At 36.6% G+C, this 63,586-nt stretch overlaps 5 protein-coding genes and 1 long non-coding RNA gene across 9 annotated transcripts; 4 read left to right on the forward strand and 2 right to left on the reverse strand.

Annotated features, from left to right (window-relative positions):
- Positions 1–3,352: 3,352 nt before the first annotated feature.
- On the forward strand, positions 3,353–11,840 carry jph3a (junctophilin 3a). Its single transcript, XM_052560053.1, has 5 exons — positions 3,353–4,602; positions 6,415–7,177; positions 7,365–7,489; positions 7,754–9,066; positions 10,273–11,840. The coding sequence occupies exons 1-5, from the start codon at positions 4,221–4,223 to the stop codon at positions 10,351–10,353; spliced, it is 2,664 nt and encodes an 887-aa protein (XP_052416013.1). The 5' UTR covers positions 3,353–4,220; the 3' UTR covers positions 10,354–11,840.
- A 1,140-nt stretch (positions 11,841–12,980) lies between these two features.
- Positions 12,981–19,243, forward strand: LOC127961112 (zinc finger protein 319). 2 transcript variants are annotated; one of them, XM_052560055.1, is made up of 2 exons: positions 12,981–13,184; positions 15,006–19,243. In XM_052560055.1, the coding sequence occupies exon 2, from the start codon at positions 15,221–15,223 to the stop codon at positions 16,991–16,993; it is 1,773 nt and encodes a 590-aa protein (XP_052416015.1). In that variant the 5' UTR covers positions 12,981–13,184; positions 15,006–15,220; the 3' UTR covers positions 16,994–19,243. The 2 variants fall into 2 exon arrangements, with proteins under 2 accessions (XP_052416015.1, XP_052416014.1); XM_052560054.1 differs by having other exon boundaries at positions 12,982–13,158.
- On the forward strand, positions 18,898–24,593 carry LOC127961914 (casein kinase II subunit alpha'). Its single transcript, XM_052561225.1, has 12 exons — positions 18,898–18,930; positions 19,310–19,477; positions 20,051–20,152; positions 20,580–20,630; positions 21,018–21,077; positions 21,172–21,255; positions 21,375–21,485; positions 22,413–22,514; positions 22,604–22,704; positions 22,832–22,980; positions 23,933–24,019; positions 24,106–24,593. The coding sequence occupies exons 1-11, from the start codon at positions 18,898–18,900 to the stop codon at positions 24,004–24,006; spliced, it is 1,035 nt and encodes a 344-aa protein (XP_052417185.1). The 3' UTR covers positions 24,007–24,019; positions 24,106–24,593.
- Positions 24,594–25,458: 865 nt separating this feature from the next.
- kiaa0895l lies at positions 25,459–38,694 on the reverse strand. Its single transcript, XM_052560056.1, has 7 exons — positions 38,504–38,694; positions 36,658–37,435; positions 35,427–35,570; positions 35,209–35,341; positions 33,823–34,128; positions 27,312–27,409; positions 25,459–27,205 (listed from the first exon to the last, which is right to left on the reverse strand). The coding sequence occupies exons 2-7, from the start codon at positions 37,396–37,398 to the stop codon at positions 27,044–27,046; spliced, it is 1,584 nt and encodes a 527-aa protein (XP_052416016.1). The 5' UTR covers positions 37,399–37,435; positions 38,504–38,694; the 3' UTR covers positions 25,459–27,043.
- Positions 38,695–39,820: 1,126 nt separating this feature from the next.
- On the reverse strand, positions 39,821–47,179 carry nqo1 (NAD(P)H dehydrogenase, quinone 1). 2 transcript variants are annotated; one of them, XM_052560062.1, is made up of 7 exons: positions 47,038–47,179; positions 43,224–43,368; positions 42,190–42,357; positions 41,882–42,012; positions 41,678–41,791; positions 41,450–41,551; positions 39,821–40,339 (listed from the first exon to the last, which is right to left on the reverse strand). In XM_052560062.1, exons 2-7 carry the CDS (start codon positions 43,225–43,227, stop codon positions 40,031–40,033), a joined length of 828 nt encoding a protein of 275 aa, XP_052416022.1. In that variant the 5' UTR covers positions 43,228–43,368; positions 47,038–47,179; the 3' UTR covers positions 39,821–40,030. The 2 variants fall into 2 exon arrangements, with proteins under 2 accessions (XP_052416022.1, XP_052416021.1); XM_052560061.1 differs by lacking the exon at positions 43,224–43,368 and having other exon boundaries at positions 47,038–47,062.
- A 1,825-nt stretch (positions 47,180–49,004) lies between these two features.
- LOC127961119 (uncharacterized) lies at positions 49,005–54,982 on the forward strand. Of its 2 annotated transcripts, XR_008154382.1 has the most exons (6): positions 49,005–49,221; positions 49,836–49,868; positions 49,962–50,028; positions 50,137–51,143; positions 52,734–52,819; positions 53,731–54,982. It is a non-coding gene; the product is annotated as an uncharacterized LOC127961119 (long non-coding RNA). The 2 variants fall into 2 exon arrangements; XR_008154381.1 differs by having other exon boundaries at positions 49,005–49,868.
- Positions 54,983–63,586: the final 8,604 nt, after the last annotated feature.

The raw sequence follows: 63,586 nt of genomic DNA on the forward strand, positions 1-63,586 counted from the left end.
CAATCACATAGCCAATTAGCTCATGTAGAAAAGCACTGTCTACGAGTGAACACAGTGTCCAACCTTAAGGCTTCAGTTCCAAACACATTGTGTGAAATTCAAATGAACCCGATGATTGAATTTGTCCAAAAAGAGAAGAAATAAGGCCTGTTCACAAAGACAACATTTCAATTTGAATGCACTTAATGTATCTGTTTGTATCAAAATTAACACAAGCATGCAGTACATGCAATATTTTTGTAATCTGTTTTCCGTTGCACTGCGAACAAAACTGGCCAACCATTAAGAACTGCACTTTTGGTCACATGCCCAGAGCTACTGCGGTTACATAAAACTACTATTGGTAGCAAATAGCATAGAAATAATCCAGAACTAGCTCTCTTGTCTCTGTAAACTTGCTTTGGTAATGTTTGATAAAACTACTGTATAGTGAATCAAAAGACTAAAATACTCAAAACCTCTTTCTTTTTAAAAAAGTTTCTGCTCCTCTAGAAGATCACCTAATGTCAGTAAAATAGCATTTTCATTTAGCATGTATGCCAATTAACACATTAATCTGCAAAGACAAATCACATGTGGGAAAAAAAATCATTTTTAAAAATGAAAAGTTGACGTGCCATGCGAAATATAAATTTCTTGTGGTTAGCATATGTGGGATTGGAGAATTATAACTTCAAGCGGTAACACTTTAGAATAAGGTTCCATTAGTTAATGTTAGTTAATGTATTAATTAACATGAACTAAGCAAGAACAATCCTTCTACAGCATTTATAAGTCTTAGTTAATGTTAATTTCAACATTTACTAATGCATTATTTAAATCAGAAATTGTGCTTGTTAACATTAGTTAATGCACTGTGAATTACCATGAACTAACAATGAATAACTGTATTTTCATTAACTAACATTAACGAAGATGAATAAATACAGTAATAAATGTATTATTCATTGTTTGTTCATGTTAATTAATACATTAACTAACATTAACTAATGGAACCTTATTCTAAAGTGTTACCCTTCAAGCTAATGACATGTTAGTGCATTGTTAGTGCAGTAAAAGATGTTATATTGTTTCACAACAAGATTATTTTATTCTTTCTGAGCAATTCATTTTTGTAAAAAAAAATTGTTTTTATGCATTTGTTTTAGTGCAATGTATATAACTGTCTAAGTTAAAGAAAATCCTTACAATTTATTATGGGCTATGCCTTTATGTTCGACCTTTTATAAAAAAAAAAATCAGTATTTTCTGTCTGTGGTATCGTTATTGAGAGAACTGATAAATATTTGATTATTTTTCCCAACCCCCATTAGTGGCCTCAAAACCACAAAATGTACTGAGAGCAAATCGTTTCAATTAAGATTTTCAATATTGTATTAACATTGTGTACAGCATGGCTGAGGTACTCTTGATAGCAGACACAAAAGTGTGACTAAATAGTCAGATAAGAAACATGCACTGGTGTATTGCTTCTCAACTGGAGCCTGTAAGTCCCATTTACAACACCAGATGGAGCAACTGCAGATTTTCTTTGCTTAAAGGGATATTTCACCTAAAAAAAATAAAATAAATTATTCTTTAATCATTTATTCACCCTCATATCCTTCAAATTATGTCATTGTGTTATTTGTCTATACAATGTAAGTCAATGGCCAGGTGAAAATAAGTGAAGAGTTCAGATGCAAAAGCCTCTAAGTGCCATCTGAACTTTTCATTTAAAATTAGGATGTTTATCAAGCTCCTTATGCTTAGGTTGAGTCATTTTACTTAAATTGCAATGTGCAGGTCCTTTTCCAGGCTATTCAAATGAAATAACTGAATATAGGAGCCAGTAACATAAATATAGGAGCCTGATAAAAATCCTAATTTTATATGAAAAGTTCAGATGGCACTTAGAGGCTTTTGCATCTGAACTCTTCAAGTGTTTTTACTTGTTTTAAGAATGAGGTATCATATTTTTTTTTCCAGAAAACAATATTAGCACACACAGAACATTTTAATAGCATTTCCTTTTCATTTCATTTATTACACTTAAATAAACCTGAATTAAGAAATCCTATGTGCACCTTTCAGTGCCGATTTTTATTTTATACATCAGGCCCCTGTAACTTGACGCCATTGGAATACAATGAAGCAGTGAGGCTGTTTTCATTTTTCTAAGGTGAGGAAGCACAGATGTTACTTGCCAATGGCGAAACTGTGTACTTGGATCTAATTCATTATTGTATTGTTAGCACTAATGTTGCTCCTCTTAAGAAGTAGGCTAAGAAGTAGGCTTAACAAATAACTACCAAATGGTAAATGTAGCCTACCTAACAAAATAAATGACCAAGCTACATAATGATATTTTTCAATTTCTAATGACAAAAATACGATTTTATTACCAACCACTCTGCATCCACCTGCATGTCAAATATTTTCAAACACTGTATATCACGATTTCAATTACTGGCTGTTTCTAGGACTTATCCACCTGAAAGCTCTCCTTATCATAGAAGCCAAGTGGGGCAAAAATAAATAAAGTAAAAGGCCAGTGTCAAATAATCAGATTTTATTTGTATTTATTTTTTTAAAACTGTGCTCATCATGCTAACATAAACTGCCAGTGAAGAACAGCATTCAGACAGGACCCAAAATTGAATTTTATAGGCTGTTTAATGAATATTGATCTTATCTCAGTATTTGTTTTAGTGCTGTTTAGGCATATGCATATTGTATAACCTTCAAAGAAGGAGGGCCATTAAACATGAGCATAAATTTAAAAACTGATGCAAGAAAACATCTATTTTTTTCTCTCTCTCTGATGAATGTGGATGTATCAAAAATAAAACAGAGAAGAAGTCATGTATAAAATAAAATATCTCTCATGCATTCCTACAGAATGCATAAATGTCAGTAAATAAGGTCTAAGTCATAACATGCACTTAAAAAAATTTTATGTTTGTTATTAGCGGTTGATCCCGCTTTCAGTTCTTTAATATTAAATATAAGATATATATATATATATATATATATATGAATAAAAATTTAAATAGCACTCTTGCTTTAGATTCACTTTAACTTGATTGTGTGTGTTGAGCATGTTTAAAAATAATTTATTTATCTAATTAGCATTTCACTGGTTATTGCATTATAATGTGATGAGAATCTATACTATATTTGCATTTCTTATCTAATGTTTCTTGAAGCCCTGAGAAACAAATAACATAATGCTGTTATGCAGATACAATTAGAGGGTATCGTGAGGGAAATGGGTAATTAGGGAAGCCACTGTATGCATATGACTTTCTTAGCCTCTATCCCTTTAAGAACAACAAGGAGAGCATGAGTGGGGGAGGGGAATGGGTTGGGGTGGAACAGTCCTGTAATGAGCATATTCTAGAGACACTCAGCATCATATGGCTTCAGACCATCATGGATACCCACCTTTAAATATGCACGTAAAAATGAAGGAGGAGGGGACCAAAGAGCAGGACTAAACCGATTTTTGACGCTTTTAACCAGTCTTCCAGGAAAGAAGCTTCACCTCTACAACACAGCAGGAGCGCAGAAGGGAAAAGAGAGAGCGAGAGGGAGCAGCATTAGGAAAAATGCTGTGCCAGATTGATCTCATTTAACACATAAGTGAGGAAATACTGTCATTTGATTTGGAAAACATGATCTAGAGGGAGGCCTAAACACCATCCATGCTTTGAGGCTATGGATGCTCTCCCACATTTCTGCATTTTTGTGAGCCGGAGCGGTATGTTTGGGGGCCGTGTAATGTCTGATTGAGTGTATCAATGCTGCTGCTGAGTGGATCTCTTTGGCTGTGGAAAAAAACTAGGCCTTGTTTGCCTGCTGATCTCCACGCAGGGAACGCGGGACGCGGCTGTGTGCCTCAGCCTGTTGGGACTGTGCAGAGAGGAAGGGAGAAGCTCACCATCTGCATGGCCGTTGGAAGTAGCATGCACAATAAAAACATCCAATACCAAAGGCCACGCACACTCAGGCAGGAGCTATAACACCAGGATGGTAGTCTGGTAGATTCTTTTTCACCCCTTTAAATCGTCTGGACTTAAAAGCACTGCTTTTTTTCTATACTTTCAAAATCTACTTGAAGGACGGGAGGAATATTGCTGTAACACTTCCTGTATAATTGATCGCTGTCTTCCTTTTTTGCTTGCCAATTGCAGTTCATCACTTGACTTTCTAAAGATTTGCCAAAACCTGTTTCATGCATGTCCACTGGAGGCAGGTTTGACTTTGATGATGGGGGGTCGTACTGTGGAGGGTGGGAACAGGGCAAGGCGCATGGCCGAGGGGTCTGCACAGGGCCTCAGGGCCAGGGGGAGTATGCGGGGGCCTGGAGCCATGGATTCGAAATTCTTGGAGTTTACACTTGGCCCAGCGGAAACAGTTACAAGGGAACCTGGGCACAGGGCAAGAGGCATGGCATTGGCGTGGAGAGCAAAGGGAGGTGGGAGTACAAGGGGGAATGGACACAAGGGTTCAAAGGCAGGTATGGGAAGTTGGAAAGCACTAGCAGCGGTTCCCGTTATGAAGGCACCTGGAGCAATGGCTTACAGGATGGATACGGCTCAGAGACCTATTCGGATGGAGGTCAGATTCTAAAAGTATTCGCTGTGTTCTGGTAGCAGCAAAGAACTAATGTTAAATCATTAAGCATGTTAAATGAATACACTGTCAACTTTTAAAATGCTTCCCGTATCTTTGAAAAGTTGTTCTGTTAATGTCAAAGCCTGTGCTTCCAATCAAGCCTACAGTATTTTGGCACACATTCATCTGTCATTTGATAGAAACTAGATTAATTTGGCAGATGCCTGAAGCAAAACCAGTGGAAAACTACTCATCTTTGTTAGTAGCAACTTATATTATATGTAAATTGACAAGAGACAGCACTTGCATAGCTGGAGGAGAAACAGCCAGGAATTAATCTATTAAATAACAGAAATGGAAAATAGAAAGTGTTTTAAAAGACAGCTCTGCTTCCATTTATATAACATTGTAGTAAAATAGTGAGACTGCTTTGCTTTAGAAAAGTTATGAAACATTTTAGACTATACAGAAAATAATTAGCATGTGCTTTAAAGCATAACATTTCGCCATATGAACTAATTCACCATGCGAATCTGAAGCACATACGCCTCTGTACAGTAAATTACCATGGAAACCGACCGACAGCAGGTCATTATGTCACTATAGACTCTTGGCTGTGCTCGCTGATTGGCTGTTTCACATTCTTGTGTAATCTGCTTCCTGACGTGTTTCGGAGATTAATGCGGAAAATATTGTGATTTGGTTATAATTCATGTCTTTGTACACTAGAACGGATTATTTGGGAAACAGAAATTAAAGTTTGTGTTTGCATCACACGACAGACGTCCCCTTTTAGATCGGGTTAGAATTAAATCCAAAGCAGAATGCGATGGACATGTATTCAGTAGTTCTTCTTTTCGCTCGTTGATTAAACAGGACTTTAATATTTTGCCGAAATCCCCAACAATAGCGAAATAACGCGTGTCTATTGTTTCAGCACCCTGGACAGTTACTATCGCTAAGCAGCATCTGTTACATTTCAAACTGTCACTGTAACAACATAAAGCCTCGCATTTATTCGACAACATGATCTCGCCTTTTCTCGAACGTTCCAAATTACTTTAGAAAATCATGTAATGTCTAAACAAATAACACAAGTCACTTGAAGTAGAAATGTGAATACTCATGGACATGCATTTATTTACTAGCCCCCCCCCCCCCCCCCCCCCCCCCCGTTTTTCTTTTATGTGTTTAAAAAGCGGCGACTTTTGAATTCTTAACTATTGTGTTAAGCAGAGTAAAAGCTTAAAAATTAATAATAATAATAATAATACGGAAAAGCTACAAATACACAACCAGTGTTATATGACATTTAACACTGACATTTAATAATAAAATATTCTTGTTATTTTTTTCTGATTTTAATAAATGCACCGTGTATAACTTATATAGCTATAATAATAAGCAAATACAGACAAAAAATTACTTTCCATTATACATTCCTTTTGTGCCCCATTTGACTATGGTGGGTCTTTTTACAGCAGCACTTTTTAACAGTTATTGAAGAAACTATAGATTTATAGATCTGTTGTTTGTCTCGTATACAGTAAATGTAATAAGTCATAATAAGATACATAAAATTTCAACGTTTAAAAATCACTTCAAATTTTTAAATGACCTCAAATTAGCATTTTTGTCATTGTGCACAATGACCTCATAAATCTGGAAGATTCTGAGATGCAAATCGGTGTCTATGAAAAAATATTGTCATTTAGTGTTTTGGAAAGAAATGAAATCATAAAGGCATTTTACCCCTATTGTACAAGTCATCTGAATAATGATATGAACTTTGCTCTATTCCTGTTCCTCTCACAGGCACATACCAAGGCCAGTGGTTGAGCGGTATGCGTCATGGCTATGGAGTGCGACAGAGTGTGCCTTATGGCATGGCAGCCATCATCTTCTCTCCTATGTGCACCTCCATAAACTCCCTACGATCTGATCACAGTGAAGGGGCCCCCACTCCAGAAGATGGCTCTGGTGTCAGTGGGGTATCTGGCAGCCCAGTGGGGCGCAGTGGCTTTGTACTTTGTGCTCACAGTGAAGCAGACAAGCACAGGAAGAGGAAAGGTCGCTTCCGACAGTCCATACTGAGTGGTTTGAAGCTGCGGAGGTCTGAGTCCAAGAGCTCTCTGGCCAGCCAGTTAAGCAAGCAGAGTTCCTTCTGCAGCGAGGGAGGTATGAGCACAGTCAGCTCAGCTGCCTCAGACATCAACTCCAATGTCAGCTTAGGTGAAGCGGAAGCAGGGAGCAACGTGGATGCCACTGTCACCGAAACATATGCTGGTGAATGGAGGAATGATATGCGATCAGGGTGGGGTGTAAGTCATCGCTCCGATGGACTTCACTATGAAGGTGAGTGGTTTGGAAACAAGCGGCATGGCTATGGCTGCACCACTTTTCCAGATGGAACCAAGGAAGAGGGAAAATACAAGCAGAATGTTCTGGTGAGTGGAAAGCGGAAAAACCTAATACCACTACGTACCAGCAAAATCCGTGAAAAAGTGGATCGTGCTGTGGAAGCTGCCGAGAAAGCTGCAGACATTGCCAAGCAGAAGGCTGAGATTGCATTGTCCAGGTAAGGTGTAATAATGTCACACATAAGAGTGCAATCACAATTAGGGAGGATCTATAAAGTGTTACAGATATGACCATTTGAGCAAGACAACTAAATAAAACCAAATACAAGCTTAATTATAGGTCAAATTTGGAGTAAAAATTATGATCAATATCAAAGGAAAACAAAACTTTCTTACTTTCTTCAGAATGAGCCATGCTAGAGGAAAGGCAGAGGCTGCAGAAGGAGTCGCACAGAGAGCCCAGGAGGAGTGCCGTCTGGCCAGGGCTATAGCCAAAGAACTTTCCCCCTCTATCCATCGCTATGGGAATGGTCAGTAAAAAATAAATAAATAAATAAAACAAAACGTAAACTGACAAACCTATTCAGATGAAATTACGTTACATACTTCCCCATAAATCATTATTCAGTATCTGTAATGCATATAAGAATGGAACTGTTGTGTACTAAACTTATTCCATGTAATGTTTTGCCAACATCAGCAATGACCAAGTCTAATTCTATTTTTTTTGATTATGAGGGTATTTTATAATTCATCACTTAATGTGACCATGTCTTTATATTTACTTTTACTAGGACTGGAGTGCCAGAGACCAAAGCATCAGGACAGGAAAGAGACAGACCTGGAGGTTGTCTCGACTGGTACAGACAGCCCTGAGCTCTGCACACCAGACACAACACCCCCACCCCAGACACCTGACCTGAGCCCAGTTCTAAGCAGCCCCTCCTCACCTCCCTGCAGCCCACCCACTCATCGCAGTAGGAATGCTTGTTTTATGCGGCAGAGCGCTGTGGATGAACAAGGAGGGGCCGAGATTCAGGTTCTAATAGAAGGTAGAGGCATGGACAGCATGAGAAGTGGGGCCAACAGTTGGACTGCTGAGATGTGTCCTCACAGAAGAGGAAGCAAAGGGGAGAGCAGTCGCTCTACAACTCCATCCTTGCTGGAAGAGGAGATCGGTCATGTAAATGGACATGAGAATTCCTTAACTCATCACCCATGGGAGAACGGCTCCTCTAATCACAAGCCCATTGAGCATATGGCCCCTGAGAAGGTGTGGGATGAAATGTCCTCCAATCAAAAGCCCTTGAAGCATGTTTCCTTAAATCAAAAATCCAGGGAACATACAATTTCCAGGGAAAGAGAACGGGAGCATAAACCATCCAATCACAAATCTGTTGATCGCGACTCTTCCAAGTTCAAACCACAGGTGCACATATATTCCAATCACAAGTCAGCTGGTCATAATTTGTCCAATCACAAGACCAATGAGCATGCTTCCTCCAATCACAAACCAAAGGAGTTTATTTCTGCAAATGAAAAACCACACGTTTCTTACCACTATAAACCCCAAGAGCATGTTTCCTCCTATCACAAACAACATGAGCATGTCCACTTCAACCACAAGCCAAGAAAGTCTTTTACCAATCATTCGATTGTTGAGTCTAGCTTGAATGCATACCAGCTATCAGACTGTGGAGCCAACAACTCCAATCTGGAATGGACTGTTGAAAACAATTCCCAGTGGATCTCTTCTCATTCACATCTGCAGGAGAAAGAAGGGGAAAATGATTATCGGGTTGAAATGAGGTTCCAGCCCCTAGACTCCGTTTCCCATCAGAACTTTGGCTCTGGCATGAAATGCTCGGGTCTCCAAGGGCACAATTTGCAGAGACTACGTCAGCGAAACCATGAAGGCAAAGAATGGGGTCTTTCAGCCAGGGAGGGGTCCATGGACTCTGTGCAGATGCTTGACAGCTTGAATGTTGGGGTTGATGTGGAGGAATGGCCTTTGCACAGGGACATTACTCTTTCACCCCCTTTAACATCTACTCCAGAATCACTGGAACAAGAAGGAGAGCATCTGAACCTGATGAAGACAAACTCAGTAAGTAAATAGCGTGATGGCCTTTGGGTATGAAAGGTGACAATCTTCGACCTAATGCTATCGTTTAATCGAGCATCATATGTGACCCTGGATAACAAAATTATTCATAGTCCATAAAATTCCATAAAAAAATCAAAATATTGAAAAAAATCACCTTTAAAGTTGTTCAAATAAAGTTAATCAAAATCAAAATGTAAGATTTGATATATATTCACGGTAGGAAATTTACAAAATATCTTCATGGAACATGATATTTCCTTAATATCCCAACGATTTTTGGAAATAAAAAATAGATAATTTTGACCCATACAATGTATTGTTGGCTATTGCTACACCTGTGTGACCTAAAACTGGTTTTGCGGTCCAGGGTCATATATTTTGATTCTGGTAGTAAAATCACATTCCATATAGAGAAACTGATTCCTAACGACAGAGTTTATACCTTTCGAGACAAACCTACCATGAGCTCGGAGGTGCTTAAATGATGATATATGCTTAGAAGCCACAAGGCAATGTGATTAAAATTGTGTTTAATACAGTAGCTCAGTTCTGGGTGTAGAGCTACACTACCCATAATTCAGAAGATAGCTCCACCAATCAGAGACGCTACAATTACAATGGAAATATAAGTGCACCAAATACACTCAGAAGTGACTACTCATTCCCATTAAACATTACAAATGACTCAATTATTCAGTCTGACTATTGAGCTACTAATGGAGTTTTTAACAATAATATAGTATTTTGGAATTTATACGGTATCTGCACTGTTTCTGATTAGATTCCATCAATTGTATTGCTTCATAGAATGTGTAGTTCATGTAGTTCTTAATGAAATGATTGAAGACCTTTTTCCTTAATTTACTATTGTGGTGAACCAGATCTCAGAGCTGGTTTGTTTCTTTCAAGGCTTAGACCTCTGTAGAGAAGATTTTTCAATCCCTAAGGAGAAAATGAATAGAAAAATACTTCTGGAACCCAGGCAACAGAAAAAAGTGGAAACTCTTAGGGTCACCTTTGGGCTCTGTTTGCTGTGTAAAGTACTACATTATGTATATTGCATTTGCAAATATTAGGAAGGAGCAAATAGTATCTAATAAGGATCTTTAAACTGATCTTATTGATATCATATTTTTTTAATGGTTTAAATATGTTTAAATCTGCAATGCATTGTTTTTAATAAGATATTTTACTCTCTTTCTGCAGGGCTCCAGCTCTGTCCTGGTGGTCATGGTGATATTACTCAACATTGGTGTAGCCATTTTGTTCATTCATTTCTTTATTTAATCATATGGCCTATAGAATGTCAATAACAGCATTAAACATCATCAAGAGTAAGATATGCACACTTAGCACCACGTCTTAATATAAGGAACCCAAAATCACAGTAGTAAATGTCCGTGTAAGTGTGGCAAGCCCATGTAAACTGTAAACTTCTTTTATGGTCAGATTTATTATATAATTCCATTATAATCCATTAATTAACTTTGCTTACTTTTTTCTTCCATTCATAATAAAGGTCCATTTACAATATTCTGTAGAAATGAAGTATTACACACGTTTAGGTTTTTTAATATACAGCTTGTCTGATACGTTTTACCACATATTTAACAGTTACAAAATATTATTTCACACTTATTTGTTTTCTTTTCAAATGCACACAAGGCCATTATTGAGTAACAAGACTGAAGATTGTGCAAAGACAGTCTTGTGGTTTTATGTAGTATGATATAGTTGATGTAAGATGCGATTCACACTTATATATAACCAAGACTACACATACCCCCCCCACCCCCGACTGTATGCCAGGGTACAGCCCTACATGATCGCTGCAGACGCTCATTACATTATCCATAGAAATCAACCCTCTCATCTACATACCCAGATCTGACACACCTATACGTCTGCGGTAACAGCTATCTTAAAGGGCTTCATCATATAGTGCATTCCCATTAAACTCATGCCATTTGAATCAGATAAACCTGAAGATTTCTCTCCACACTTACGAATCCCCCCTCACAGAATTTCAGCACAATCCAGTCATGTAGTTCATTTTGAAACACATTTTGAAAACACATTCACCATTGAAACACTGCTATGCCAAACTCACTACTAAAGAACCTTCTGTGATGTCACATCTGCCATGGGACATAAAAGTACAACAGAGGTACAGCAGTGGCTGAGTATTCCGGCTCATACTGGATAAAGTCTGAGACTGTTACCTAACGACCACTGCTTTCAATATATATTATTCTATATTACTGAACATTTAACATATTTTAACAAGTTTGCAAGATATCATTGATATGCTGAGTGCCTTTTTTAATTGAGAAACCATCCCAGCGAGCAGGTTATGTACTGTTGACCGCTCATACAGAGGTCACGAGAAATGGTTTGTCTCTCTCCCACCCCACCTTTGAACAAATCAAGTTGGCTTAAGATCTGAGCCTAAGCCTGTGGAGATTTTTACAGCATGTTTGTTAGCCTGTTCTCTTCTGCTGTTACTCTTGTGTGATTTTCTGCCTGTCTCTCTGTCCAGCAACTTAGAAAACAATTGGGACTGAAAGCAGTTTAAAAATACCAGCTTATGTTTCTCAGTGGGACCTGACTGACATTATCTAAATTAATGAATGATAAACTGCTATTGTATATTTTATACTATTCATCCAGTGATGTTGTGAGATCATTGCATGCCTAAGCATGCCCTTTCTTACGCAATGATTTATGAGATTGTTTCCAAGTTATGTGGAAAATTAATAAAATGTTTGAGGTTATGTTGTGACTTATGGTTGTCAACTAAAACATTTACACACACACACACACACAAACAGTCTTCCATTTTTATATCAGATGTGGATTTGGTAACCAACAAATAAAGGAGCCATGGCATAAGCCATTACAAAGAAATGATCCACTCTTACATACATGATGAGAGAATACATTTTAATGCTTAATATGGAGTTTGTAGCCTAGTTCCACCTTACCAAAATTATTTTTTAAAGTGGCATCACGACGCCCTCTATGGTGGCTGTAGGACTGGACATCCCACCTTACAGTAAAAAGGGCCAGTCTTATATTTGTTTATTCTAGCGTGCACATTAGCTGAACTGGCCTAAAAAAAAAAGATCTGTCACTTTTTGATGTGATATTTATGATACCACTGTTGACAGATATTATTTCTGAAATAATTTTTTACCGAAACTTGTTTAGATTTCAAGCTCTCTTTGTTAAAGTAGATGTAGCTGTGCATGCATTCCAGGACCAGTGGACTCACATGTGAATTTAAAAGGACTCATTGTATTCAGGGCATAACCAACTTTATTATAATACGTCATTTTAATATTAATCTTTATATATATATATATATATATATATATAAAACCTTGAATATTTGGTTACATTTTTCATACTATTACAATGTGCTGTCTTTCTGTAAATGGACTGATTTGTATTTTAATACCACAAACTGTAGTGGATTCACTGATCAATGTCCTAATAATACACCAAGATTAAGTAAATAAAAATATTAAATGACATATTTTAAAATACACACATACATGATGGATTTTTTTCATTATTTTGAATAATTCCTGAGAATCCACTAATTCCTTTAGGATTTGCACAAAGGCTGTATTCGGCCAATGGAGTCGAATAAAACTGTAGGCTATACGAAAATTAGCCATGGTTTTATTGTAGTAAAAGTGTAGTAACCATGTTTTTTTTTTTTTTTTTTTTTTTTTTGGCGTATGCTATTGATTACTATTTGTTTAAGTACAGTTTTACTTAAATAACACAGTTAAACTATGGTTAGTGTATCAAAACCATGGTTAATTTGTGGTTACCATGACTAAACTATAATAATCGTGCTTTGGGGTTTAATATGTAGTAAAATCTGTGATTTTCCATCGCCTTGTTTCCGCCCATATCATCGGGGTGTCCGCCTTGTTCGAGGGGCTGGTCGTAGAGGTCCGATGCGTCACGATTATTTGGGCCTTTTGCACCCAGTGGCAGGGAAGCGCCCGATTTTTTTTCTCCCTGCCTTAAAACGTCCTGTGTATATTTATTGCAAGCGTGGATCTTCGGGAAAACAAGGTATCAAAGGAAAAACGCGACCCAAAGTAGGTTAAAGCCAGTGAGGTGGCGGCGGCTGCTGCCTCTTAGCGCAATGGCTACAGTTTAGCGTACTGGTAAACAAATTTGCATGGGCTTTGCGTATCATTTGCACGTAGTTCTGCAGACGCGTTATTAATTTGGAGATTTTGCATGTGTGTTTTGTGAGTCATATAAAATGTAGCGATTGCAGACGGGAAGATTGAAATAACGTTAGAGAAGAGCATTAGCAGCAATGGCTAGCTCTGACTGCAAGTGTGCATCGGTCAAAAGCTAGCTTAAGTTTTTTTACACACAATCTGCGAATAAAAAGCAATGGAACCGTTTTATTCTAGGCCTAACGTTCTGGCTATGCATATGGATTTCTAATACACGAAGCATGGCTTATTTTCTGCATCAGTCAAAGAATTAAGATCATCAAAGGAAATTCCAAATGTCTTCCTTTTTTCCCGGCTAACGTTAGCAGGCAGTCGGCTTTACTATTCGTTTTTAGATTCTTAGTGTGTGCATTGCATGGCATGATTATTTGTGCTTTATTAATATTGTATTTCATACATATACTGTTCTTGTCACGTGTGTGTGAGCATGTTGGAATGGGAATTTTGATTTGGATTCAGTTACATTGGACTATAACAGTGATACACGTGATTGTTTTTGTCTTTCCTTCTGAGTTTATTCCATAATCATTATTAACAAAACTCAGGGCTCCCACAAGATAGCAGACAAATTATTAAGTTGGCAAAAAGCCATGGAAAATATGTATTTTTCTTCTTCTAGTTGATCTTGGCTTATAATTTTATCAGCTAGAATGGGCTTTTTTTTCTCAGTGAGATCTAAATAATGCAGTGGTTCTTTCTGACCTCCTATCTGTAAAATTAATTTCTGTCCTTTCAGTAACTATTCTTCAATTAAAACAAAATAAATATGAGGTAGGTTTACTTGTATGTCGTCTTCAGTGACATGAAAGGGTTAGTTCATCGAAAAACCAAAATTATGTCATTAATAACTCACCCTCATGTCGTTCCAAACCAGTGAGACCTTCGTTTATCTTTGGAACACAGTTTAAGATATTTTAGATTTAGTCCGAGAGCTCTCAGTCCCTTCATTGAAGCTGTGTGTACGGTATACTGTCCATGTCCAGAAAGGTAAGAAAAACATCTTCAAAGTAGTCCATGTGACATCAGAGGGTCAGTTAGAATTTTTTGAAGCATCAAAAATACATTTTGGTGATTCGTTCGAATGATTCGTTCGTGATCTGGATATCACAAAGTGCCTTGTTTTGAACTCGCTCACAACAAGACACGGAAGAGAAGACAATGATGAACAAAGACATCGTTTTTGCTATTTTTGGACCAAAATGTATTTTTGATGCTTAACAAATTCTAACTGACCCTCTGCTGTCACATGGACTACTTTGAAGATGTTTTTCTTACCTTTCTGGACATGGACAGTATACCGTACACACAACTTCAATGAAGGGACTGAGAGCTCTCGGACTATATCTAAAATATTTTAAACTGTGTTCCGAAGATAAACAGAGGTCTTACGGGTTTGGAATGACATGAGGGTGAGTTATTAATAACATAATTTTTTTCGATGAACTAACCCTTTAATTTAAATTACAGTTTTTGTAAAATAATGTATTTTGGATAGTTTTTTGTCCCTCTTGGCTGAGATTAGAACCATTGATGCAATGTTATATTAGTACTTGTATTATGATTTACAAAATCAGTAACTAGTGATCTTTTTCCAAAAGATGTGGGAGTCCCTAGTAATTCTTACGTAAATGATTTGCTTTGTGTAATAACACACTGTTTTTCTTATTGCAGGTATGCATTTGGAGACAATTTTTTGTAGTTTACTGGAGAACATTTCAGATGCACCCCGCTCACATCATGAGCAAGCTTACCCAAAAATCTTGAACCTCCCCACAAGACTATTTTAGTATAATTTCTTACCTTTCTAATGAACTGACTATTGCTTGTTGGAACATTTCCGTGCATTCAGGCCCCAAAGTGCTGATCTCTAAAAGCTGAATTCATACATGTACAGTGGAACAATGACAGAAGCATGGCAACAGCAACATGCAGTGGCCCCTCCTCCTGTTGGGCACCCCCTTTTACAAGGGGCAGAGAATGCTTTGGGCAGTGCTGCATATGGCATTGTCCTACAGGCAGACCCTGCTTTACAGCAGCCTCAGCATAGCCAGCATGCACAGCAGCACCCACTGCCAGCTCAGCAGCCTCAGCTGCAGGTGGGAAGTGAAGGTGGCCACAAATGTGGTGCGTGTGGCCATGATATTTCGCACTTGGCCAATCCCCATGAGCACCAATGCATGGTTAACCAGGACCGTTCGTTCCAGTGCACCCAGTGCATGAAGATCTTCAACCAAGCAACGGATCTTCTAGAGCATCAGTGTGTTCAGGTTGAGCAGAAGCCGTTTGTGTGTGGTGTGTGCAAAATGGGATTCTCCCTTCTCACGTCTTTGGCACAACATCATAATGAGCACAACACTGGAAACAATCCAATGAAGTGCTCTATTTGTGAAAAAACATACCGCCCAGACTCTGCCTCTTCTAACCCTCAGCAACCCTCTACTGCTGAGACGTCCAGTGATGGGGCAGCCATGGGTTCTTCTTCCACTACAGCTTTCCAGGACTCCGACCGTCCATATAAGTGCTCGGTGTGCAATAAAGCATTTCGCCACCTTTCTGAACTCTCCCGTCATGAAAGAGTGCACACGGGTGAGAAACCCTACAAGTGCGACACTTGTGATAAGACCTTTAGTCAAGCTTCTCATCTGGCGCACCACCAGCGCACTCACAGTGCTGATCGCCCGTATAAATGTGCCGTTTGCGAGAAAACCTTCAAGCACAGGCAGCACCTGGTACGGCACATGTACGCTCACTCTGGTGAGCACCTTTTCAAGTGCAACCTGTGCGAGCTTCATTTCAAGGAGTCGTCTGAACTGCTGCACCACCAGTGCCAGCCAGCTGGAGAGCGTCCCTTCCGCTGCACAGCATGTGGGAAAAGCTTCAAACGGCCCTCGGACCTAAGGCAGCACGAGCGCACTCACTCCGAAGAGAGGCCTTTCCAGTGTGAGGAGTGTCAGATGAGCTTTAAGCAGCAGTACGCACTTGTTCGCCACCGTCGTACGCACAAAAACCCAGCAGATCGCCCTTTCAAGTGCAATCAGTGTGACAAAGGTTTCCTGCAGCCTTCCCACCTGCTGTACCACCAGCATGTCCACGGTATCGAGAGTCTGTTCAAATGTGCCGCTTGCCAAAAGGGCTTCAGACAATCCGGGGAACTTCTAAGGCACAAGTGTACAGAATCAAACTCTGGATCTAATGCTGTGGAGAAGCCGTACAAATGTGACGTGTGTGGGAAGGGCTACAAAAAGTCGTCAACGTTACAGAGGCACCAGAACTCCCACTGCACCGAAAAGCCGCTGAAGTGCTCGCTCTGCGGCCGCCGCTTTCAGTCCTCGTCTGATTTTGTGCAGCACCGATGCGACCCTGCTCGGGAGAAGCCGATGAAATGCGCGGACTGCGAGAGGCGCTTTAAATATTCATCCGAGCTGCAGAGACATCGAAGAGTCCATACAGGAGAGAAACCCTTCAAGTGTCCCACCTGTGACAAGGGATTCAAACAGCGGGAACACTTAGCCAAACACGGCATTGTCCACTCCCGTGAAGCCCAGTTCAAGTGTGTCTGGTGTGGAGAGTGTTTTGGAGAGCTTGGAGCCCTTCAAGAACATACAGTTCAACACACTGCAGAAGGAGGGGGTTATCCTGCGTCCTCGTGCATAGAGTAGTTACTGTCTGCTTTTGCTCCTTACCAAGCAAAAATACACTTTGCATGCAATAGCAACATTGCGATTTACTTGCGTATATTTAGCAAAATCGTCCCATTTCAAGCATTGCAGTACTTGTTGGACTGGTAAGGAACTACGTAATGTGTCAGCTTGTAAAAGTCTTGATGTACCGTTAGGTAGATTTTGGCAACATTGCGTATACACCACATTCAGAAACTTTCCACATTTCTGTACCAACCACATTGACGAACAGAACCGCACACAAAAGTGGTTGCTACTCAAAAATAAGCTTGTAAAAATGAACTATTTTGTCTCATGTGCAACCCATTATTCATACACCATGTGCTTGGTGTTTCAGACAACTGGAACTGAAGATATAGGTTGATTTCTGCATTGTATCTAACATTCATTTTGTCTAAAACGAGGAGAATGCAGTAATGTACCTATCAGTGACAGCTTTTCCAGAATGACACAAATTGGTACGCAAGATGTTAACAACCAGGATCTGCTTTTTGGTCTTCGTGCAATTGACCACAACTAGATGTTTCATTACATTGGTTTTGTTTATGTTTTGTTCTGAATAACTTTTAAATGAACTGCCTTTCTTCCAGTGTCTCCATCTCATGCTTCCATGTTAGCTATGGAACACTGTATGGCCATCTGGACTATATACAGTAGTGATTGTATGTATTCGTAATGTATAACTCCCATCACCTAACCCATGGTGTAACAGGGTATATGTATGCATGAATAGCCTAAATAATTTATACAGTTTGTTGTAATCTGTCATTAGTGCAAACTGCTATGTTAAGTTGTAGACAAAGGACTACACACACACACACAAAATATATATATTAGCCATTCTTTTTCTCTAGTGCATTTTGACTCCGCTCTGATAATGACGCAATAGTTTGCAAGCAGTTCTGAGAGTAAATTTACAGTAGTTCAAAGATTAACAGTTACTTTTTAACTGCCAGGCAACAGAGAACAACAATGAAGTATTTTTGTTTGCAGATTGCAAACAGATGTTGTTGTGTTAGCTAAACGATGCTGTAGAATTTGTAAAGTTATCTGTACATGGATGTTTTGTATCGCTTTGACATTAGTACAAGTGCTAGGATTTAGTATCTGTTTGTGTATCATCATACTGTAGACTGTGCATGTGATTGTTTCCTCTTGTGAGGATATGTTGGTTCTGTTTCGGTGGATTATTCTTTTGACACAGACAACTTGTTCAGTTTCTCTGCCACAAATTATTTCTTTGTTTGAAGAAATCTTCAGTTGGTATTACATTTTGTGCTTTCCGAACTGGATCGTTTGACGGTAAAACCTTTGATTTGAATTAAAATATTAAACCACAGATAAGATTGGACGCAGCTTTTGTAATTATAAAAATAAAGAAATAATTTTAAACAAATTTAAGAGTAAAAATACATGTAATGTGTTTAAATGAATCTAAAAATGCAGTATTAAGTAGTAGTATAGGGTTTTATTTTAAACTTCAGAAACCTCTTACGATGCAGTGTCTAAATGTCTAAGCACATGAATTGAATCCATATTAATGATACGTTGTATTATCCTAACAGCTTGAATGTAAACATTGCAAACATTTCTTTTTCCCTTTCGATGCCTCTGCAGGCCTTATTAACATTAATGGCTTATGTATCAGTATTGTTTGTTCTGTTACATATTTGTGTACTCTCATGTGCATTAAATGCAGAGACTGAACGGTGTCGTTGCTTGTGAAGCAATATTTTTTGACGTCAAGACTGTTAGCGGGTTTTTTTTTTGGCAAAAACAGGTTATCCCACCATCCAGCACCTACTACTGTATGTCACTCTGGCCATCCCTTTAAATGTCTGTTTCTAAGACAGTGAAGAGACTAAATTTGTAAAAATGCCATTATGTGTTGTTGTTTTTCTCCCATTATCACAAAGGTGTGGCATGTCATAACTACAAGGCATTTACAAATTACATGTTTGTAAACATAGCTAACCGTTGTATTATTTTGGGACCAAATGGTAAAATTACTACACACCACGTGGAACTTTCAGATTGATTTGACTGTAAAAAGTGTACTCTTCAGTGTAGTGAAATAGTTGAAGAGAATAATATAATTTGGACATTAATACAGCTATCCTACATTTGTTTGTTTTTTACAATTTAAACTTTTACACCTGTTATTGTTACACTATTGTGGTATAGATGTTTTGTTTTATCCCACCAATTAAACTATATTTGTAAAAGGTATCAGACTGACTATTATAAATACTGCCGCTGAACATTGGTACAGTGTTTTAACCGAAGTAGTACTAGTATGCTGACAAAAATGAAAAATTGCATTTATCTATTACTTCCTGTGTCTTATTCAGCAACCAGGATGACTACCAGCTTGTGCGAAAGCTTGGAAGAGGCAAATACAGTGAAGTGTTTGAGGCCATCAACATCAACAGCAACGACAGAGTAGTTGTTAAAATCCTAAAGGTAAAAATACCCGGTCTCTCATTGAGCATCAGGTAGAAGCTTTTTATTTCTTTTGTAAAAAGATCAGGTTCACCCAAAAATGATTTTGTCTCATTTAATTCCAAACCCCATCTAGACTTTTTTTGGAACATCTAAAAGTCTGTCATGAATGTACATGTACATACAGTATATAGAGCACATTAAATATACTAATCACAGGCTGAAGCATGTTTGCATAAAGTGCAGGAGCCAGGGATGTTTGTTTTTGTGTGGCAAGGATGCACGGTTGAGTTTACCCTATTTGATGTGCTTTATGAATGTGCGTTGGTCAATGTTTATATGTGAATAAACAATAAAGACTTAAAATAAATCTATTTGTCTTATGAAGTGGAAGACTTTGATGAAACCACTCGGTTCATGTGGATTTCTTTTACTTTTACATCACATAGACTTCCAGTGGTCGGACAAAATTGAATTGTGTTTCAAAGATGATTGGGATGAAAAGATAAAACAAATGTATTTTATTTATTTTGTGTATGTGTCATTTTTAGTCTTGAATGAGCTTACTTTTTAATGTTTGCTTTACTTTTGCAGCCTGTTAAAAAGAAGAAGATTAAGCGTGAGATCAAAATTCTGGAGAACTTAAGAGGAGGAACCAACATCATTCGTCTTGTAGACACAGTGAAGGATCCTGTGGTAAATTTAGCTCTTGTGATATGCAACTGTTTCCCACAGTCGCAACATATAAATTATTATTATTATTTTTTAATAATTTGTTGTCAGTAGGCCCACAACTGTCTGCAGATTTGTATAAAATTGCATTTAGTGACATTAGCAATAAAAAAAATATATTTTCCCAAAATTTTATAATGCTTTTATCTACCACTAACAGTGTAGTACGTTTGTTTCAGTTCCATTTACCACATTGTATCATATTGAAATCAGTCCCAGAACTGGCAGATTTATAATCCAGTTATAGTGTTATCCATAACTGCTTCTAAATTGGGGTTAATCATTTGTGTCAAAAAAGGTAAACCAACACAATGTCTGCTGTATGTATACATTCCATCTTTGTTTTGTTATATTTTTATGCTTTTTTGTTTTCTCTTTTGGTATTCCACAGTCTAGAACGCCAGCCCTTGTGTTTGAGTACATCAATAACACAGACTTCAAGGTACCACTTATGAAATATATATATATATATATATATATATATATATATATATATATATATATATATATATATATATATATATAAATTTGTCTACTGTATACATGTACTGCATTAGGTTAACCAAGACTCATCTTAGTACTTGCTTATTATTGCTCTTTTGTTGACTTTGATTGCTTTTGTTGTCCTCACTTGGAAGACATCTGCTGAATGACTAAACGTGTGTGCGTGTTTAAGAAGTGTGTGTGTGTGTATATATATATATATATATATATATATATATATAAAATGAACTACTTTTGTCTGATCACATTTGGATATCATCAATAAAAGGAGTTAAACTGAAAAGTGCAGCTTCTAGTATCTCTCATGATGTTTTCCGATTTGTAGGATCTCTATCAGAGACTAACAGACTTCGATATCCGGTTCTACTTGTATGAACTTCTAAAGGTAAGAATGCTCTGATGTAGCTGAAATAAGATTACACTGTCATTTATTTTGAACAGGAGAGTGCGTCATGTGCATCTGCTTTGTCTCTATGCAGGCACTGGACTACTCTCATAGCATGGGCATCATGCATCGGGATGTCAAACCTCATAATGTCATGATAGACCACCAAATGAGAAAGGTGAAGTCAGATAACAGCTTTGGAGATTCGTTCTTGAATCTGTTCCTTGCTAGTGACTGGGGATCAATGTTGGTGACCTGCTTTATTTGTTTATTTCTTTTTATTTGTACCTGGTGTAGTTGCGGCTAATAGATTGGGGTCTTGCTGAGTTTTACCATCCCACGCAGGAATACAATGTAAGGGTCGCCTCAAGATCATATAAGGGACCAGAACTACTGGTTGACTATCAGGTATGATGTTTTGTAATCATTACGTATTTTACAGTGTCATGTGTTTTTGACTTATTCAGACTGTAATTGTTTCTCATGGGGATGTAAGGCAATTTTACAATTTTACAATCCTAGGGGTTTAAATTGCCATTTAAAAGCAGAATTTTGTTGTTTTTCTCCCACCACCCACGTAAAAATTCCCAGCCAAGTTTTTGAAAACACCATGGTTGTTTTAATATTTAGTTCAGTCATTTAAAAAAAAAATCCTTTTTCACAACTGCCAAGCACCTTATGTAAAACTGATGCACTTTACAGTAATGTACACGTTTTTTAAATCTGAACATTTATTACTAAAATGCTGGAAACTCTTAAACTTTAAAATTAACCATTAGAGTATGCAGTACATATTTAAAATATTTATGTACATAGATTAGATGTGTTTGTGTGTGTGTGTATATGGTTTGTACTACTAATTATTTTGTTTGTTCAAATGGGTCAAATTTTTACCTTATGTACATTTTTTGATCTTTTAAAATTACATTTATAATTTTGAAAGAAAATGCAAGACAGAAAAGCATTTAAACTATAGAGTCTCAAGCTTTCTGTTATATTTAAATAATCAAATAATGAATACGATATTATGGATTCAATTTTAAAATCTTTATTGTAAAAAATATTCAATAAAATATGCCTTTTTTTAATTGTCCCAGCAAAAACAGACAGCTGTTTAAAGCCGACAATCATATGATTACCATTTGAGCAGCGTGTTCCCAGGTTTGCAGGTTCCGCTGGAGGTGCCAGGCAGATTTATTTTTACAGATGTTCCCTCCCAATAGGGCTTTTATTGAACAGACAAGACCAGATTTTAGGAGCCAGTCTTATATGGAGTCTTACTTGTTTCAACATTACCATCAGACATCGCAGTTAAGTCTCCCAAATGATTTGCAGATGTATGACTACAGTTTGGACATGTGGAGCTTAGGCTGTATGTTAGCCAGTATGATCTTCCAGAAAGAGCCATTTTTCCATGGTCAAGACAACTATGACCAGGTATGACTTTTCCTTCTTCTGGAAAAAAAAAAATTGCAATATGTAGTTTTTAAATATTCAGTATGCTAACAGCAGAATCTTTCCTGCAGTTGGTCAGAATTGCCAAGGTTCTTGGAACAGAAGAGCTCTTCAGCTACCTGAACAAGTATCACATTGAGCTGGACACACGTTTCAAAGATCTGCTTGGCCAGTGAGTCTGTGAATTATTGACAGTGATTGTCACATTAGTCCATTGTTAAGGAACTTTGTACAATATTTTAGTGAATTCTACATATTGATTTTAAATGATTTCTTATTGAAACTAAAAAAATCTTTAGGCAGACCCGTAAGCGCTGGGAGAACTTTGTTCAGCCAGAGAATCAGCATTTGGTGAGCCCAGAGGCTTTGGATTTGCTGGATAAACTCCTGCGTTACGATCATCAACAGAGACTGACTGCCCAAGAGGCCATGGAACACCCTTACTTTTGTGAGCCAGCTTTCCTTATGTGCTTTGATTTATTGATTTCTCAAGTTTTTTTTTATTATTATATTCACTTCCAGTTTGGGGTGTGGAATTTTTTTTTTTTTTTATGGTTTTGAAATAAGTCTCACCAAGGCTGCATCTATTTGATCAAAAACTCAGTAAAATGTAGTAATGTGAAATATAATAAATGAAGAACCATTACTTAAGGATATTTATAAAAAAAAAAAAAAAAAAAACGTGTTCGATATTCAGCCTTCGGCCCAGTGTTTCATTTTGAGAATTTTCATTTCGGTGCATCCATACTTTATGTATAATGTTCTATAAAGGGTTATTAAAGTGTATAATGCATTATAATTTTTAATGATGTGTGATGTAATACATTATAAGTTGTCATAAATAATTATAACTTAATTTAAAATGCATAGTGTAACAATGAATTGATGTGTGTTGTAATGTATTAACTGTGGTTACAATTATTCATAAGATTGTAAAATGGGCATAATTAATGCATTAAAATTACCTTTATAGTACCATCATACTTAAAGGTAGTTTATCCAAAAATGAAAATTATGTCATTAATGACTCACCCTCATGTCGTTCCAAACCCGTAAGACCTCCGTTCATCTTCGGAACACAGTTTAAGATATTTTAGATTTAGTCAGAGAGCTTTCTGTCCCTCCATTGAAAATGTATGTACGGTCTACTGTCCATGTCCAGAATTTTCAATGGAGGGACAGAAAGCTCTCGGACTAAATCTAAAATATCTTAAACTGTGTTCCGAAGATGAACGGAGGTCTTACGGGTTTGTAACGACATAAGGGTGAGTCATTAGTGACATACCGTAATTTTAATATTTGGGTGAACTAACCATTTAAAGGCTTTAAGTAAAGTGTTACAAACAATCTTAATTCCAAGTTTTTGCATCCTGACATATGCATCTGACACTGCTCTATAGATCCTGTGCTGAAGGGACAGCCTCTGTCAAACTCAGAAGGCGCACTGGCAATAAGCAGCTCAACCACAACATGATGGGCAAAAGCAGGTACAGGATGTCCCAAAGTCAGTACGCTGCTGTTTTTTGATCGTTGTCTTTAATAATTTTATTCATTCTTTTAAATCTTTTTCTAGGAAAACCTTTTTACCTCAACGTGTCGTGCAGAGACATGCTGCCTTTCAGGTGTGAAGCTTCAGTTTACTGGAGCAAGAAGTTAAGCAACACAAGACTTGTACAGAATGAACACAACAGGCTGTTGTCCCTCTCCTACATTCACTTTGTATTAGTGCTGCTTGCCATTGTTATCTAGGTACCCAACTGGTATTATTCCCCCATCTCCCCCCTTTTGAGTTGGACGTCTCCATTTCATTTTTTGAACAACACTGAATTAAGCTATGATATTATGACTGGGAAAGAATGCCTGCTCTTTCCCCATGATTCTCAGGCTGTTGATGACCCATGGGGGCTCCTGATCCTGGTTGCGTTATATACTGGAAGATTGTGTTGTTCAATGACTTGCCCTGCTGATATGAGCTCAGATTATAAACTATAGTATTGTCAGGTATGGAGGCTTTACTGCAATTTATTGAAAATAAGATATATTAAATGAAACCGTTTTTAACCCGTCTCATGTTTTTTCAACACCATTTTCAGTGTGAGTTATTAGTGATAATCAGCTGTGACTGATTATCATAATGTTATTGCAATATCATAATATAGTCATATTATGAATTACTTTTAGTTACAAATTTGTCAATATAATGAATAGAAATATTACTGTGTAATATATTGTTAATAATTCATACATAAAATGTATTGAGATATAGTGACAATTTAAAGGAACACAAAATTTGTAGAGAATTGTTTTCTTTGTCTGGGCATATTTCGAGAAACTTAGCTTTACATCATTTGCTCACAAATAAATCCTCTAAAGTAAATGGGTGCCATCAGAATGAGAGTCCAAACAGTTGATAAAAATACCACATTTAAACAAAAATACATACAATTATGTATACAAAAAGTAAAAAACCACTCCAGACCATCAAAGTCTTGTGAAGAGAGGAGCTGTATGTAATAAATCCATCTTTGTCCTGTTTAAACTTGTTTTAAACTTTTCTCTTGTAAACAGTGCTTGATCCATGCATATTTCTCTCCTGATTCAGATGCAATGGGTTGCAAGGTTTATATATATATATATATATAAGCATTATTATGGATAGACGTCTTGTATTTTAGCTGGAGACAGTGGTTTGTAGTTAAAAATGTTTTGAAGGATTTCTAAGAAACAAAAAGCTTTTAAGTTCATAGGATGTTGATGAACTGGACTCGTGTGGATTACTTGTGGATTATTGTGATGTTAGCAGTTGTTTGATTCTGACGGCACCCATTCACTGCAGAAGGATACACTGGTGAGCAAGTGATGGAATGTTACATTTTCCATATCTGTTCTGATGAAAAAACAAAGACAACATCATCTTCAGCAAATATTAATTTTTAGGTGAACTGTTTCTTTAATTATGACGTGCTTCACAACATATATAGTCTTTGAGATTCAGTGCTCAGACAATGATTTTAAGGACTTCAGTGTATAATTTTAATAAGATAACAGCAACTTATCGTGAAGTGTGCAATTTTCATGCAGTACTGACAAAAATAATAAATACAAATAGATATGTAATTTCAAGCATATACCATGTAGCTATGACATGACACGAGTTTGGAACCCATATAAGGCACATCCAAATGACCTCCCATTTTTTTCTTCCTGAGTCCATCACAATCTTAATATGCACAGTGAGGAAGTCGGCCAGCTGGACTGCATTAAACAGGTAAGAAAAGCAGAGGTTGCAGTGGCAACTCCTTTCAAAGGTGTCACATCACATTAGCACAGGTTATAAAGGCCACCAAGGATGCTCTCAGAAGAATACTGTCTCTAGATAGAGGACTAGCATTTCATGAGCGCCAATGAGGAAAATATAGTGCCAAAGGGGGCAATTTTTTCATTTGTCTAATTTTCTTTTTCATCAGATTCTCGATGAATACTTCATTAAACTGAGTTGGCCTTGGTGTCTTTTTGCATTGCTTGCTATACTAAATTAAAGAAAAAATGCATTTGCTACTTGTGTATAAAGCTAATACCACAGACATTCAGTGTTTAACATGAATACAAGAGGTAAATAATACAAAAAATAAATAATAGAGAAACTGAAAGACTAGTAGAACACTATGACGTGTTCATAGGTTCACGTGCGAAACCTCATATAAATACTGTTAGGGTAATTTAGTTAATTTAGTACTCAAATAGCTCTGCCTTGTGTGTGATATCATTATTTGGCATGATGGGATGTGCCCATTACATTGTGTGTGCAGTTAAAATGCTACATGACAATCTTTCAGCTTCTCATGAATATGGTGCTGTTCGGAATGGTATACTACTGTATCACATACAATTTAGTTTATTAAAAACAATATACAATGCATGTTAAAATCCACACGACATCCAACTGTCAACTCTGAAATACAATTATTCTGAATTTCTTATTTTATGCTCACTCTGATCAGCTAATCAATTTAGAGAGAAATAACGGTTGATACCGCTTTTGGTTCGTAACATGAAACACAAGGTCAAGTCGAGCCCACTGCATTACAGTACTGCAAACTTTGGCATAATGTACTATATCATTCATGTATTCAGAAAATGTGCATACTGTGCACAGTACAGTATATATTTAAAAAATGGTATGAGCATTATAGTCTGCCATTCCGAACATACCTTGGGTTTGCAAGAATCCAAACATGTCTTTCATGCCCGAGTCATATGGTTTTAAAACACAATTATTATTTTTGTAAACAGACTTACTGAGCATGGCACTTAATGCAGCAAATTACCACATCCATCACTGGACACAAACATGCTGTTTGTAATACTTTTTATGGATGATCATCATGGATCACGTTTTCATGAGAAACCATCCAAAATTATCTCAACCAGTTGAATATAAAATCACAATTTTGCAGACACTTTTTTTTGGCCTGGGAAAATTGAATGGTTTTGATACATTTTAAATCTCTTCATGGAATGAGCTCTTGAAGCTCTGCATCGCTCAGTTCATTCACTGTGACAATGTGGTCAAGGTGTTGAAGATAACGTTCCTCATCCTGCATGAAGTGAGGAATCCTAGTTCTATTTAGGACAGCCAAATGACGAAGTCTGTCCACATCTTCATAGGAAACCTAAAAACAGGAATTACAAAAATTGGTATGAATATTTATTATTAACTGAATAGATTTTCACTGACAAAAATAATATTTTTAAAACATGAGTGTGAATAGGACCTGCCTTGCCAAGAGCGGTTAATATCTTAAAATCAATGTTCCTCCTGTGGCGTAAAATCCTTAAAATTCCATCAAGGTAGACCTGATCTTTACTGAAGCAACCTGTATAAACACACATATGCAAAAAACATAAATACTACAAATACAGAGAGGCAGTAAAAAACTCGATCAGAGATGAGCAACTTTCATAGTGCAAGGGCCCGCATGTTTTCTCCTTTATACCAAGAGGCCAGATTACTATTCCACATCCACACACCTTCTACACACTGTCTTAAAGGAAAACGCCACCATTTTTCCATATTCCACTATGTTCTTCCCTCAATTTAGACGAGCTGATACATACCTCTTCCGTCTCGATGTGTGCACTCAATCACTGTAGCGCGCGGCGCCACTATGCTAGCGTTTAGCTTAGCACCATTAATTCCTTAGTATCCAAACAGTTCCATGTTTTCCCTATTTAAAGTCGGTTACATCAGTAGTAACACGAGTAAGAATGGTGACAAAAAAAAATAAACAGTGGCGATAACCTAAGCGAATACAAATTATGACTATAATGTATGTATGGCGGAAGCACTTCGCAACATTTCAACCACAGCACAGAAATATCATCACTCCTGAAAACTCCATTCTTCATCTAACTTCCATCAATACAACAAAAGTGAAGAGTTTTCAGGAGTGATGATATTACTGTGCCGAGGTCTTAATGATATTGTTATCATTTTTTATCCACTTAGAAAATCATCACGTTATATTTTGTGTCACCATACTTACTTGTGTAACTGTCTTTGAAAAGGGAAAATATGGAAGTGTTTGATGGCTTCTAACTTCATCCCTGTTTGGATACTAATGAATGGTGCTAAGCTAAAGTAGCATAATCGCGCTACAGTGATTGAGTGCATACACTGAACTGTGAGAGGTACTTATCAACTCGTTTAATTTGGGGGAAGATCATAGTTAGTTGAATATGGAAAAACGGTGGCGTTCAACTTGTTCTCTCATGTTGTGTATAGGGAACACATCCAATCACACCATGCTACATGCAGATTTAGAACTACCTGCTCTGTGAGCCCAGTCGTAGAAGCACTTAATTAAGGACTCCAAAGAACATGAGCCAAACTGAGTCCAAAGCACTGCTGGGGACTACAGATATAACTATCTCTACTATATATTTCTACTATAATCTACTATATAGCAGGAAAGTCTGTGCTTCGTAGCTGCCAGCCCTTTACAGGGGCCTCTGAAGCAGACAAATAGCTGCTCTAATTGTCTGAAAAGACCAGAGCACTAAATTAACACTGTAAGGGCCCTCACTGGGAAGAGTAAACTGGGACCCTGCTCGCCGTCTGCAGCGGCAAGCAATAGAAGGGTAATAACCTGGGCTCTGAATGGAGTTTAGAGAACCTTAGGTTCATAACAGTGTCTTGGATTGAGGACGACCTTACAGTCTTTAGGCCCAAACTCCAGACAGGAAGCACTGACTGAGGACGACCTTGCAGTCATTAGGCCCAAACTCCAGACAGGAAGCACTGACTGAGGACGACCTTACAGTCTTTAAGTCCAAACTCCAGACAGGAAGCACTGATTGACAGTGCCTGCAAGTCACCCACACGCTTGACCGACAAAAGGAGGTGGTTTTAAGTGACATGGGCCACATGTTGGCCGAATGGAACAGCTAAACAGGTGGGCCCTTTAGAACTATGGAACTATAAGAACTATAAGTCCCAGGTCGACTGGCTGACTGTGATAACTGCCACATAAACTTTCTAGTATCCAGTACTGTATCCATTATCCAATAGCTCTTGTAAAAAAGACATGATTGGACATGTCCTTTGACCCAATGTTGGAGAGGCCTAATATGAAGAAGGCCTAAAAGAATAACAGAGGAGGCAGCTGCCATTAGGCCGAGCATTCTCTGGAAAGTCCTGAGGGGACACAAAGTGCCTGGCTTGAAAGACGCAGCAAGTTGCTGAATTGTCAGGGACTGTTCTGGCATAAGCCACGCCGCTCCAAGGCACTCCAGATGGCTGATCTGCAGCGATCTGTGCATGTTTAATTCCCAATCTGTTCTGGCTAAAACCAGCCAATTGTCAAGGTAATTGAGAATGCGCATTCCCATCTGTCTCAGGGGGGAAAGAGCCACAATGATACACTTCGTAAAAGTGCGAGGGGCCAGAGACAGTCCGAATGGTAGGACTGTGTACTGCTAGACCACGCTATCGAATGCAAATCTCAAGAACAATGGCGGGGGTTATGTGGGTGTCAAAGTACAGATCTTTCAGATCCAATATCAGAAAGAAGTCCTTGGGACAAACCTGCGCAAGGATCTGTTTCAAAGTTAACATTCTGAATGGCCATCTCATAAGATAGCGGTTCAGAAGTCTGAGATCTTGAATTAGTCTCATCCCATCATCTTTTCTCGGCACAAAAAAGTAACTGCTGAAAAAGCCTGACTTGCTGTTCCATACTTCGGACTGGAGAACATGAGCCTTGTTGTCTGGGATTGTGTGAAAAATGCCTCTGAATGGAGGCGGCCTGCGAGCAAACTGAAGTGAGTAACTTCATCTTACTGTTTAGAACCCAACTTGACAACACCACAGGAATGGCTGCCCAGGCCATGAACTGAGTGGCAAGAGGCTCAAATTTTTTGAGTCGAAATTTGCCGCGTGTGGGTAGGGAATTTGCTTTCGTTGTATAATGAGGAGAAATGCTCTTTTGAGTATATACGTCTGCTATCACAGTGGTGGGATGTTTGGGCATTCACCGTATTTTGCAGTACAGTGGCTGCTGAGTGGAAGGGGTCTTCTGGAGGCTTGGGGCCGCAGTGATGGAGCACTTAGGCAGGAAATGATGCAGCACTTGTGATGTCTTCTGTGCCTCCATAAAATGCTCAGCTAACCTGTCCATAGCTGGCCCAAATAGCCACTTCGGTGAGACCGGCAATTCAAGGCTCATTTTTTTCAGCATCCCTGATCTCTGTGAGATTCAGCCATAGGTGGGGCTCTAGCACTACAAGGCTGGCCATGGTCTTGCCAATACCATGAGCTGTTACTTTCGTGGCATGCAGAGCCAGATCTGTCGCTGTGCACAGCTCCTTAAAAGCCTTGTGATCCTGGTCAGACTTGTCCATAGATCGGATAATTTTGGCCTGAAACACCTGGAGAACCACCATTGAATGCAGCGCCGAGCTGGCCTGGCCGACTGCTGCATATGATTTATTGGCCAGGGCTGAGGTAGTGCTGCAGGGCTTCGATGGATGCGATGGATGACTGGCGAGGCTCATGTTTTCGCAATGAGAGCATGTACCCCCAGCTAGCATAACATAGCATTGGAGCCTTTAGTATTATAATACTTCTGCACAATAAAAGATTATTAATAGTCTTTCTTTTTCTGTCCTATCTATCATAAGTTGCTATAAATTTAAAAAAAATGTCTTTTAATTTTATAGAATATATTTATATATAAATGTATTTACTTGATTTTTTTATGGATGTATTTTACAACTATACAAAGAGCAATGTGTAACATTTTACCAGATTTAGACATTCACTTTTATTTGTTAATAAAAAAGTTTCAGTAGATTTTATAAAAATTATTGTGCACCTAGTATATTTTGCTGCTGAAATGTCAACTAACCTACTGTATAATAGGATTTTCTTTCATAGATTATGATTTTATATTTTTTCTTTTTAATTTTCATGAAAATTAAATTGTCAATATGTTGTAGATTGTGTTTAACACATAGAAATTCTACTAAAAAAAAAAAATAAAAAAAAAAAAATAAAACTGCCCTGGTATTGGATTGGATCAGTATCAGCAGATACTCAGAATTTACGGTATCGGATTGGTTCTGAAAAAATTATATTGTTGCATTGCATTCCTAATTTGAAGCAATGGAAATGTGCTCAAATTTGCTCTTTTAGTCACCCGGATAGCTGTAGGGGAAGGAGTCAATCCCACTTTTTCCACTGCTATGGATTCTTAGATGGCGACAAGCAGAGAGAGCTTCTTTCCTTCTTTGGTTTCTTATATCCAGCATCAGCGAAGAGATTATTCTCATCACTGAAGCAGAATATTCTGATGAAATGGTGCTCTGAGCCGACTTATATAGGGGTTAGCTCCGCCATTTTGGCGGGCTAAAGCAACACTGGTTTGTGCACGTGAACAAATCAGGCTTCAGTTCAGTGTAAACAGGAGTTTCCCCCATACACAGTGTGAGAGAATGTTCGAAAGGGAACTGAGACTACCAATCAAATCAAAGTAGGCGGGTTTACCGTTCACAGAAGCAGAGCACGAAGTGTCAGTTTAAAGCTGCGATAGGTAACTTTTGATGCTCTAACGGTTAATAAACATAACTGCTTGCGTCTTACGGAAGAACATCGTAGCCGGAACTACTTCTCTCTGTTTAGGTCTATGAAGAATCACAAAGGTACTGGGTTACTCCGCCGCGGTATCCCCGAAGCAATCTAAAATAGCAATCTTAAATAGTCTGAATATAAACACTTATTATAGGTGCACCCTAGATTCAGGACAAGCTAAAAACACGGTTTGGAAAATGGATTCATGTTGTACTCGCTTATTATATAAATTTTTTCTACATTTTGAACACAAACAAAGTTACGGACCGCAGCTCTTATTGGTTGTTTCTTACCGGGAGTGGTCCGTAACTGCAAATGGCAATAGGACCACTGAGAGGAGCCAGAGAAGATAGATTTTTTCACAGATTATCTGTCTCATACTCTACTGTCAGGACATAATGACAGGTTTAAAAAATATGTAAAAAATATATTTTTACAAAAGTTACCTACTGCAGCTTTAACGTTGAAACTACACAGTGAGGTAAGATGGAAGTTGCAAATCATTAAATATTAGTCAGCTGTTTTTTTTTTTTTTTACTTTAGAAATATGGCCATTTTGAGAGAGAGGGATGGAAGTTGATTGAAGTTTTGCGTTTAGTTACTTAGCCTGTTAACTGTCACTCACTTTTTTGAAGACAGACTTGAATGTGCATGATACAAACCTACATTTTTATAATTCATGACTGAAAACATTTTGTAACATGATTTTGATGTGCCATTTACATGGTAATGCAATGTCATGTCTGAACAAAAAATATTGGTAAAATATATATTTGGGAGTCTTAGACCTTTCCAACGATATATAGTTTGTCAAGATTAGATTATATTTGATTGTAATATAGTATAGTCAACGTAGGTGTCCCGTATATAGGATGGGGTGACAGTTAACAGGTTAAAAACAGCGATTTTATATCCTCGTTGTAGAGTAATATAACGGTAGCGATTTAGTATCAAAGCTATTTTATTAACAAGAGTTGTGGGGCAGCATGCCGTAGGTTTCCTAATTTAATAAAGTTTCAAATAATATATATTTCTGTGACGCAGCGCTGAGGTTTCCGCATCATTACTCCTTTTTTCAGTGTCTCATGATCCTTTAGAAATCATTCTAATATGCTGATTTATTAAGTGTTGAAACTGTTGTACTGCTTAATATTTTTAATGTCTTTTTGGAACCTGTGATACTTCTTTTTTTATTATTTGATGAATAAAAGGATAAAAATGAAGCATTTCTTCAAAATACTAATCTTTTCTAACAATATATGTCTTCACTGTCACTCTTTAACCATTTAACACATCCATACTGAATACAAGTATTAATTTCTTTAAGGAATTTAAAGAAGGAAAACAATTTACTGATCCAAAACTTTTGAATATTAGTCTGTATTGTAAAAAAATATATATATTGTTTAAACACTGTTCTTTTTAACTTTTTATTTATCAATGAATCCTGAAAAAAGTATCACAGGTCAGCACAACTGTTTTCAATATTGATTATAAATCAGCATATTAAAATGATTTCTGAAGGAAGACTTCATGAAAATTCACCTTTGTTTCACAGGGATAAATTATATTTTAAAGTTCATTAAAATATAAAACTTATTTAAAATTGGAATAATATTCACAAAATATATTCTATATATTTTTCCTGTATTTTTGATCAAATAAAATGCAGCCTTGATGAAAGAAACTTAAAAAAACATAAACATACTGCTCCCAAACTTTTGAACGGCAGTGTGTAAGTTGGTGCCCCCCCAATGTTCAAGACATGGTTACGGCCTTGCATAAACTTGTATTCTCTGGCCATTGCAGCAAATCACCACTCCAGATTAATGAATATACATCACTTTTCATGACGTAGGCTTAATTTAACAAAAGGATTATATTGCTTCAAAAAATTCAAAAACAACCACTTTTACCTTAATAGACATAAGGAGTCCTAAAGTCGGTTTTAATATTGTGCAACCTGTTCATATTAACATCTCAAAAAATGTGTTGTAGGGTTTCATGATAATTTAACATTCTGACATGTCTTAGCATGTTATTATGGTTGGTAGCTTTGACATGTTGCTAACATGTTTCAGATATCTCAAGTCAACATAATAAAATGACACATCACATATTAGAAATGTTTCTCAGTTCTATTCTGAGTGATTAGTTCACCTGGTTTCGAGGTATCTGTCTGTCCTCGTTTGGCGCGGAGGCAGTATTCCCAGCGTACAGCAGGATCTTGGACAAAGCGAGCAATATGGCTGAACAGTTGGCTGAAGCTCATGTTTGTGGCATGGTATACAGTATAGTATAGCAGAGCGGCTCGCCACAGGAAGGGCTGTTTCCGTAGCAACACACTGTGAAGACTAGCAAGCCCCTCTTCAGTAGGATTAGCTGGTTTCAGTCCAAACTGCTTTCTCCCAACAGAAGTGGCCCATGGCTGCATGCTGTTATTCACACCCCGTAAGTAATGTGTGCCTGGGAGTGAAAGTCATAAAATTGCTGGAAAGGCAGGATTTGTAGACAAAAAACTATAAAATTAACATCAAGAATGGTCAGTTATCTACTTGATGCAACCAGAAGAATGTCAATAGAATACAGTATTTCTTGTATAGCAAGATCAATGTCCTAACCAGCTGTGACCCTGCAAAAACAAGTGCTTGTCCCGCTGAGACCAAATGCAAAAATGCTACACAATGTGACACATTGATAGCCAAACAGAACATAACTGATATGTAATATACAATACAGAATACTGCAGAAAGGTCTTTTTTTTTGCAAGCCAGAACACAGAAATTAGTTAGCATTTTTGCAGTTCTATCTTCTTGCAATCAATGTTTTTTCTATGCATTTTTGTTTAAATGAAAGGTTTGTGGTGGTTATCACAAGCTTAAGATATTTTCACGTTTTACTCTATGACATAAAATACATCAGTAATACACCTTTTTTAAGTTTAGTTGTCTTGAAAACAGTAGTTGCTAAATAGTAGTAAAGACAGAAACACTGTAATAGTAGCTTAATGGGACTACAGAAGTCATTGGAGACATTAAACGTCATTTTGCTAAACAGGAAACTACTTCCTAGTCTGCTTTCACAACCTCTTATAATCAAATTCTTGCTTAACTCATATTTTTTTAGATAAAAACTTTAAAGGGTTGTCAAAGACTTAATGGTAGTGACACTGAAGTCTTGCAAGTGTATTTAAGTTTGTTTATAGCCTACACTTCATAAGGGTACATTTTTTGAAATTGAGATTTATACATATAAATCTATATATATACATTATTATTAATTTATACATGAATAAATAAGCGTTCCATTGTTGTATGGTTTGTTAGGACAATATTTGACTGAAATGCAACTATTTGAAATTCTACAATCTAAGGGTGCAAAAAAAAAACTAAATATTGAGAAAATCCCACCTTGAAAATCCCAACAGCAATATGAATGAAGCGATTTAAAAAAATGTCCCTTGTCACAGTCGGACTGGTTAGGACAAAACAAATCGGTTTAGTATTAGTGTTTGATACTTAATTTGAAGTATGTTAAAGCTCATACCAATCTCGTGTCTAAGCATGCCCTCAAGCCAGTGTTGCCTCGCTCCTGACAAGTTAATAGTAAGTGTTGGTCGACATCTCTCCACCATCATTACTGCCTGGGACAGAAGCTCATCAGAGAGACTTATGACCACCTGGTGACAAAATCTGAGATTACTATTTCTTTGTTATTTTTCCAAACACTAATGCACAGACACTTGAACTGGGATATCCACACACCTCACCAACACAGCCCTCCTTCTGTAGGTACTTGCGTGTGGCTGCCCACACTTGACTCTTCGGTAGCAAGCTGCCCCCTGTGACTTCTTCAAAGTTTTCATAGGTCTCATACTTCCTCAGCACACACTCCATAATCCCAACTGCCTAGAAAAAAATGCACGAGGTGAGACAAATGGCAACAGTTTCAGGACTTAAACAACATTATGGCTATATTCCAAACAGGTGTATTTTAGTAAATTACAATGAACACAATAAAATAAAATAAAAACATATTTTTGTTACATAAATAGACATTAACTGAAATTAAATTAAATAATTGAAAAGTATATTTATATAAATATTTCATTTACTTTATACTGTTGCTAAGCAAGCACTTAGTTCAACTTGATGTACTAAAATAACTAAAACTGAAATTTAAATAAAATTATAAAAACTATACAGACAAATAAATTATAATAATAAAAGTCACAAAACCATGTCAAAATTAATCGAATATAAAATAAAAATGTAAACAACATTTTATTCCACCATAACTGCGCTCCCAACGTGAAGCAAATAGGCAGCATATTTATGCATACTTCCAAGGCGCCTTGTTTTATTCAAAACCTAAGGCAGCACTGTATGTTTCTTTTGCAGAGAAGGAACTGACAAGCTGATTAAAATGGAGAGAGATATTGAAATTACAGATAAAAATGGTTAAAACTAATGAAAAATTCTGTATTTTACTTGTATAATTTCAGGCTTATTAGAATATTGCATCATTAGCTTTGCAACATGCAAACTCTACAAAAATCAACTGTAATTGGAGTCTCTCATGCACTATGTATATTGCACACAGTTGCTCCCTACATAGAGTCTTCCAAATTGGTCACTTGTGAGGTCTCTATTTCTGTTAAGATGCTACCTTAAGGTGCAGTTACTTTATTGAAACGTCTGTAAAAATCAGTGGGCAAAAAGGATCCATTGTCTATTGTCAGTACTGTAGTAATGTATGAAGCACTGCTCACACAGAAGCCTCTTTCAAACCAAGCTGCTTTCTTTTGGTCAACGTGGCGAAACAACAATATCTTAATAAGGGGAGTGTTCCCACTCATGTTTTCTTATTGAAATATATATTTTTTTTTTTTCATGAAAAATCACAGAACTTAAACTTAAACTTAAACTACAGTTGACACTGACAGTAATGTAGCTCACTGGATCTAAATGTCTGTATTTTTGATATAAAACATACCTGGGACAGAAAGAGACTGGATCCCTCTCTGTACTTCTCCAAAACACTGACAGGCTCTGGGGAGGCATACTCAAACTGGGGCTCATACTGATAGTTAGACTGAAAAAAGGTCTGACGCTCCTGTTCCAGGTTTATGGGACGGAGAGCCACAAGCAGGCACGGCCCACGAGGTGTTGATGGTGAAGAAAGTGGAGTGATACCCCTGGCAATATGTGGCAAGGAGGTTGCAGGTCTCATTTGACCCCTGCCAGCACGTGCAGGCATCTTGGAGATCATTGTGCATGTGCTCTCACTCCGGCGAAGCCAGTTCCCTGACCCCAAACTAAGACTTGTCAGGCTTCTCATGGGTGGAGAAGGGCCACCACTACGCCACGGTGGCTGTATCACCTTCTGCACTGGCTGCGTTGCTCTAATTCGCTGTGGTTTTATTTCCAGACTAAGTGGTCTTCGACAAGGTGGTGGTTTGGAAGGTTCCCTTGGCTGCACAGATTCTCCTTTACTTCTACCGTCTGTCTTCTGGAGCCTTCGTTGAACTTGGGAGCAGCCATCCCAAGTGGTACAAGGCTGCGTGTGAGGCCCATTGTGGGTCGATTTGTCTCTTTGGGTGATACTGCTGGTCCTAGCTCTGACTGGTTTGGGTTTCTCTGTCCTGGGCTCTGGTTCTAACATTTCTGAGACATTCTTTGCGAGCCCTCCTCCATCAGCCTGCTCCATGCAGTTCTCACCCAGATCCAGCACCATTGCTACATCCACGCCCTTGTCCACCAATGCTGCGCACCTGAAGAGAAAAACACAGCTCCACTTCCTGATTCAACAGCACATACAAACAGTATGTTTAAAAAGATTTCACTCATAAGGATTTAAAACTCTTTATGTAAACAAATTATATAGAATTGAAAAAAATAATACTTTTGGGACGCTGACACATCTTGCTATTCTCTAATTAATTAATTTACTCCAAATGCATGAATGAATGAAAATGAATTTAAATAGAATTTGGTTGATTCTTACAATTATTATGCATGTAGTTTCATAACCGCATGCTAATTTAGAGACTATAGATGTGAGTATTTGTACTTTTAGAAATGCATCTATAGATCAAGTACTTTAATATATATATATATATATATATATATATATATATATATATATATATATATATATATATATATATATATATATATATATATATATATATACACACACAGTAAATAGTATGGTACATATAACATGTTCAAGAAATCTTTTTTACAAAAAAAAACTTATGAAGGAATCTGACGGAATATTTTTAATTATTTATTTATGCATTTATTTTTACTTTTACACTATTTATTTTCAATCTGATTGGATACTGTACCATCTTTAGCAGATCTACTACTGCTATTGGGGCATAAAAGTAAACTATACAGCGAACTTTAAGCATTTTACAATTTTGAAAGATTTTTCTAAATTTACATTTTCTTTCTAACGTTACATTTCTTATATTTATTTCGATAACATAAACGGGCATTTATTCCATTAGCAATATATAGATCTTAATTGGTATAGATAAATATTTATAGATCTATTGGGAAATGTGTTTTAAATTGTCTCGTTTTACGCATGCTGGAAAAAAATAAATAAAACAAACCTCGTATGGAAATTGTAAAAGGATTCGTATTTCTGGCTATTTTTAGAATAATAGAGTGAGTTTAGAATAGTGAAGAATAAAGTCAGGCTATTGCTAATAGAAAATGATGTCATGCATAACTGAGGCATGACATCAACAGCTCTTACACTGCCGATTCACCACAAATGAGTCATTAACACATAAAACAATATTTATAAAACATTTTATAACACATACCGCGCAGCGCTACTTTTCAAATAAATTCACTTCAGTTCATTTTGGAATTCCGTCCATAATATCAGCAGCAGCTCTTCAACTTCCGTTCAGTAGGTCAAACGGCTGATATGGAGGAATAACGGAACATGACGCCGGGAATGGGATCGCGATTGGGATGGCTGGGATTGCGTTGCAGCAAATGACGCGCTGGCGCATCTAAATGACCTATTCGCGTCGCGACGCTTTTCTGTCAGTGTGCGTAAGCACGTAAGGGAGACCGGGGCAAGTTGTCACTTTAATTCCAATAAATCTTTCTCCGAGTAGTTTAAAATCGCTAATTCACGAGATCAGTACATCCTTTATTAAGCCGCTTTGTCGATCCCAACAGCGTCATTCACATAGAGGGCAGCGTCACATATTTCAGCCCATAGTACTTCAAGCGTTAATGAGTAGCAAATGATGAAATAGTCGCATTGATTAGTTTTATGTCACTGATAAGCTAACATCACATCTAAACATGCACCCAAATCCAAATGTAATAAAATGTATTTATGTGTGATTAATGTGCAAATTGTGTGCAATGTCTTAACGACTAGGGATTGTTACGTAGGGCTATACAGGCATCTAGTGGCAATACAATGATATTACAGCTAAGTTGTGCAAAATGTCTTAACAGTCAATTTACAAATAATATATAATGCATTCAGATTTGTGGAACTCACAATGTGCTGAACTCCACAAATTAGTGTTGTTACTATGACAACCAATATGAATGTGACAAATATCATATATATATAAACATAAATATATATATATAAATCTGGGGAAATCAATAGGGATTTCATATAGGGCATCAAATTGGCTAGGTATGGCCCTAGATTTCATTATGGATTGCAAATAAAACGCAAAGAATTGCAGATGTTAAAAAGATAATGAATGTATTGTTTAAAATTACAGCATAAACATATGTAACCATTTCTGCCCTAGAAACACAGTTAAATCTATATATTGACACTATCAGAGACTAAATAAAAACGCTTGTAAGCACTTCAAAAGCTTATGAACTTAATATATTTATTTTATTTAATATGCATACGTGCATCTTATGCACACTGTTCAGACTAATGGTTAAAATGTACCTTAATTTTAATAGTTGACTCTAGCATGACTGCATGAATCTAGTGTGTTTTTGTTGTTCACTTACTTACCTTATCAGTTGCTACTTCAATTACTTAAAAATAATGCATTTATTTATACAAAGGATAAATAATTATAATAATAATAATAATGATAAAAAAATACATTGAGATGAACAAGGGAAGACATACAAAAAAGTAGTAGTGTTATATATTTATTTTTTTGCATTTTGATTAGAATTAAAATCGTACATGAACATGAGTAAAACATGAGTATGAGTATGAGTTGAACTCTTATATAAAACTTCCACTTCTGCAAAATAGTATCATTAAAGAATTTGATTCCTAACTTAATTCTGCTAAAAATTCCTAGGATGAAATCCTTGAATGATATATTGTGTGACTGGATCATTTAGCTTTGCTTAGCTGTGGTCTGGTTGTCTGGAGGAAGAGGTTTGCCTAAATGTTGGGCTGTGGTAATGCCATAGGGCTCAGAGGCATACTTCTCTTTCACCTCTGGCCGAAGGCTAAACCCTCCTTGGAAAGTAAGGTCAAAGTATTCAGTCGGAGCAAATGAAAGAGGTTTTTCGGCAAAAATACCATTCAGCCTTTCACTCCATGCCTCTAACATGGCACTTCTGCCTTCTGGAGGTGTGTGTGCTGGACACCAGAAGATCTGAGGTGCGAGGACCTGAAACCCGCAAAAGCGCAGCACTCCATTCTGTAATAAAAAAACAATCTGTTTATAATCTTCATTTCAACTGGTGTAAGATTTTTTATTTAACATGTTAAAAATTGTATGCCATATCATAGCCATTTGCCATGTCGTTAACAGCCTCTTAGTAAAGTACATTAGGTGCATCCCAATTCGTGTATTTACGCACTGTTTTATGTTATATTGTAGTATAAAAAAGTGCAGTTTAAATACATAGATGATGCACTTAATTAACCAAGAAAACAAAGTGTGGAATGTTGGACACAACATGGACTCAAGCTTTCAAACTCCGATGCTGAATGACAAAATAACATTACACAATTCATAGACTATACAGTTAAGTATATGTGTAGTGCTTAAGTACATGTATAAGTGTATAGTGCATCCTTTGGATGCAACTATTGTGACTGACTCACACAATCCATGCAGTGCTACTCGTACTGTTAAAAAGATTTAGAGATGTTTAAACACAATCTTTGGCTACTCCTAAATTGCAAGACAAACTCAGAATCGCAAGATAGTAATGCAGAATTGTGAGATATCAACCCACTACTGAGAGAAAAGTCCCAATTACCTTTTTTATTTTTTTTATTCCATTGCAGAAAAAAAAATGAAATACACTGTGTAAAATCAAATTTCTCAGAAAATGAGAAATCTAAGATGTAAATTCATAACTGCAAAAAAGAAGTTAATATCTTGCAGTTCTGACTTTTTCTCCAGACTTTCCTAAACCATTCCTGTCTTCCATTCCATTTTTGCATTAAGAAATACAGACTCTCCCATCCAAGTCACGTAGCAACAGCCAATGACGCATGTCACTCAAACAACTCTGTTCCACGTCCATATTTCCTATTTATTTTCCTAATATGTAATTTCTTAACATTTACATACAAAGTTGAATCCAAATCAAAAGTAAAAATAAATGTCTCAGGTCTAAAGCCTAAAATAGGTGATAACCCACATTCCCTATGGATTTCATCTGGAATTTAACTCTGATCACTTAATCCAGCATGATTCCAAGTTCACAACGAGCTGTTCTTGCAGCTTAATTTGAATAACTAGCTCCTCTTTATTTAAAAAGATAAAACAAAAATCAGTTTCGTATTTTTATCTCACCTGTAAAGGCCAGAGGAGAACATTGATGTCTCCATTGACACCATCGGGTGTAAACATGGACTTCATTCCCCCAGTGGTGAATGAAAGTATGGCCTTCTTATCCTGGTGTGAATAGTGAATGACATTTTAACTAAATCTGATCACCATTAGAATTATAAAAACAGACTCTTTCCTTGTAATTCGCAATGTAAAGCAAACAAAACAAGCTTTGACTCCAAAGATTCAGACCTTGAAAACTCCATTGTCATACATCTTCTGCAGGGTGAAGGCAAATCCTTGAGTTAAGACTCTGTCTATCCAGCCTTTAATGATGGCAGGTACACTAAACCAGTAGAGAGGGAACTGTAAATGTAACCCAAATCACATTAATTTACTGAGATCAAGTAACATGTAAACTCATTTTTTAACTGTGCAGCATTGGGAAACTATTACCTGAAAAATAACCAGCTCTGCCTGCTCCAACTTCTGCTGTTCTTCAGCAATGTCATCACTTAAACGACCATCTTGCCATGCAACCATCATCTCATTATTGTATATAAAGTGCTCAGGATTCTTCAGATCACCTGCAATATTTACAGTAAAACAGTCGTCCCGTGTTCACTAATAATTGCAACTGTAGAGCATTTTTTAAGAACCTATACCATAGTAGCATTTTAATGTAAGTGCACTTCGTATTTTCCTTATGCAGTACAAGTGTACAGCTGTGAAGTATTTAAGCAGTGAATTCAGCGAATTCCTACCCTTTATATCCTCTTCAGTTGCTGAGGCTTTGAATTTCATAGCATATAGATCCGACACTAGGACTTTATAGCCTTGCTTTGTCAGAGCCTGAACAGCTACATCCCGTGCAGCAGCGTTGAATGAGACGGGACTCTGGTGGGCATAAACAATCAGTGCTGTCTTCTGTGCTGTTTACATATGTACATAAGGGGAAAGAGAAAGAGTTCATTGGTATTTGAGATCATTTACCCACAGGACGGTTTGTGGCACTTTAACCAATAGTTTTCCTGTAACTGTAACAACAATAACAGGTATACTGTAGGCTCTAGGCTGTTGAAAAAATAAGAGCTGACTAATTTCCCTTTTCCCTTATCAATTCCTGGTTTTTATTGACTAGCCAGATTACACAAAATTTGATGACAATGCACAGGTTTTGAAACTAAATCTATACACATATTATTTTCTAGTAGTAGTTTTAAGTAAAAAGTAAAAATACTTATAGTCATACTATTATTATCCTAGTACACAATATAAGCTGTGTATTATATCATTCCAAACAGTCAAAGAATGCTAAGAATTCTGCAAAGCAGTAGCAACTGGAGACTTGCCTTTGATTGTATTAGCATTAATTGGAATTACCTTGTAGTTGAGATTATTACTTGAGGAAAGCAATTTCTTCAAAGGGTGAGCACTGACCTAGTTACTATGTCTGCTGAAAATTCTCTCACTCTAATGCTGTTCCAAACCTGTATGACTTCATTTGTTTTGTGGAACGTAAAGGAAGATATTTTGAGAATTGTCTGTTGTTGTTTAGTTTTAGTTTTGTTTTTTGGTCAATAAAATGGAAGTCAAAAGTCACCAAAATTAAATGGATACCAATATTCTTTAAAATGTCTTCTTTTACTGCAGAATAAAGTCATACAGGTTTCGTTGAATAAATGACAGAAATGTTATTTTTGTGTGAACTATCACTATAAACCATCACTATACAAAATGCTATAATCAATTCTTTACAATAAAACACTAACCGGCTAATTAAGTATAAATTTCTCACCCATTTCTGTTGCCTGCAGTCTCTAAGTGTGCACCAGTACAGAGGAGAGAAGCCTTTAGCTTTACAATGAGCTGCTTTTATAAGGTTGCACCAGCCCTCGCGTGCGAAGCAGTTTCTCAGGTTTCAGTCTCTGTTATCGTATAACCTGTAAGTGGGTGGGACGATTGACTGGTCATTCTAGATACATTCATGAAGAAAGATATTTTGAACAGACATCTTGGTGACAATCTAGTTGCACGGCATGCATTGCGTATTAAAAGAAAGCAATAACACTGGTACTTTACATCAGGGCGTCAACCATTTGCACTCTCTCACCGTATACTAATTTATGAGATATGGCTTGACCAAATTAAATAATACTCTTAGCAGTGCTACATAAACTATGATAACACTTTATAATAACCTTCATTAATATATTATTAACAAACATTATATAATGCATAGCAGATCAAAAATCTACAAATGGTAAGAGAAATTATACAGTGATTAAAAGCTTTTTAGTTATTTTAAGCATTTCACAAACAAAATGTTTGAGTTTCAGTTGATTAAAACAAATTCAAGAATGTTCCATTAGGAGCTTTCAAATCTATTAGCATATTCCTGCAAGGAGTAAAAATAAGACACTTAAATTATTATTATTATTAGAATTGCAACACTAAAAACACCAAAACTGGTTTGTCAAAGAGGTTGGTATGTTTTCCGAGCAAGGGAATTGAAAATCAGGTAGAGCAGGAAAGAAGCCAGAGGCCCAGAGTGATGTAAGTGGCCAGTATGTTTGTGTTGCACTGGCTCGGACAACCTGTAATTGAACCTCGGGTGTAAATGCAACTGAACCCAGTCCCAAAGGGGGACAATAAGTGTCATATGACCCAGAGGATCATCGCTCGGTGTCTCTAAAGTTCCGTTGTCATGACTATCTCTTTAGCTACCTGTATACAATTTTTTTTTTAAATGAGTTCCTCCTAGAATTGTTTTTTATGTTTGTCTCACTTGACTGTTAATGCCACAGCCACACCACTATAAAGTCAATATTTAATGAAACACACCCTAGCATAGCCATTTCTGGTCAGGTGAAAAGGTGCGAGTCTTAACATTTCTCTATGGACACCTTGGCAATTGTATCGGCATTGGCTAGTAAATGTTTTTGTTTACTCACCAGATCGATATATATATATATTAGGGGCGGGACTCGATTAAAAAAATTAATCTAATTAATTAGAGGCTTTGTAATTAATTAATCGAAATTAATCGCATATAAATATTTGACCTGAGAACAGTGAGAAGTTATTTATTTTCACATGGATTTATAGTATACCATTGAATAATGACTGAATACATAAGCTTAAGCAACAAAGTATTGTTTATTTTTGTTCAACCAAGTCTAGCAGACCAGTGCAATTTTTGCCATTAAGTGTAGCAATAGCATATTTTGAAACAATTTAGAAATAGTACATTTCAGAAATTCAGGAAGCTTATAGGTCTTGAAACCTTTTGTAAAGTGTTTTTTTTAAGTAAAACACAATACTGTCAATTACATTCAGAACATTGGAAACACTAACTATTAGAAAACATCTCTCTGTTGCTTCAGAGGCCATAACATACTAAGTCCAACTCTCAATAACCTTGGCCAAAACAATAAAGAGTTCAACATAAATTGTTGCACCAACAAAATAATACATAGTTCAACATAAAATGTAAAGTCCACGCTAGCTGCTATATGTTTTGCGTTGAGGTGATACTTGAGGCTGGATGTGCTGCTGCGGTGATATGCGAAGTGAACGCTAGTTGGTGCTCCAGTATAATCGGTCCCGCCGAAACTCATCCAGTGAGAAACGTTCCGCGGTGCAAAAATAAGTTATTAAAAATGCGGGAATTTTTTTTTCTGTAATTAATTAATCTTAGTTAACGCGTTATTTTTTGTGTAATTAATTAATCTCAATTAACGCGTTAAAGTCCCGGCCCTAATATATATATATATATATATATATATATATATATATATATATATATATATATATATATACACACACACACACACACACACACACACACACACACGTACTGTATAATACTGTATATGTTTTTAAAATGGCAAAGCTTTTTAAATACTTGAAAGTACATACTTAACATCAGTCAGTCAAGCATTACAATATGATATCTGGATAATCAAGTACTATTTAATGATAGAACTTTAGTAATTATAATTCATAACCATGTATGAATGCACAGATATTTTAACTGAATTTAGGACTGGTGAGGTTGTTGTTGTTGTTTTTTTTTTTTTTTGTCATTCATAATTTTTTTTGTCATTTTTTACATGTTTCTGTAAAAAAAAAAAAAAAAAAAAAAATATATATATATATATATATATATATATATATATATATATATATATATATATATATATATATATATATATATATATATATAAAGCGGAAAAAATAAATAATAATACTGATGAGAAAATAATAATAATCCGAATTCTACTCATAACAACAGTAAAACATGCACCACGGATGAACGAGCAGCTGGATTCATGAATATTAATCAGATTGTGTCCATTCGCGGGAACTGATTTGCTGAAATCAAAACAGGGATGATAATACGTGAGCACCAGCCAATAAGATTGTCGTTTACGCATTAGTTCCGACCACTACCGGTAAAACCCAGCTATGATTAAAAACTGAAAGAAAGAAAAAATCCAAAGGACTACCGTTATTTTGACAGGAAAATACAACAAAGAACATCGTTTACATGTAACGCGTAAACTTCGCATGATATGTAAGGCTCTCTTTCTCACTTCGTGCATGTGAGAGAAAGCGGCACGAGCGTGCGCCTTCACACTAAAGTTTAAGGTACACCAAATACACAAACACATACCGTGCATGCATTGAGATGAACTGAAAAATATCACAGATAGCATGATGGAGAGTGAAACTCTGAAGCGCTTATTCGGCGAATGAATATATATCTGTGCTAAACTTATACTCAGACTCAAACTCACATACTGGCGAGTAAAATATGATAATTTATTTCACTCTCGCCAGAGTGAAGATTTATGTGAGTGATTTACTCACAATGTAGAGGGTTGCTTTACAACAATCTCATTCTTTACTTGAGAATATGGTGATTCGACTAACACCAAAAAGCAGGACAACTTCTGAATTTCCTAAATCTTAAACCTAAAGAATAGGCTGTTTAATATTATTACAATTAGATTTTATTATTATTATGATTATTATTGTACATTTATTTGTTTACATTTACAGTTAAACGTTGTTGCTTTATTTAAAAGCACTAGGTGTCATACTTTGACATTAAAGTGGCACCATTATGCAACTGTGGTTTGGGGTCAACGAGTGTTTGAGTGGGGGAAAAAAACAAATTGCCTAATATATTTATACTTTTTATCTGTAGCCTTTATAGTGTGACATTTAGCAGTTGGTATTGTGTGACATTTACAATTGTTCATAGGTTTCTATTTAAGCAGAATGCACAATACATAACAAACTATTTCTAATAATCACTCGAAATTAAGCATGCCATTTTTAAATACATAAAAAAGGAAAGATGAGAATTGTAGGCTAATCTGGTTTGAACTGAGCATGCGCAAACCCAGTTGTTTACATGAGCCGTAAAGTTACCGCTTTCATAAACACCCAACAACAAAAATGACAAATGAACTATAACTTTAAGTTAAATATCATTAATATAAATCTGTTAGAAATATAGAAATGTGGATTTTATGCTCATTTCTCAAACATTGCGAAACAAAATACATGCAACTATTAGTCTTAAAACAATGATCACTTACTTTGCATTTATAAAAAACACCTCGTGTTTAGATTGTTGTGCCGTTGTCTCTGTTGCTAGATTTGTAACTGCAAGGCAGATCACTGCTTGCGGTCGGTGGTCTCCATGCTGATTGGTCTAAATGCGGATGCTGTGACAGTGGGGGGAGACTAGAATAAGCCTAAAGAATAAAGTTCAACGACAACGGTGGCTTTTATACAGTATATGTAAATGTAACCAAAACATAATCTAACTCTGTCATTAAACTTACAAGGAACATGATTAATATAATAATAAAAATAATAATAATAATATAAAAACTACAGTTTACATGTTTATAATGGGCTGTAAAATTTTGGATAAAACACAGAATGTATGAAGAGTGCACTCATCAGAGTGCTGCAAACATGATGTAGTTTTTTATTTTATTTGTAATTTTTTGTTTGTTTGTAAATACTGGTAAAAAAATGTATAGCATGAATGCACTGTAAGTCATTTTGGATAAAAGCGTAGGCTAAATGCATAAAGGTAAATGTTTATTTGTTTTAATTTGATTCGATTTTTTTAAGCCAACCAGGGGTTAGTTCTTCGTACGTCGCTTATTACATCCGAGATCAAATGACACATCCAAGATGATATCATCGTGCTAATCATGATCCGGCTAACTGAGTTCTTCGAACACACCTGTTGTGTATGATTAGTATCGCTGGATTGAGTTATCTGAGATAATTGCGCGTTCATGTGTTTGCTTAAAAGGGGATATGTATCGATACTCGAAACCATGATCAGCAGTGCAGCGATTGGCTGGTGGCAAGAAGGCAATGTAATGACGTCATATAATTTAAAACGACACCTGACGAAAAACTTGACAAATTTCTGGACTTTTATAAGGAAACAGCCAAGCAAACAAAACTACATAAATGTTATAATAGACACATGAAACAGATAATAGATACATGTTTTTATTTTATTAGAATTTTTTTCATGATTCCCAATTATTTAGATTTGCAGTTTATAATAGTTGTGCAGTCTTTACATTTTTATTTCAATGTAGAAATTATCTATTCATTTCATTTTAGATTTGTTACGTGACAGCATTAATGAAAGTTTCTTAAAGGGACACTAAGCAGGAATTACTCCCATCTAGTGGGGAAATTGTATTTTGCATTCAAACTAAATTTGCTCGCCAGCGCCTCGTTTTTCAAATGCGCGTTGCATCTACGGTAGGCGATATGTACCAAAAAGCTTTGACAGTATGTCTTCTAATAGCACTTCGTCGAGTTTTCCTTCAGGTGAACAGGTGTGTTATTTCAAACAAACTGCAACATGACAACTAACAAACGAATGTTACAGTATGAATTACTGACTGTGGAAAACATGAAATATTGTAATTAGTAGTTATGTCTAATTTATTCGTTATATTTTCTGAATTATATGCATTGTTAGATATAAAAAAAATATTATAATATAGACTGTAACACTGACTTACCTGTCGAGAAGAAAACTGGCCACTTCAGCGTCTCTTTTGAAATCTTTATCAAGCATTAGCTCTTTCCACCTAGAAAAAGCTTCCCCGACATTAACTCTTGTTTTCTGTAATCTACGCCCAGCAAACACAGAACGTTGTGAGGACGTCGCCAGTTAGTCGTCATTTGGTCAGCGCGACATTACTTTATGGCAACGTTGTGAGGACGTCGTGGTAAAGTTCCATTTTTTAAAATCTTGGCTAACTTCCCAGAAACGTCATGGGCACGTACTCAAAAGACGTCGCTAGTTAGTCCCATTGGGGACATTGTAGCAACGTGGTCAGCTGGTCTTCAGATAACTTTTAATATTATTGCACTAGATGTATTATTATTATTAAGATACCATTTGAACAGCATATTCTTTGGGAAATATACAAAAAAAATTAATCAAGCATGTTAAAATAATTATATATATATATATATATATATATATATATATATATATATATATATATATATATATATATATATATATATATATGCCATCAGTTTAAGAACAATAAAATAAACAATTTACTTAGCAAATGGTGATAATGTTTGTTAATGAAAGAGAGTACGGGACAAATTAACATTTAAACCTTAAACTAGCAGCGCACGTCACTTTCTGAATGAGGTGCGCGACGTGCGCGTGCCCGTCATTTTGTAACGGTCAACTTCCAGCGGACGGACACGGAGGAAAGGTAAGTCCTATAAATCTACTTTTATTCATAGATTTTAACTGATATAACGTTAAATGCCATCAAAGAGGAGTAGTGTTTTGTATTTTTGTAGGTTTTCTCTTTCAATTTAATAAATAAATGCTCTGTTTGGTTAATTAGCTCAAAAGCAGTCTCAGAGGTGGTCTAAGGTAACGGTAACTGTTAAAATCGAATATAACCTTACCTAGTTTAAATTATTTGAAATTTATCACTATAAACTATACAGTGTTAACTTTCTAATAATTTAATTTTTAACCGTAGTAACGTTAATTAGTTTGTTTGAATGCCTGCTGCTCGAGCTTGATGATGCTCATGCTATCCATGCTGTGAACTTGAATATAAACCGATAGAACGTTAAATATAAAGTTTAACGTTAATTAGACCGAGGCTGCCGAAATCATGTTCAGTGTAACGTTATGTGGGATTAATAATTTCCCCTTTTCTCCCTCAAGTGGCAGGCTTGTAAATTCTGTCATCTGTTCATTATTGGTGTTGATGGTGTTTTTCACATGCATGCTTTTTAATGCTAGTTTAATTCTCAAATTGATCTGATACTTTCGTTCCACAAAAAGTAAACACATTTTTCACTTTCTTAGGGCCTGACAACCACCAGTTGAGTCCATGATTCAGTGAGTTCCTTATAAGGAAATATATTTGTTACCACCTAGTAATTTAAATGTATTATGTATTGCTTTAAAATGAACACATATATTTATCATCAGGGGAAGAGACAGTCTGGGCAGCAGCAACAAGACAACTATTACAAGTAGAGATGGGTTTCAAGAACTGGTACTAATTTGGTTCCTGACTTGTTCAGTACTGAAAACATTTACATAAGGTACAGGATCAATAGTGCTGCTATCAGTATTCTTGTAACATTGATTCATTACCCTTTAGACACAACCACATATCCTCCAAATCATCTCTGCGTGGATGGCAGCAAGGATCCAGGATCAAGAGATCATTCATCATGGAGACTGTTCCACAGGAAGCAGTTTCTCCTGGGTGAAAAACTAAACCTGGTTGTTTCAGCATCACTCAGGCAAGACTTAATACTTTTAAATTGATTTCAGTTGGTTATGTGTTTCAGGTCATCCTGACCATTCTGCTGTTCTGGATGTAAGGCCGTGCTGCAACTACATTTCTCGTGGTTGAAAGATTTGTGGAGCGGTATCCAGACATATAACGCCCCATCACACGGGGCGTCAACGCCTCTCGTTTACTTTTAAATGAAGTGACGTCAAGCATGGTGAAATTAATTCTAGAAATTAATTCTAAATAGAAGTTGAAGACTTCTCAAGCGCCAATGCAGCCGTCCTCCAGTCAGAACATCCTATGCAAATACCCTAGCGCAGACGCAAGCCAATCGAGTGCATGCAATACCAGAAAACTAATGTGATTGGCTGTCACTATGAGAAGAGACAGTAATTCTGATCCGATATCAGTGTCGTTTTTTGCAAAAAAAAATTTAAATCAATGTAGAATTTTCTATACTTCTGTGTAGGGATGTCAATTTTCAATCATTTCCATGATCGATCGTTGTTTAAATTAATGAACAAATAATCGATTAATCGTTAACCTTATATATAATATAATATATATATATATATAAAACTGTAAATATATATATTTTACAGTAAAGACCAAAAGTTTGGACACACCTTCTCATTCAAAGAGTTTTCTTTATTTTCATGACTATGAAAATTGTAGAGTCACACTGAAGGCATCAAGGGCTATTTGGCCAAGAAGGAGAGTGATGATGACCTGGCCTCCACAGTCACCGGACCTGAACCCAATCCAGATGGTTTAGGGGTGAGCTGGACCGCAGACAGAAGGACAAAGGGCCAACAAGTGCTAAGCATCTCTCGGGGAACTCCTTCAAGACTGTTGGAAGACCATTTCAGGTGACTACCTCTTGAAGCTCATCAAGAGAAAGCCAAGAGTGTGCAAAGCAGTAATCAAAGCAAAAGAAGAACCTACAATATGACATATTTTCAGTTGTTTCACACTTTTTTTGTTATGTATATAATTCCATATATAATTCCACATGTGTTAATTCATAGTTGTGATGCCTTCAGTGTGAATCTACAATTTTCATAGTCATGAAAATAAAGAAAACTCTTTAAATGAGAAGGTGTGTCCAAACCTTTGGTCTCAAACTGATATATATATATATATATATATATATATATATATATATATATATATATATATATATATATATATATATATATATATATATATATATATATATATTAGACGGTTTCATCGGATGCACGCGCCTGGACCTAAGTTAACTTCCAGTCTGTGTTGTGTATATCGGTCTGGCTGCAGTGCCTTCTACAAACACAGTTAAAGGCAAGGTGATGAGTAAACTGAAGTTGGGCTCAGGTGGTTGTGCTGCGGGAAGTGTTTCCCATACATTTATTTATTTTTGGAGACTCGCCACAATTTTAAAACTGATCGATTTTCAAAAGGGCTTCGTTAAATAAAAATGAGTAACGTTACGTACTGCACGTTTAATAATTCCTAACATTTATATGTTTAGATATCAAAACGAGGCACAGGTGTTTTTATATCGCTGTATTTCTGAAGGAAGACTTGCATGTTATATGCCTGATAAAGCAGCGTGTGAGCGTAGCTCTGCTTCGTTTACAGCTGTTACTGGGGAAACCTCAACTTTATGTCTATGCTTTAAAACATCTCCTGCTGGCAAAGAATGAATTTGCATTTTCATCAAGTCCGCCTGATCCACGCAGCAAACATTTTTTGTTTGTTATCAAAAAATATCTACTCTAGAGGGACTTGGCTGTTGTTATTGATTCTATTTGGAAGTCTACCGGTTAGGTTAGGTCCACAAAAGCGCGCATGCGCAGTAACGTTTGTTTATGTTGTTGCCGTTGAAACCGTCTATATATATATATGTATGTGTGTGTGTGTGTGTGTGTATAATGTAAGTGTGTGTAAAATACATTTCTTTTAAATTCATAGCACAGTAATGAAGGCAGCAACATGTGGTAGATGGGACAGAACAAGAATCTTTCATTGTGCTAATGTATTATAATACGAAAGGGTATGGCTCCTATACAGCGTGCATCGCGTAAACACAACCAGTGCGCAGAATGATGCACTTGAAGCAACACAGAGTCACAGCGTGTAGCATTACTCACAGAAATGTTCAAAACACCAAAGGAAGAGATATTGTTGTGTATTATATGTGTGCAATATTTTGAGCCTTTTCTTTTAACAGTTTTAAATATCAGTTATTGTGCGCTCTTGAAGAGAGTTTCATTGTTTTGACTGTAGTAACTATGATAGGATGATACGCTAATCTGCCAATTCAATACTATCCCGATACTTGTGTGCCGATTCAATATATATTTATAATTATATATATATATATATATATAATTTAGCATTGTGATTATAGTTATATAACTATTGTAATTCGTGACTTATCCAAATTGTCTGTAAAATGATGTTTGTTTCTGTAGATTTGAGGGAAAGATTAAAAACAAGGAGGTCTGGGAATGACTGAAGGGATCTGACAGCAGTGAGGGAAGGAAGTTATCACCAGAATGTAAGTTCTTTGAGAATGTGTGCATTATTACAAGTTGAGTTTTCATTTAAATGTGGCAATGTACACAGCTGGTCAAAAGTTTTAAATATATTTTAAAAGTTTAATTTATTTCTATAATGCACAGCTATATTTTCAGCATTAATTACTCCAGTCTTCAGTGTCACATGATCTTCAGAAATCATTCTAATATGATGATTTACTGCTCAATAAATTTTTCTGATTATTATCAGTGTTGGAAACAGTTGTGCTGCCCAAACATTTTGTCTACACTACAGTTATATTTATTTATTATTTATTTTATTTATTTATTTTATTTTGGGGGGGGGGGTGGCTAATAGCAGGAATGCATAAAATTGAAAACCAGTGGTAGAGAAGACTTTTGTAATTTTACAAAAGATTACCTTTTTTTCAATGTTTTGAACTTTGTGTTTTATAAAATAATAATGAAGAAAAAATTCAACTTTCCAGAAATGCTAAGTTTTCTTCCCCATCATTTCTAATATGCGGTGCGTTTCCCTAAAACCAACTTTGGTCACAAGTTCCTTCTTTACCAATAGAGTTCAGTGGAACTAAAAACCGTAGTAAGCTAACTGCAGATGTGATTTACATCATGTATGTCATGAGCAGATGTACACTTTGATCATAGCGCCAATAATGCGATTAGGTGCATGTAAATGCACTGATTTGTGATAATCAGCAATGTTTCCTGATCAGCAAATCAGTATATGAAAAAGATCATGTGACACTGAAGACTGGAGTAAAGTTACTGAAAAATTCAGCTTTGCCTCATAATTATTTCAATAAATATGTTTAAGTATATTCAAAAAAAGAGTATGAAAACTGTTACTTCTTTCTTTCTGTTTTCTTTTTTTTTTTTTTACATTTTTTTTTTTTTAATCAAATTAATCTAGCCTTGGTGAGTAGAAGAGACTTCTCTTGAAAACCATAAAGAAAAGATTCCAGGATGAAGAGGAGGAGGAAGAACACGTTTAACAATTTTCTATAAGCTTGCCATTAGTTATAATAAAAACAATGAACATGACTACAATAATATGCTAAATGTTATTAAAAGATTCCAGTTTGCAAGAAGTCTGAGTGTCTGACTCTACACTAGAGGAACTCTTTTCTGAAGAAGATCAGGTGCTGAGAAGAAGCCTTGTTCTACAGCAAAACACTGCATCAAACCTCCTGTCCTTCCCTCAGAAGAGCCTGTCTTCTGCTGCTGGGGTAAGAAACACCCTCTTCCTCTTCTCTATCAGCTGTCCAGCACCTAACTCTGCCTCCTCAGCACTGTCTGAAAGAGTCATCTCCACAGTCAGTAATCACAGATTCTTCTGAGAAAGTCGATATGTTCATTTTCTTAAAAAACTTTGTTTTTTCGGGTGGGACAAATAATACAGGAGAGATGCTAGAAATCTCTATATTGTTCATTTTTCATATCTTTACGCTTTATGAATGTTTTTCTTCTGAGAAGCTCAAAAATTATGGTTCTTTGGTAATTGCTTTATTGTTTAGGTTTATCCTCTGATAGTGAGCACAGAGCCCTGATCATGACATGCAAGAAAAAGAAAGAAATCATGTCCATGATTTACTAATTCATTCCCTCTATGTACTAAAACGTGCACGATTACTTTTACATTTCATTGATTTGCTAAATCGTATGCACAATTTACTAATTCGTTCTCTTGATGTATAAATAGTGTACACGTTTTAGCAAATCGAGGGAATGAAATATAAAATCGTGCGCATGAATTAGCCTAAATTTTTTCCTGCATGTCGTGTAATTAAAGCACATCACCACCAGACATTTATACCAGGAGCCTCATATACGACGCTCACAGTTTTACTTTGTGCAGTATCTCTGTGCAGTATCTGCTGAATTGTTTCATATCTATTTATCATGTATTTTTCGTTGCACTAAATTATGTTGTATCAATAAGTTTACTGATAATTATTTTTAATTTTCACTAATAACGTCATTAACCATCTCCCCATCTTTAAGACAAAAATTCTCTATTGTTTATATTGTGTAATCTATGAATTGATGTGTTTAGTTTTCTGTGCTCATAACTTAGTAACATTTTGCATGGTTAAAGAACAGGTGCGATGTTCAAAATGTTTTTATACAAAGTAGTGCTGAATAAATATTGATTTGTGAATGAATGCAGTGTGTTTTTGTCTATTTTATATTAGAATGTAATGTTTTTGTATTTGTTTGCATTGCATGTATGTAATTAATGTATTAACTATGAATCCCCTATAATTAGATTACAATTAGATTTCATAAGGTTTATTTTTTGCACCAGAGATGGATTGAGTTTATTAGTTCTTTATGTATTTCAAGGTAATGGTGAGGTGAAAATATGAATTACCAATATGATCCTGTAATGTCACGTCCTCATAACGTGCCAGTTTGGTCGTCAGGACATACTCATCACGTTCCAGTGACGTTCCAGTATAACGTCGCCACGACGGATATGGGAATCACAAAGTTACGTCACTGGAACGTTATGTGGTACGTCGCTGAGACCAATATGGTATTTTATAGGAACGTCCTCATAACGTGTCAGTTTGGTCGCTGGGACATACTCATCACGTTCCAGCGACGTTCCAGTATAACGTCGCCACGACGGATATGGGAATCACAAAGTTACGTCACTGGAACGTTATATGGTACGTCGCTGCGACCAATATGGTACTTTATAGTAACGTTCTCATAACGTGCCAGTTCGGTCGCTGGGACGTACTCCTCACGTTCCAGCGACGTTCCACTATAACGTCGCCACGACGGATATGGGAATCACAAAGTTACGTCGCTGGAACGTTATTTGGGACGTCGCTGCAACGAATATGGTCTGGTCCAGTTACGTCGTCACAACGTAACTGTGTTAGCTGGGCGGTCACGTTTCCTTTTACGTTCTATTTTTTACTGTTTTGGCGACGATGGTTTCTTCTCCTGTGGCGCGGCATATGTATGGTCCATAATAAGAATGCAATCCAGACTTTTAAACTTGCCGGTGCAGTTTCAAGCGCCTCTCACTGCTCTGCACCTGCGTTTCTGGCTCTGTCCGAAAACGCGCTGTGGAAACGCGTTGGCTTAGTACTTTTTGTCCCTCTCTGCTATTATAGTTTTGCAAGATGGCGGAACTACATGGAAGCCTCCGTCGACCTACCCGTCCCATGTATATAAAGATAATAAATTCTTCATTTACAAGGATTAGTTTAAACATTGGCATAGGTATTTGTACACCATTGAGGGCATATTTATGAATAAAAATATTGATTTTAGATAATAAAATACCTAAAAAGTTACTTATTGTCCCTTTAAGGGTCAATATTATGTTATCTGCATCTCCTGCGCTCCATCAAGCCACTCTTATAATAGCAGTCATCACTCAAAATAATGCGCGGCTCTGTTATCTGTATAGCATGTGTGTAAGACACTAATACAATTATGAAGTAATAATTTTATGACAAATAAATATTTCAGCGAGTAAAACTGACTGTCTATAGTAGGCTGTTATGGACTACACAGCATTTTTATATTATTTTTAATTAATTTTTTTAAATTATTATTATTTTAAATTATTGTCGCTGGATCAGTACAATACTCTTGTAATAAAGTAGCGGTGGTAGCAGACATATTTTGAGTATCAGTTCTGGTTGAAAAGAAAAGAATGAAATAAGCTACTCCCGAGCAGGTTTAAGTTTACGGACCTGTTTCTATGACAGCAGCTCTGGGATGAGCTTCGAAGAACCAATTGATCCAAGATTATGCCAAATCATCAACAATCAAATCCAGCTAACTGAGTTAGCGACGTACGAAGAATGGGCCCCAGGAAGTTAGCATAAATTTAACATAGGGTATTTGTGATGCCCTTTCATTTTCATCTCAACCTTAGTTGTTTCATTTTATTTGATTATTGCTGTGTCTGACTTCTTGAGAAAGAAGCATTTATTTTGACATGCGGTCATGGTGCACATCTTTAATATGTTAACGTTTGATATTAAGAAATTAACATTGGTTAAGATGCAGAGTAATAACTATAATAGTCAAAAATATATTGTCTTTCTGTGGGCTGAATAAAGTCTGTTTCATATATATATTGTTTTTTTTTTTTTTTTTCTTCTTTTTTTGATGGGTTTTACAGCAAAACTCATAGAAGTGCCTGATTAGATATTATCAGTTTGCTTGCAATACTGTTAGGATTACAGTGGATGAATGATGCCAAACCAGAGCACTCATCTGTTGAGACCAAAGCCCATCATTAATTATTTTAATACTTTGTCATTCAGACAGCAGACAAACTATTTTGGATGCAAGAAACATTTAATAGAATATAAATGATGGAGCTTACAGTATATTTTTGTGGATAGGTCATAGAAAATGAAACAGCAGATCAAGCTGACGCCAGGTGGAAGCATGCTCCCTCAAAAGAATTACTGTGCCCTTCCCCTCCCCTCTCTGCTGAACATAATCAAAATCAAAAGTGAAGGCAAAAAGCCAGTATGTGCATGTGATAACATGCTTTTGTTGTTGTCAGAGATTGCACACTTCCATTCCACTGTATTGCATTCCATTCTGTTGTAGATAATAGACACTCTGGTCCATTCACCAGTGGTAATGCACCAGTTCATTCAGTGACAACTGACAATAAATCCTAAAGAAGAAGAAGAAGAAGAAGAAAAAGAAGAAGAAGAAGGTGATTAGATTCATTGATTAGATTGTGAGCTGTTGCCTTGAGGTTGAGTATTTGGCAGCATTTCACTTCTTTTTTCGGTATGCATCATAACCTAGTCAAAATAAGTGGTTTACTATTGGGTTTAGGTTTCCTGAGCAACTCTCGTGAAAGATGAGTCACAACTAATCAGATAAGAGAGACAAGACTGCTTCAAACATACACATCTGTGCTAGTAATACATACAGTGCAGTCATAATGTTGTGAATTACAGTAAATAAATGTTTAGCTAACATGGGGTATTGTGAAAAAATGAACCACACTTGCCACGCTGAGCTTGTAGTTACATGAATGATCACTTCTCCATATAATCAGCACATGCTAGGTTTCAGAATCCAATTGCTTAGGGTGCTTGTGAAATTACTGATGGAACTCTAGCCTTACAGCACACCTATTTGGACAAATCATATTGATATTTATCACTAAGCATTTTTGAGTAAGAGTTACTATATATATTATTGTCTACTTACTTCCACCAGGTCATTTAAGCATTCAACCACCTGTCTCAGACTCAGACCACTTCTGTTTTTAAATCTCACTCTCTGCCTTCATGCTCACCACTACTGACTCCTCCTCCTCATTTTGCTGCAACCTCCTCTTTCTCTGTCTTACAGATTTTCCACTCCTCTTCTCAGTGAAAAGACACTCTGGGTCTGTTTACACTTGGTCACTCCATGCATTTTGTCAGATTTAATAGCTATCTGATTTGTTAAAATGGTTCCGTGTCCACCTGGCCATATAAATTTGTCTCTGCAAAATGGATGTAAATCAGATTTTTCATGTCCCATGCTTGTATTCAAATTTAACAGAGTTCACTTCAACAAAAGCAACAGATATGCACTGTATTTTATTCTTTAAAAGTGTAGTGGGTAGTGTGGTTATTTATTTGCGGCGGTTGATTTAAAACTGTACATTTTCCTAATGTGGGTCTTTCCCGTTTCATGTGGCTGATAATAACACTTGATTAATGTTTGATTAGGTTGGTTGATTTTTTATGTGCCATAAACAGTGCGGTTTTGTTTTAAGCGGGTGTTCTTTTTGTTTCAATGTTTCAAATTTGGTAGCAGGGTCGCTTAACGTGATACGATGTGTTCAGTGTAATTAGGAAACATTGTGGAGGTAACTTAATTTTGTTTTAAAGTTTTATAAAAGTGCAATTAATTGATGTATTGTCAATGTAAAATTTATATTTGAATAATATATGAATGTAGGTGTATTTAAACATGTAATTGTGTTTTGGTAGACTTATCTGGGAGCTGATCATAGACCACTGTTTTCCCAGTACTGAATGTTTATATCTATATTATAAGTATATATTATAAGCAGGGCCGTTTAAAGGAATTTGGGGGTCCCAAGCAAAATGGACATAGAGGCCCCCCGACATTGTCGAAATCATACTCTAGATTTAATACTGTCACATGGAATTGATGTTGATAGTGTTGAAATTATTCAGCCAAGTGATGATATCTCAGATCATTATTTAGTTCTGTGCAAACTTCATGTAGCCAAAATTGTAAATTCTACTTCTTGTTACAAGTATCGAAGAACCATCACTTCTACCACAAAAGACTGCTTTTTAAGTTATCTTCCTGATGTATCCAAACCTCAGAACATCTTGATGATGTAACAGAAACTATGGACTCTCTCTTTTCTAGCACTTTAAATACAGTTGCTCCTTTATGCTTATGGAAGGTTAAGGAAAACAGTTTGACACCATGGTATAAAGAGCATACACGCACCCTAAAGAGAGCAGCCCGAAAAATGGAGCACAGCTGGAGGAAAACAAAACTAGAGGTATTTCATTTTGATTGGCGGGAAAGTAACGTATCCTACAGAAAAGCATTAAAAACTGCTAGATCTGATTACTTTTCTTCTCTTTTAGGAAAAAAAAAAACATAACCCCAGGTATCTATTCAATACAGTGGCTAAAATAACGAAAAATAAAGCCTCAACAAGTGTTGACATTTGCCAACACCACAGCAGTAATGACTTTATGAACTACTTTACTTCTAAAATCGATACTATTAGAGATAAAATTGCAACCATTCAGCCGTCAGTTACAGTATCAAATCAGACGCACTATAGACCCCCTGAGGAACAGTTCCACTCATTCTCTACTATAAGAGAGGAAGAATTGTATAAACTTGTTAAATCATCTAAACCAACAACATGTATGGTAGACCCTATACCATCTAAGCTCCTAAAAGAGGTGCTTCCAGAAGTCATAGGTCCTCTTCTGACTATTATTAATTCCTCATTGTCATTAGGATATGTCCCCAAAAACTTCAAACTGGCTGTTATTAAGCCTCATAAAAAATACACAACTTGACCCCAAAGAACTAGTTAATTATAGACCAATCTCGAATCTCCCTTTTTTTGTCCAAGATACTAGAAAAGGTGGTATCCTCACAATTATATTCCTTCTAAGAGAAAATGGTATATGTGAGGATTTCCAGTCAGGATTTAGACCGTATCATAGTACTGAAACTGCTCTCCTTAGAGTTACAAATGATCTGCTCTTATCATCTGATCGTGGGTGCATCTCTCTATTAGTTTTATTGGATCTTAGTGCTGCGTTTGACACAATTGACCACGGCATTCTTTTGCATAGACTTGAACACTTTGTTGGCATCAGTGGAAGTGCATTAGCATGGTTTAAGTTGTACTTATATGACCGCCATCAGTTCGTAGCAGTGAATGAAGATGTATCATATCGATCACAAGTGCAGTATGGAGTACCTCAAGGCTCAGTACTAGGGCCGCTACTCTTCACGCTTTATATGTTACCCTTGGGAGATATCATCAGGAAACATGGTGTTAGCTTTCACTGTTATGCTGATGATACTCAGCTCTATATTTCTTTGCGGCCCAGTGAAACACACCAATTTGAAAAACTAATGGAATGCATAGTCGATATAAAAAATTGGATGACGAGTAATTTCTTACTGCTAAATTCAGAAAAAACAGAGGTGTTAATCATAGGGCCTAAAAACTCTACTTGTAATAACCTAGAACACTGTCTAAGACTTGATGGTTGCTCTGTCAATTCTTCGTCATCAGTTAGGAACCTAGGTGTGCTATTTGATCGCAATCTTTCTTTAGAAAGCCACGTTTCTAGCATTTGTAAAACTGCATTTTTCCATCTCAAAAATATATCTAAATTACGGCCTATACTCTCAATGTCAAATGCAGAAATGTTAATCCATGTATTTTTGACTTCAAGGTTAGATTATTGTAATGCTTTATTGGGTGGTTGTTCTGCACGCTTAGTAAACAAACTACAGCTAGTTCAAAATGCAGCAGCAAGAGTTCTTACTAGAATCAGGAAGTATGACCATATTAGCCCGGTCCTGTCATCACTGCACTGGCTCCCTATCAAAAATCGTATAGATTTTAAAATATTGCTTATTACTTATAAAGCCCTGAATGGTTTAGCACCTCAGTATTTGAATGAGCTCCTTTTACATTATAATCCTCTACGTCTGCTACGTTCTCAAAACTCAGGCAATTTGATAATACCTAGAATATCAAAATCAACTGCGGGCGGCAGATCCTTGTCCTATTTGGCGCCTAAACTCTGGAATAACCTACCTAACATTGTTAGGGAGGCAGACACACTCTTGCAGTTTAAATCTAGATTAAAGACCCATCTCTTTAACCTGGCATACACATAACATACTAACATGCTTTTAATATCCAAATCTGTTAAAGGATTTTTAGGCTGCATTAATTAGGTAAACCGGAACCGGAAACACTTCACATAACAACCTATGTACTTTCTACATCATTAGAAGAATGGCATCTACTCTAATATTTGTCTGTTTCTCTCTTGTTCCGATGTCACCGTGGCCACCAGATCCAGTCTGTATCCAGATCAGAGGGTCACTGCAGTCACCCGGATCCAGTACGTATCCAGACATGATGGTGGATCAGCACCTAGAAAGGACCTCTACATCCCTGAAAGACAGCGGAGTCCAGGACAACTAGAGCCCCAGATACAGATCCCCTGTAAAGACCTTGTCTCAGACGACCACCAGGACAAGACCACAGGAAACAGATGATTCTTCTGCACAATCTGACTTTGCTGCAGCCTGGAATTGAACTACTGGTTTCGTCTGGTCAGAGGAGAACTGGCCCCCCAACTGAGCCTGGTTTCTCCCAAGGTTTTTTTTTCCATTCTGTCACCGATGGAGTTTCGGTTCCTTGCCACTGTCGCCTCTGGCTTGCTTAGTTGGGGTCACATCATCAACAGCGATATCATTGACTTGATTGCAAATAAATGCACAGACACTATTTAAACTGAACAGAGATGACATAACTGAATTCAATGATGAACTGCCTTTAACTATTATTTTGCATTAATGAGACACTGTTTTCCAAATGAATGTTGTTCAGTGCTTTGACGCAATGTATTTTGTTTAAAGCGCTATATAAATAAAGGTGATTGATTGATTTATGTTACCCAAATAAGTTGCAGTCTGTTCAGTGTTTGGTTGTCTGGTCTTGACTATGCAATATGTCTGAATTATCCTGGTATGGGTGTTTTGCTGTTACCTTGCTGTGGATTAACCCTCTGTGAAGTATTAAAGACTGTTTATTGTATCTTCCTTATTTACGTGCTTTTCTCCTGCACCACACCATGACACGAATATTACTGTATTTCTTTGTTTTCTGTTTTAGGTTTGATTCTGCAAGTCCATCATTTCAATACATACATTTTTGGTTTTAATATTTTTTTTATTGTGTGGTAACTGTTTTATAAAAGTAATAGGATACTTGAGGCCATGCTGTGTTGAATAAATCATGGCTGAAGGGGTTGCAGGGACTCCGCTTCACTTATTTCTTACATATCATATCATATCATATTAGTAATTGATATATTGTATGGAATGTCATGGAGTGATTTATGGCTTTATGGATTTATGGCCCTCCCCCACACGACTTTGACATTTTGTCCTTGACCCCCGCCCCCCCCCACCCCCCCCCCCCCCCCCCGCCCCCCACTCGTCCTTGACATTTTGACCTTGACCCCTCCACACCTGACCTTGAACTATACCTTTTAATGGTCACAGGCGATGCTATGACATCTGTTTGCTATAAATCAAAGTTATACGTCATCAGCGGAAAATGACACCATCCATGAATATTCGGCAGCTGTGACTTGTCATCTGTTTCGTAATATATCACGTCATAAGCGATCATCCTAATGACGAGTGTGATGGGGAACCTGTTTGAAAAACAGACACCGGACCTCCGGTATGTGACCATCTGGCGACAGGTGTCCTTTAGGTGAAAGATAATCTCTGTGTGCGTGACCATCCAGTGACCGGTGAACTTAGGGCGAAAGATTTTATGAAACTGTCTTTCACGTGTGGGGTGGGGTTTCCCCACCAGGGGCTGCATTGGATTGGATTCACTTAGATAAATAGGACCTCCCTCAGATTTCTGAGGAAATCAGATAGACATGGACTTCTTAAACTCACCTAAAATCCCCAAGAAGGAATTGGACCAAGAGATGATGGAAAGGCTGACTTGGCGCAGAGAAAGCCGTACAATGGTAATTTGTGCCTGGCGAGGTTTCTCAGTGAAAATACGGATGGCATGGGAGAAAATGAATCAAGATCAAAGATAATGTGACCTCATATCATAATACAAGTGTGTGTACCCTCAACTATAATTTATTGACTGTATAAATAATTTCACAGTGATATAATAAACAAGGTTTTGTAGGGAGGGGCCAAAGGTCAAAGGTCAAAGCCATAAATCACTCCATGAAGTTCCATACAGTATATCTACTACTCATTGCTTATAACATGCTCTTACACATTTATTATTTTAACATTTGGGAGGAGTAAAATTTATGTGCTTCACCAAATGGCATTTACGCTTATCCAATTTCGTCTGGAATGTGTCTCAGACCACCTCTTTTAGTGTTCTGAGAGGTCTGATTTAAATCCAAAAGCATTACAGAGGGCATTTACACCTACTCTTTTCACAATTATATCGGATCAGACAAAATGCATGAAGT

Source organism: Carassius gibelio, chromosome B7 (assembly GCF_023724105.1).
Source record: "Carassius gibelio isolate Cgi1373 ecotype wild population from Czech Republic chromosome B7, carGib1.2-hapl.c, whole genome shotgun sequence".
Taxonomy (NCBI): domain Eukaryota; kingdom Metazoa; phylum Chordata; class Actinopteri; order Cypriniformes; family Cyprinidae; genus Carassius; species Carassius gibelio.

Bases quoted from the DNA above. Each gene is read 5' to 3' on its own strand.
- jph3a (XM_052560053.1), top strand. From the start codon at position 4,221: ATGTCCACTGGAGGCAGGTTTGACTTTGATGATGGGGGGTCGTACTGT. The intron at 7,178-7,364 runs GTAAGGTGTAAT...TACTTTCTTCAG, and splicing joins GCTGAGATTGCATTGTCCAG to AATGAGCCATGCTAGAGGAA. The intron at 9,067-10,272 runs GTAAGTAAATAG...CTCTTTCTGCAG, and splicing joins ACCTGATGAAGACAAACTCA to GGCTCCAGCTCTGTCCTGGT.
- LOC127961112 (XM_052560055.1), top strand. From the start codon at position 15,221: ATGTACAGTGGAACAATGACAGAAGCATGGCAACAGCAACATGCAGTG.
- LOC127961914 (XM_052561225.1), top strand. From the start codon at position 18,898: ATGTGTTGTTGTTTTTCTCCCATTATCACAAAG. The intron at 22,515-22,603 runs GTATGACTTTTC...TCTTTCCTGCAG, and splicing joins GTCAAGACAACTATGACCAG to TTGGTCAGAATTGCCAAGGT. The intron at 22,705-22,831 runs GTGAGTCTGTGA...AAAAATCTTTAG, and splicing joins TTCAAAGATCTGCTTGGCCA to GCAGACCCGTAAGCGCTGGG.
- kiaa0895l (XM_052560056.1), bottom strand. From the start codon at position 37,398: ATGGTGCTGGATCTGGGTGAGAACTGCATGGAGCAGGCTGATGGAGGA. The intron at 35,342-35,426 runs GTGTGTGGATAT...TTTTGTCACCAG, and splicing joins AGGAGGGCTGTGTTGGTGAG to GTGGTCATAAGTCTCTCTGA. The intron at 34,129-35,208 runs GTATGAGCTTTA...TTTCACTCCCAG, and splicing joins CATGCTTAGACACGAGATTG to GCACACATTACTTACGGGGT.
- nqo1 (XM_052560061.1), bottom strand. The intron at 41,552-41,677 runs GTCTGAATCTTT...TATTCACACCAG, and splicing joins ATGACAATGGAGTTTTCAAG to GATAAGAAGGCCATACTTTC. The intron at 40,340-41,449 runs GTGAGATAAAAA...TTTTTATTACAG, and splicing joins TTCTCCTCTGGCCTTTACAG to AATGGAGTGCTGCGCTTTTG.